Source organism: Triticum urartu, chromosome 1A, assembly GCF_056163025.1.
Source record: "Triticum urartu cultivar PI428250 chromosome 1A, HENAU_Tu73, whole genome shotgun sequence".
NCBI classification, from domain to species: Eukaryota; Viridiplantae; Streptophyta; class Magnoliopsida; order Poales; family Poaceae; genus Triticum; species Triticum urartu.
This window is the reverse complement of record NC_141873.1, coordinates 570,907,529-570,979,617: the sequence shown is the minus strand read 5'-3', so window position 1 is coordinate 570,979,617 and position 72,089 is coordinate 570,907,529. Positions and strand designations below refer to the sequence as shown.

The window sequence follows — 72,089 nt, the reverse complement described above, 5'->3', positions numbered from 1 at the left end:
AGACCCGTTGACTAAAACCTCTCTCACAAGCAACATGATCAAACCCAGAACTCATTGAGTGTTAATCACATAGTGATGTGAACTAGATTATTGACTCTAGTAAACTCTTTGGATGTTGGTCACATGGCGATGTGACCTGTGAGTGTTAATCACATGGCGATGTGAACTAGATTATTGACTCTAGTGCAAGTGGGAGACTGTTGGAAATATGCCCTAGAGGCAATAATAAATAAGTTATTATTATATTTCCTTGTTCATGATAATCGTTTATTATCCATGCTAGAATTGTATTGATAGGAAACTTAGATACATGTGTGGATACATAGACAACACCATGTCCCTAGTAAGCCTCTAGTTGACTAGCTCATTGATCAACAGATGGTTACAGTTTCCTGACCATGGACATTGGATGTCGTTGATAACGGGATCACATCATTAGGAGAATGATGTGATGGACAAGACCCAATCCTAAGCATAGCACTAGATCGTGTAGTTCGTATGCTAAAGCTTTTCTAATGTCAAGTATCATTTCCTTAGACCATGAGATTGTGCAACTCCCGGATACCGTAGGAGTGCTTTGGGTGTGCCAAACGTCACAACGTAACTGGGTGGCTATAAAGGTACACTACGGGTATCTCCGAAAGTGTCTGTTGGGTTGGCACGAATCAAGACTGGGATTTGTCACTCCGTGTGACGGAGAGGTATCTCTGGGCCCACTCGGTAGGACATCATCATAATGTGCACAATGTGATCAAGGAGTTGATCACGGGATGATGTGTTACGAAACGAGTAAAGAGACTTGCCGGTAACGAGATTGAACAAGGTATCGGGATACCGACGATCGAATCTCGGGCAAGTATCGTACCGCTAGACAAAGGGAATTGTATACGGGATTGATTAAGTCCTTGACATCGTGGTTCATCCGATGAGATCATCGTGGAACATGTGGGAGCCAACATGGGTATCCAGATCCCACTGTTGGTTATTTACCGGAGAGTCATCTCGGTCATGTCTGCATGTCTCCCGAACCCGTAGGGTCTACACACTTAAGGTTCGGTGACGCTAGGGTTATAGAGATATTAGTATGCGGTAACCCGAAAGTTGTTCGGAGTCTCGGATGAGATCCCAGATGTCACGAGGAGTTCCGGAATGGTCCGGAGGTAAATAATTATATATAGGAAGTGCTATTTCGGCCATCGGGACAAGTTTCAGGGTCACCGGTATTGTACCGGGACCATCGGAAGGGTCCCGGGGGTCCACCGGGTGGGGCCACCTACCCCGGGGGGCCACATGGGCTGTAGGGGGTGCGCCTTGGCCTATATGGGCCAAGGGTACCAGCCCCAAGAGGCCCATGCGCCAAGAGTAGAGGAAAAGGGAGAGTCCTAAAGGGGGAAGGCACCTCCGAGGTGCCTTGGGGAGGATGGACTCCTCCCCCCCCTTGGCCGCACCCTTCCTTGGAGGAAGGGGCAAGGCTGCGCCCTCCCCCTCTCCCTTGGCCCTATATATAGTGGGGGGAAGGGAGGACAACCATACCAAAGGCCTGGCGCCTCCCTCTCCCTCCCGTGACACATCTCCCTCCTCCCACAGCGCTTAGCGAAGCCCTGTTGGAATCCCGCTACTTCCACCACCACGCCGTTGTGCTGCTGGATCTCCATTAACCTCTCCTCCCCCCTTGCTGGATCAAGAAGGAGGAGACGTCGCTGCTCCGTACGTGTGTTGAACGCGGAGGTGCCGTCCGTTCGGCGCTAGGATCATCGGTGATTTGGATCACGACGAGTACGACTCCATCAACCCCGTTCTCTTGAACGCTTCCGCGCGCGATCTACAAGGGTATGTAGATACACTCCTCCCTCGTTGCTAGATGACTCCATAGATAGATCTTGGTGACACGTAGGAAAATTTTGAATTTATGCTACGTTCCCTCATAGTGATAGATTCTAACGTTCACATACAACGGGTGTAAGACAGATTTACACACGCGAAACACTTAGGTTGACTTGACGAGCCTAGCATGTGTACAGACATGGCCTCAGAACACAAGAGACCGAAAGGTCGAGCATGAGTCCTATGGTAGATACGATCAACATGAAGATGTTCACCGATGTTGACTAGTCCGTCTCACGTGATGATCGGACACGGCCTAGTTGACTCGGATCATGTAATCACTTAGATGACTAGAGGGATGTCTATCTGAGTGGGAGTTCATAAGATGAACTTAATTATCCTGAACATAGTCAAAAGGTTTTTGCAAATTATGTCGTAGCTCGCGCTTCAGTTCTACTGTTTAGTTATGTTCCTAGAGAAAATTTAGTTGAAAGTTGATAGTAGCAATTATATGGACTAGGTCCGTAAACTGAGGTTTGTCCTCATTGCTTCATAGAAGGCTTATGTCCTTAATGCACCGCTCAGTGTGCTGAACCTCGAACGTTGTCTATGGATGTTGCGAACATCTGACATACACATTTTGATAACTACGTGATAGTTCAGTTAAACGGCTTAGAGTTGAGGCACCGAAGACGTTTTGAAATGTCGCGAAACATATGAGATGTTTCGAGGGCTGAAATTGGGATTTCAGGCTTGTGCCCACGTCAAGAGGTATAAGACCTCCGACGATTTTCTTAGCCTGCAAACTAAGGGAGAAAAGCTCAATTGTTGAACTTGTCCTCAGATTGTCTGAGTACAACAATCATTTGAATCGAGTGGGAGTTGATCTTCCAGATGAGAAAGTGATGTTTCTCCGAAGTCATTACCACCAAGCTGCTAGAGCTTCGTGATGAACTATAATATATCAGGGACATATATGATGATCCTTGAGATATTCGCGATGTTTGACACCACAAAAGTAGAGATCAAGAAGGAGCATCAATTGTTGATGGTTTGTGAAACCACTAGTTTCAAGAAGGGCAAGGGCAAAAAGGGATGCTTCATGAAACGGCAAATCAGCTGCTGCTCTAGTGAAGAAACCCAAGGTTGAACCCAAACCCGAGACTAAGTGCTTCTGTAATAAGGGGAACAGCCACTGGAGCAGAATTACCCTAGATACTTGGTAGATAAGAAGGCTGTCGATAGAAGTATATTGGATATACATTATGTTAATGTGTACTTTACTAGTACTCCTAGTAGCACCAGGCTATTAGATACCGGTTCGGTTACTAAGTGTTAGTAACTCGAAATAAAAGCTACAGAATAAACGGAGACTAGCTAAAGGTGAGCTGACGATATGTGTTGGAAGTGTTTCCAAGGTTGATATGATCAAGCATCGCACGCTCCCTCTACCATCGAGATTGGTATTAAAACCTAAATAATTGTTATTTGGTGTTTGCGTTGAGCATAGACATGATTGGATTATGTCTATCGCAATACGGTTATTCATTTAAAGAGAATAATGGTTACTCTATTTATTTGAATAATACCCTCAAATGGTCTTACACCTGAAATGAATGGTTTATTGAATCTCGATCGTAGTGATACACATGTTCATGCCAAAAGATAGTAATGATAGTACCACCTACTTGTGGCACTGCCACTTAAGTCATATCGGTATAAAACGCATGAAGAGGCTCCATGTTGATGGATCTTTGGACTCACTCATTTTTGAAAAGTTTGAGACATGCGAGCCATGTCTATTGGTGTATATGCATGAAGAAACTCCATGCAAATGGACCGTTTGGACTCACTTGATTTTGAATCACTTGAGACATGCAAATCATACCACATGGGCAAGATGACTAAAAGCCTCGTTTTCAGTAAAATGGAACTAGAAAGCAACTTGTTGGAAGTAATACATTTTGATGTGTGCAATCCAATGAGTGCTGAGGCATGTAGTGGATATCATTATGTTCTTACTTCACAGATGATTTGAGTAGATGTTGAGTATATTTACTTGATGAATCACGAGTCTGAATTATTGAAAGGTTCAAGTAATTTCAGGGTGAAGTTGAAGATCATCGTGACAAGAGGATAAAATATCTATGATATGATCATAGAGATGAATATCTGAATTACGAGTTTGGCACAGAATTAAGACATTGTGGAAATTGTTTCACAACTAATATAGCCTGGAACACCATAGTGTGATGGTGTGTCCGAACATCATAACTGCGCCCTATTGGATATGGTGCATACCATGATGTCTCTTATCGAATTACCACAATAGTTTATGGGTTAGGCATTAGAGACAACCACATTCACTTTAAATAGGGCACCACATAGATCCGATGAGATGACACCGTATGAACTATGGTTTAGAGAAACCTAAGCTGTCATTTCTTAAAAGTTTGGGGCTGCGACGCTTATGTGAAAAGTTTCAGGCTGATAAGCTCGAACCCAAAGCGGATAAATGCATCTTCATGGGACACCCAAAACAGTTGGGTATACCTCCTGTCTCAGATCCGAAAGCAATAAGGGATTGTTTCTAGAATCGGGTCCTTTCTCGAGGAAAAGTTTCTCTCGAAAGAATTGAGTGGGAGGATGGTGGAGACTTGATGAGGTTATTGAACCGTCTCTTCAACTAGTGTGTGGCAGGGCACAGGAAGTTGTTCCTGTGGCACCTACACCAATTGAAGTGGAAGCTTATGATAGTGATCATGAAACTTCAGATCAAGTCACTACCAAACCTCGTGGGATGACAAGGATGCGTACTACTTCAGAGTGGTACGTAATCCTGTCTTGGAAGTCATGTTGCTAGACAATAATGAACCTACGAGCTATGGAGAAGCGATGGTGGGCCCGGATTCCGATAAATGGCTCGAGGCCATAAAATCCGAGAGAGGATCCATGTATGAAAACAAAGTGTAGACTTTGGAAGAACTACTTGATGGTCGTAAGGCTGTTAGGTACATATGGATTTTAAAAGGAAGACGGACAATGATGGTAAGTATCACCATTAAGAAAGCTCGACTTGTCGTTAAGATGTTTTGCGATAAGTTCAAGGAGTTGACTACGATGAGACTTTCTCACTCGTAGCGATGCTAAGAGTCTGTTGGAATTATATTAGCGATTACTGCATTATTTATGAAATCTTGCAGATAGGATGTCAAAACATTGTTTCCTCGACAATTTTTGAGGAAAGATTGTATGTGATACAACCGGAAGGTTTTGTCAATCCTGAAATATGCTAATAAGTATGCAAAGCTCCAGCAATCCTTCTAAGGACTGGAGTAAGCATCTCGGAGTTGGAATGTATGCTTTGATGAGATGATCAAAGATTTTGGTGTATACAAAGTTTATGAGAAACTTGTATTTCCAAAGAAGTGAGTGGGAGCACTATAGAATTTCTGATGAATATATGTTGTTGACATGTTGTTAATCAGAAATGACGTAGAATTTCTGGAAAGCATATAGGGTTATTTGGAAAGTGTTTTTCAATGGAAAGCCTGGATTAAGCTACTTGAGCATTGAGCATCAAGATCTATAAGGATAGATCAAAACGCTTAAATGGTACTTTCAAATGAGCACATTCCTTGACATGATCTTGAAGGTTTTCAAGATGAATCAGTCAAAGAAGGATTTCTTGCCTGAGTTGTAAGGTGTGAAGTTAAGACTTAAAGCTCGACCACGGCAGAATAGAGAGAAAGGACGAAGGTCGTCCCCTATGCTTAAGACGTAGGCTCTACAGTATGCTATGCTGTGTACCGCACCTGAAGTGTGCCTTGCCATGAGTCAGTCAAGGGGTACAAGAGTGATCCAAGAATGGATCACAGGACAGCGGTCAAAGTTATCCTTAGTAACTAGTGGACTAAGGAATTTTTCTCGATTATGGAGGTGATAAAGAGTTCGACGTAAAGAGTTACGTCGATGCAAGCTTAACACCTATCCGGATAGCTCTGAGTAGAGATGCCGGATACGTATAATGGAGCAACAATTTAGAATAGCTCCAAGTAGAACAGTTATTTGGAATAGCTCCAAATAGAACGTGGTAGCTACATCTAGGAGATGACATAGAGATTTGTAAAGCACACACGGATCTGAAAGGTTCAGACCCGTTGACTAAAACCTCTCTCACAAGCAACATGATCAAACCCAGAACTCATTGAGTGTTAATCACATAGTGATGTGAACTAGATTATTGACTCTAGTAAACTCTTTGGATGTTGGTCACATGGCGATGTGACCTGTGAGTGTTAATCACATGGCGATGTGAACTAGATTATTGACTCTAGTGCAAGTGGGAGACTGTTGGAAATATGCCCTAGAGGCAATAATAAATAAGTTATTATTATATTTCCTTGTTCATGATAATCGTTTATTATCCATGCTAGAATTGTATTGATAGGAAACTTAGATACATGTGTGGATACATAGACAACACCATGTCCCTAGTAAGCCTCTAGTTGACTAGCTCGTTGATCAACAGATGGTTACGGTTTCCTGACCATGGACATTGGATGTCGTTGATAACGGGATCACATCATTAGGAGAATGATGTGATGGACAAGACCCAATCCTAAGCATAGCACTAGATCGTGTAGTTCGTATGCTAAAGCTTTTCTAATGTCAAGTATCATTTCCTTAGACCATGAGATTGTGCAACTCCCGGATACCGTAGGAGTGCTTTGGGTGTGCCAAACGTCACAACGTAACTGGGTGGCTATAAAGGTACACTACGGGTATCTCCGAAAGTGTCTGTTGGGTTGGCACGAATCAAGACTGGGATTTGTCACTCCGTGTGACGGAGAGGTATCTCTGGGCCCACTCGGTAGGACATCATCATAATGTGCACAATGTGATCAAGGAGTTGATCACGGGATGATGTGTTACGAAACGAGTAAAGAGACTTGCCGGTAACGAGATTGAACAAGGTATCGGGATACCGACGATCGAATCTCGGGCAAGTATCGTACCGCTAGACAAAGGGAATTGTATACGGGATTGATTAAGTCCTTGACATCGTGGTTCATCCGATGAGATCATCGTGGAACATGTGGGAGCCAACATGGGTATCCAGATCCCACTGTTGGTTATTTACCGGAGAGTCATCTCGGTCATGTCTGCATGTCTCCCGAACCCGTAGGGTCTACACACTTAAGGTTCGGTGACGCTAGGGTTATAGAGATATTAGTATGCGGTAACCCGAAAGTTGTTCGGAGTCTCGGATGAGATCCCGGACGTCACGAGGAGCTCCGGAATGGTCCGGAGGTAAAGAATTATATATAGGAAGTGCTATTTCGGCCATCGGGACAAGTTTCAGGGTCACCGGTATTGTACCGGGACCATCGGAAGGGTCCCGGGGGTCCACCGGGTGGGGCCACCTACCCCGGGGGGCCACATGGGCTGTAGGGGGTGCGCCTTGGCCTATATGGGCCAAGGGCACCAGCCCCAAGAGGCCCATGCGCCAAGAGTAGAGGAAAAGGGAGTGTCCTAAAGGGGGAAGGCACCTCCGAGGTGCCTTGGGGAGGATGGACTCCTCCCCCCCCCTTGGCCGCACCCTTCCTTGGAGGAAGGGGCAAGGCTGCGCCCTCCCCCTCTCCCTTGGCCCTATATATAGTGGGGGGAAGGGAGGACAACCATACCAAAGGCCTGGCGCCTCCCTCTCCCTCCCGTGACACATCTCCCTCCTCCCGCAGCGCTTAGCGAAGCCCTGTTGGAATCCCGCTACTTCCACCACCACGCCGTTGTGCTGCTGGATCTCCATTAACCTCTCCTCCCCCCTTGATGGATCAAGAAGGAGGAGATGTCGCTGCTCCGTACGTGTGTTGAACGCGGAGGTGCCGTCCGTTCGGCGCTAGGATCATCGGTGATTTGGATCACGACGAGTACGACTCCATCAACCCCATTCTCTTGAACGCTTCCGCGCGCGATCTACAAGGGTATGTAGATCCACTCCTCCCTCGTTGCTAGATGACTCCATAGATAGATCTTGGTGACACGTAGGAAAATTTTGAATTTATGCTACGTTCCCTAACATCTACATCATGTCATCTTGCTTAAGGCGTTACTCTGTTTTCATGAACTTAATACTCTAGATGCATGCTGGATAGCGGTGGATGATTGGAGTAATAGTAGTAGGTGCAGGCAGGAGTCGGTCTACTTGTCTCGGACGTGATGCCTGTATACATGATCATACCTAGATATTCTCATAACTATGCTCAATTCAGTCAATTGCTCAATAGTAATTCGTTCACCCATCGTAAAATACTTATGCTCTTGAGAGAAGCCACTAGTGAAACCTATGGCCCCCGGGTCTATCTTCATCATATTAATCTTCCAATACTTAGTTATTTCCTTTGCTTTTTTTACTTTGCTTTTATTTTACTTTGCATCTTTATCAAAAAAATACCAAAAATATTATTCTATCATATCTATCAGATCTCACTCTCGTAAGTGACCGTGAAGGGATTGACAACCCCTTATCGCGTTGGTTGCGAGGAGTTATTTGTTTTGTGCAGGTACGAGGGACTCGTGCGTAGCCTCCTACTGGATTGATACCTTGGTTCTCAAAAATTTAGGGAAATACTTACGCTACTTTGCTGCATCATCCTTTCCTCTTCAAGGAAATCCAACGCAGTGCTCAAGAGGTAGCAAGAAGAATTTCTGGCGCCGTTGCTGGGGAGTCTACGCAAAAGTCAACATACCAAGTACCCATCACATACCCTTATCTCCCGCATTACATTATTTGCCATTTGCCTCTCATTTTTCTCTCCCCCACTTCACCCTTGCCGTTTTATTCGCCCTCTCTCTCTATCCTCCCTCTCTTTCTCTATTTGCATCTTTTTGCCTGCTTGCTTTTTGTTTGCTTGTGTGTTGGATTGCTTGCTTGTCACGATGGCTCAAGATAACACTAAATTGTGTGACTTTACCAATACCAACAACAATGATTTTATTAGCACTCCTATTGCTCCTCTTACCGATGCTGAATCTTGTGAAATTAATGCTGCTTTGTTGAATCTTGTCATGAAAGATCCGTTTTCCGGCCTTCCTAGTGAAGATGCCGCTACCCATCCAAATGGCTTCGTTGATTTGTGTGATACGTAAAAGAAGAAAGATGTGGATAATGATATTGTTAAATTGAAGCTATTTCCTTTTTCGCTTAGAGATCGTGCTAAAGCTTGGTTTTCGTCTTTGCCTAAAATAGTATTGATTCTTGGAACAAGTGCAAAGATGCTTTTATCTCTAAGTATTTTCCTCCTGCTAAGATCATCTTCCTTAGAAACGATATTATGAATTTTAAGCAACTTGACCATGGACATGTTGCACAAACTTGGGAGAGGATGAAAGTAATGATACATAATTGCCCTACTCATGGTTTGAATTGGTGGATGATTATACAAAAATATTATGCCGGATTGAATTTTGCTTCTAGAAATTTTTTAGATTCGTTCGCGGGAGGCACTTTTATGGAAATCACTTTAGGAGAAGCTACTAAACTCCTAGATAATATTATGGTTAATTATTCTCAATGGCATACTGAAAGATCTACTAATAAAAAGGTGCATGCGATAGAAGAAATTAATGTTTTGAGTGGAAAGATGGATGAACTTATGAAATTATTTGCTAGCTGATACGTCTCCGTCGTATCTACTTTTCCAAACACTTTTGCCCATGTTTTGGACTCTAACTTGCATGATTTGAATGGAACTAACCCGGACTGACGTTGTTTTTAGCAGAATTACCATGGTGTTATTTATGTGCAGAAACAAAAGTTCTCGGAATGACCTGAAACTTCACGGAACAACTTTTCGGAAATAATAAAAAATCCTTGCAAAAGATGAAGGCCAGGGGGCGACCACCTGTCCACGAGGGTGGGGGGCGCGCCCCCTACCTCGTGGTCCCCCTGGAGCTCCTCCGACCTCAACTCCAACTCTATTTGGTTTTGGGGAGAAAAAATCAGAGAGAAGGATTCGTCGCATTTTACGATACGAAGCCGCCGCCAAGCCCTAAAACCTCTTGGGAGGGCTGATCTGGAGTCCGTTCGGGGCTCCAGAGAGGGGAATTCGTCGCCATCGTCATCATCAACCATCCTCCATCACCAATTTCATGATGCTCACCGCCGTGCGTGAGTAATTCCATCGTAGGCTTGCTGGACGGTGATGGGTTGGACGAGATTTATCATGTAATTGAGTTAGTTTTGTTAGGGTTTGATCCCTAGTATCCACTATGTTCTGAGATTGATGTTGCTATGACTTTGCTATGCTTAATGCTTGTCACTAGGGCCCGAGTGCCATGATTTCAGATCTGAACCTATTATGTTTTCATCAATATATGAGAGTTCTTGATCCTATCTTGCAAGTCTATAGTCACCTATTATGTGTTATGATCCGTTAACCCCGAAGTGACAATAATCGGGATACTTACCGGTGATGACCATAGTTTGAGGAGTTCATGTATCCATTATGTGATAATGCTTTGTTCCGGTACTCTATTAAAAGGAGGCATTAATATCCCTTAGTTTTCATTAGGACCCCGCTGCCACGGGAGGGTAGGACAAAAGATGTCATGCAAGTTCTTTTCCATAAGCGCGTATGACTATATTCGGAATACATGCCTACATTACATTGATGAACTGGAGCTAGTTCTGTGTCACTCTAGGTTATGACTATTACATGATGAACCGCATCCGGCATAATTCTCCATCACCGATCCATTGCCTATGAGCTTTCCATATATTGTTCTTCGCTTATTTACTTTTCTGTTGCCATTTCTATCATCACTACAAAATACCAAAAACATTACTTTTGCTACCATCACCTTTTGCTACCGTTACCACTACTATCATATTACTTTGCTACTAAATACTTTGCTGCAGATATTAAGTTTCCAGGTGTGGTTGAATTGACAACTCAACTGCTAATACTTGAGAATATTCTTTGGCTCCCCTTGTGTCAAATCAATAAATTTGGGTTGAATACTCTACCCTCGAAAACTGTTGCGATCCCCTATACTTGTGGGTTATCAAGACTATTTTCTGGCGCCGTTGCCGGGGAGCATAGCTCTATTCTTTGAGTCACTTGGGATTTATATCTGCTTATCATTATGAAGAACTTGAGAGATCCAAAAACCAAGATTTATCCCTCAACTACAAGGGGAGGTAAGGAACTGCCATCTAGCTCTGCACTTGATTCACCTTCTGTTTTGAGTAAACTTGCGACAACTAAACTTGCTTCTGCTATTCGTTCTGATACGTCGCATGTTGAAGAAATACATGGTCTTAATTTACCTCCTATTGAAGAAATACATGGTCTTAATTTACCGCCTGTTGAAGAAACATATGATCTTAATCCATTACCTATTGAAGAAAATCATGGTCTTGATAACCCGGCACAGGTAGTAAAGGTAAATTCTCTCTATAGATATGATAAAGCTGAAATCCCGTTTACTAAGTTTGCTAGCCCATGCTTAGATGAGTTTGATAAATTTATGGCTAAGCAAGAAGACTTTAATGCTTATTTTGGTAGACAATTGAAATACAATTCAAATATGCTTGAACACTTGGGTGATTATATGGCTAATGTTAAAGGTGAACTTAAACTTATTAGTAAACATGCTTCTATGGTTACCACTCAAGTAGAACAAGTACTTAAAGCTCAAAATGATTTGCTCAATGAATTAAATAGTAAGGATAATGATAATGCTGTTAGAGTTATGACTAGAGGTGGTAGAATGACTCAGGAACCTTTGTATCCTGAAGGCCACCCTAAGAGAATTGAGCAAGATTCTCAGAGAAATAATATAGATGCACCTAGTCCTTCTAAAAGGAAGAAAAAGAAAAATGATAGGACTTTGCATGCTTCTAGTGAACCTATTACTGAAACACCTGAGAATCCAAATGATATTTCTATTTCTGATGCTGAAACACAATCTGGTAATGAACCTAAAACTAGTGATAATGTTCATGATGATGTTCAACCTAGTAATGATAATGATATAGAAATTGAACCTGCTGTTGATCTTGATAACGCACAATCAAAGAATCAACGTTATGATAAAAAGAATTTGTTGCTAGGAAACATGGTAAAGAAAGGGAACCATGGGTTCAGAAACCCATGCCTTTTCCTCCCAAACCATCCAAGAAAAAGGATGATGAGGATTTTGAGCGCTTTGCTGAAATGATTAGACCTATCTTTTTGCGTATGCGTTTAACTGATATGCTCAAGACCAATCCTTATGCTAAGTACATGAAAGATATTATTACAAATAAAGAAAGACACTAGAAGCTGAAATTTCCACCATGCTTGCTAATTATACTTTTAAAGGTGGAATACCTAAGAAACTAGGAGATCCAGGAGTACCTACTATAGCATGCTCCATTAAAAGAAGCTATGTTAAAACTGCTTTATGTGATCTTGGAGCCGGTGTTAGTGTTATGCCTCTCTCTTTATATCGTAGACTTGATTTGAATAAGTTGACACCTACTAAAATATCTTTGCAAATGGCTGATAAATCAACTGCTATACCTGTCGGTATTTGTGAGGATGTGCCTGTTGTAGTTGCAAACGTTACTATTTTAACGGACTTTGTTATTCTTGATATTCTCGAGGACGATAGTATGTCTATTATTCTTGGAAGACCCTTTTTGAATATTGCAGGGGCTGTTATTGATTGCACTAAAGGCAATGTCACTTTTCATGTTAATGGTAATGAGCATACGATACACTTTCCGAGGAAACAACCTCAAGTTCATAGTATCAACTCTATTGGAAAAATTCCATCGATTATATTTGAAGGTTTTGAATTTCCTCTTCCTACTGTCAAGAATAAATATGATATTCTTATTATTGGGGATGTGCATATCCCCGTTGAGTTAACATAGTGTTATTTGAAATTTCTCCGATTCCATGTTATTCGGAATGAGTTCGTTAACAAGACTTGATCAACGTTGTTAGTGGATTCCTTTTGATGATCATGAGATGGATGAAACTAGAAGGCACAACCTTCTGTACCCTCCTTTTACTTTCTATTATTTATATTAAATAAAATATTTTTCTGTCTGTTATCTGATTATCCGTGCAATATAAAAATACCCCGAAAATAGAAGTTCTCCAAATGCCCTGAAATTTAAATATAATTTTTTCTAGAATATTTGAGAATATTTGGCACCGAGAACACAGCAGGGAGGTCATCCACCTGGCCACGAGGGTGGAGGGCGCGCCCTACCCCCTGGGCGCGCCCCTTGCCTCATGGGCCCACGGTGGCCCTCCTCCACTTATCCTTTCACCCATACACTCCTTCTTCCTCCCACAAACACGAATATCCAGCTCAAGCACGAGTTCTATCTCATTTTGCTGCCATTCTCGATCTCCTTGCTCAAAGCACCTCTCACAAAACTGCTTGGGGAGATTGTTCCTTGGTATGTGACTCCTCCATTGGTCCAATTAGTTTTTGTTCTAGTGCTTTATCATTGCAAATTTATGCTGCTTAGGTGACCCTGTTCTTGAGCTTGCATGTCAAATTTATATGGTCAAAAGTAGTTTTTGATGCATGATATAGGCTCTAGGCACTTGTAGGAGTAGTTGCTATCAATATTATTGAGTTTGGCTTACTTTTATTTTGAAGTTACTAAAAATTTTAGAATTTTTCAGGAAATAATGAAGAGACTTTTGAGGGGCTCATCGAGCCGAAGCTCGAAGGAAAAGGCACCGAAGCCCAAATTTAATCTGCCTCGCACCGCGGAGGTTCAGTCGTGTGAATGGCCTTCCGATGATTTCTTGAGAGCAGCCGGAATTTATGAAGATTTTTATGAATTGGCTGAGAATGCAGGCCTCACCGCTTCCCTCCACGACCAACGCGATCAGTATCTCTTACTCACAAATATCTTTGTGCAAAACTTCCATTTCCATTCTAGGAGCTCACCACCTACGGTGGAGTTTTATTTATATGATGAGCATAAGGAGATGTCACTTTATGATTTTTGTCGAGTTTGTTTGATCCCTTTCGAGGGCAGCGTAGAGGAACCACATCGAGATGATGTGGATGGGTTTATTGATACCATCACTGTAGGGGAAACAAGGCAGGTTTCCGATGCACGAATCACTAGCATACATTATCCTGTTTTACGCTACTTTGCAATATTTGCTAGTCGTTGCTTAATTGGTCGTGGAAACTGTGGAAACCTTAGTGTTCCTGATATTATTATTTTGTTCCACGGTTTATTCAGTGATAACTCTGTTAGTATGGGAGGTATTATTGCTAAACGGTTAAGTCTGAACCGTACAAAGGGCCCCATCTTTGGAGGTATCTATGCTTCACGCCTAGCTGCACATTTTAACATACCTATTTGGCATTATGAGAAGGAAGAAAAATTGCTACCTCGTGTTTACTTAGATTATAAGAGTATAGTAGCACACCATTTTATTGTTAAGAATAGGGAAGGGGAGCTTAAATACAAATTGTTCTTTGACAAACATCATCCTGAGACTATTACCCTGCCTGCTCCTGCCTTGTTTGATTTATCTGCAGGCCAGTACCTTGTTCCGTTAGAGGCTATTCACGCCTATCGGAACCCTACATCAGCCACAGAGCCAGAGCCGGAACCACAAGTTAAGCCTCCACGACAGTCCAATTACCATTGGGACCCGGAGATGATTGCCAACCAGTGGCAATCAGAGTCTTCTTCTTCGCAGTACGACCCCAACTAATATTATGGATATCCGCCAGGCCAACCGTGGCCATAGACCAACTTAGGCCAAAATCCTAAGCTTGGGGGAGTGATGTCTACTACACAACCTTCTTCTTGTAGACGTTGTTGGGCCTCCAAGTGCAGGGTTTGTAGGATAGTAGCAAATTTCACTCAAGTGGATGACCTAAGGTTTATCAATCCGTAGGAGGCGTAGGATGAAGATGGTCTCTCTCAAGCAACCCTGCAGCCAAATAACAAAGAGTCTCTTGTGTCCCCAACACACCCAATACAATGGTAAATTGTATAGGTGCACTAGTTCGGCGAAGAGATGGTGATACAAGTGGTATATGGATGGTAGATAAAGGTTTTTGTAATCTGAAAATATAAAAACAGCAAGGCAACTAATGATAAAAGTGAGCATAAATGGTATTTCAATGCGTGGAAACAAGGCCTAGGGTTCATACTTTCACTAGTGCAAGTCCTCTCAACAACAATAACATAATTGGATCATATAACTATCCCTCAACATGCAACAAAGAGTCACTCCAAAGTCACTAATAGCGGAGAACGAACGAAGAGATTACGGTAGGGTATGAAACCACCTCAAAGTTATTCTTTCCAATCAATCCGTTGGGCTATTCCTATAAGTGTCACAAACAGCCCTAAGTTCGTACTAGAATAACACCTTAAGACACAAATCAACCAAAACACTAATGTCACCTAGATACTCCAATGTCACCTCAAGTATCCGTGGGTATGATTATACGATATGCATCACACAATCTCAGATTCATCTATTCAACCAACACATAGGCCCTCAAAGAGTGCCCCAAAGTTTCTACCGGAGAATCACGACGAAAACATGTGCCAACCCCTATGCATAGGTTCATGGGCGGAACCCGCAAGTTGATCACCAAAACATACATCAAGTGAATCACGTGGTATCCCATTGTCACCACAGATACGCACGGCAAGACATACATCAAGTGTTCTCAAATCTTTAAAGACTCAATCTGATAAGATAACTTCAAAGGGGAAACTCAATTCATTACAAGAGAGTATAGGGGGAGGAGAAACATAAGATCCAACTATAATAGCAAAGCTCGCGATACATTAAGATCGTGCCAAATCAAGAACACGAGAGAGAGAGAGAGAGAGAGAGAGCGAGAGAGAGATCGAACACATAGCTACTGGTACATACCCTCAGCCCCGAGGGAGAACTACTCCCTCCTCGTCATGGAGAGCACCGGGATGATGAAGATGGCCACCGGAGAGGGATTTCCCCCTCCGGCAGGGTGCCAGAACGGGTCTAGATTGGTTTTCGGTGGCTACAGAGGCTTCTGGCGGCGGAACTCCCGATCTATTGTGCTCTCGGATGTTTTTAGGGTATATGAAGATATATAGGCGGAAGAAGTACGTCAGGGGGGCCACGAGGGGCCCACGAGGGTGGAGGGCGCGCCCAGGGGGTGGGCGCGCCCCCTACCTCGTGGCCTCCTTGAAGTTTCCCTTACATGCACGTCAAGTCTTCTGGGCTTCTTTCCTTCCAAAAATGGGTTCCGTGAAGTTTCAAGTCAATTGGACTCCGTTTGGTTTTCCTTTTCTTCGAAACCCTAAAACAAGGTAAAAACAGAAACTGGCACTGGGCTCTGGGTTAATAGGTTAGTCCCAAAAATGATATAAAAGTGTATAATAAAGCCCATAAACATTCAAAACAATAGATAATATAGCATGGAGCAATCAAAAATTATAGATACGTTGGAGACGTATCAGCATCCGCAAGCTTAATTCCTGCTCGTCCTCGAGTAGGTAAATGATAAAAACAGAATTTTTGATGCGGAGTGCTACTTGGCATAATTTCAATGTAATTCTTCTTAATTGTGGCATGAATATTCAGATCCATAAGATTCAAGACAAAAGTTTAATATTGATATGAAAACAATAATACTTCAAGCATACTAACTAAGCAATCATGTCTTCTCAAAATAACATGGCCAAAGAAAGTTCATCCCTACAAAATCATATAGTTTAGTCATGCTCCATTTTCATCACACAAGAATGTTCTCATCATGCACAACCCCAATGACAAGCAAAGCAATTGTTTCATACTTTAGTAATCTCAAACCTATAGACTTTCACGCAATATATGAGCGCGAGCCATGGATATAGCACTATGGGTGGAATAGAATATGATGATGGGTGTTATGTGGAGAAGACAAAAAGGAGAAAGTCTCACATCAACGAGGCTAATCAATGAGCTATGGAGATGCCCATCGATTGATGTTAATGCAAGGAGTAGGGATTGCCATGCAACGGATGCACTAGAGCTATAAATGTATGAAAGCTCAACAAAAGAAACTAAGTGGGTTTGCATCCAACTTGCTTGCTCAAGAAGACCTAGGGCACTTGAGGAGGCCCATTGTTGGAATATACAAGCCAAGTTCTATAATGAAAATTTCCCACTAGTATATGAAAGTGACAAAACAAGAGACTCTCTATCATGAAGATTATGGTGCTACTTTGAAGCACAAGTGTGGCAAAGGATAGTAGCATTGTCCCTTCTCTCTTTTTCTCTCATTTTTTTGGGCCTTCTCTCTTTTTTATGGCCTTTCTCCCTTTTTTTTCTTTTTTTCCTCACTTAGGACAATGCTCTAGAAAATGATGATCATCACACTTCTATTTATTTACACCTCAATGATTACAACTCGATACTAGAACAAAGTATGACTCTATATGAATGCCTCCGGCGGTGTACCGGGATTGCGATGAATCAAGAGTGACATGTATGAAAAATTATGAACGGTGGCTTTGCCACAAATACGATGTCAACTACATGATCATGCAAAGCAATATGACAATGATGATGCGTGTCATAATAAACGGAACGGTGGAAAGTTGCATGGCAATATATCTCGGAATGGCTATGGAAATGCCATAATAGGTAGGTATGGTGGCTGTTTTGAGGAAGATATAAGGAGGTTTATGTGTGAAAGAGCGTATCATATCACGGGGTTTGGATGCACCGGCGAAGTTTGCGCCAACTCTCAATGTGAGAAAGGGCAATGCACGGTACCGAAGAGGCTAGCAAGGATGGAAGGGTGAGAGTGCGTATAATCCATGGACTCAACATTAGTCATAAAGAACTCACATAATTATTGCAAAAATCTACAAGTCATCAAAAACCTCGGCACTACGCGCATGCTCCTAGGGGGATAGATTGGTAGGAAAAGACCATCTCTCGTCCCCGACCGCCACTCATAAGGAGGACAATCAAATAACACCTCATGTTTCAAATTTGTTACATAACGTTTACCATACGTGCATGCTATGGGACTTGCAAACTTCAACTCAAGCATTTCTCAATTTCACAACTACTCAACTAGCATGACTTTGATATTATTACCTCCATATCTCAAAACAATCATCAAGCACCAAACTTCTCTTAGTATTCAAAACACTCATAAGAAAATTTTACTAATCTTGAATACCTAGCATATTAGGATTTTAAACAAATTACCATGCTATTTAAGACTCTCAAAATAATCTAAGTGAAGCATGAGAGTTCATCTATTTCTTCAAAATAAAACTACCACCATGCTCTAAAAGATATAAGTGAAGCACTAGAGCAAATGACAAACTACTCCGAAAGATATAAGTGAAGATCAATGAGTAGTCAAATAATTATGCAACTATATGAAGACTCTCTAACATTTAAAAATTTAAGATCTTGGTATTTTATTCAAACAGCAAGCAAAACAAAATAAAATAAAATGACGCTCCAAGCAAAACATATATCATGTGGCGAACAAAAATATAGCTCCAAGTAAAGTTACCGATGAACGAAGACGAAAGAGGGGATGCCTTCCGGGGCATCCCCAAGCTTAGGATTTTGGTTGTCCTTGAATATTACCTTGGGGTGCCTTGGGCATCCCCAAGCTTAGGCTCTTGCCACTCCTTATTCCATAGTCCATCGAATCTTTACCCAAAACTTGAAAACTTCACAACACAAAACTTAAAGTAGAAAACTCGTAAGCTCCGTTAGCGAAATAAAACAAAAGTCCACTTCAATTTACTGTAATGAACTCATTCTTTATTTATATTGGTGTTAAACCTACTGTATTACAACTTCTATATGGTTTATAAACTATTTTACTAGCCATAGATTCATCAAAATAAGCAAACAACACACGAAAAACAGAATCTGTCAAAACCAGAACAGTCTGTAGTAATATGTAACTACCGCAAACTTCTGGAACCCCAAAAATTCTTAAATAAATTGACGGACGTGAGGAATTTATCTATTAATCATCTGCAAAAAGAATTAACTAAATATCACTCTCCAATAAAAAATGGCAGAAATTCTCGTGAGCGCTAAAGTTTCTGTTTTTGACAGCATGATTAACAAGACTTTCCCCAAGTCTTCCCAAAGGTTCTATTTGGCACAAACACTAATTAAAAGCATAAAACAACATCTAAGAAGAGGCTATATGAATTATTTATTACTAAACAGGAACAAAAATTAAAGAACAAGAATAGGATTGGGTTGCCTCCCAACAAGCGCTATCGTTTAACGCCCCTAGCTAGGCATGATGATTTCAATGATGCTCACATAAAAGATAAGAATTGTAACATAAAGAGAGCATCATGAGGAATATTACTAGCACATTTAAGTCTAACCCACTTCCTACGCATAGGGATTTTGTGATCAAACAACTTGTGGGAACAATAATCAACTAGCATAGGAGGGTAAAACAAGCATAACTTCAAAACTTTAAGCACATAGAGAGGAAACTTGATATTATTGCAATTCCTACAAGCATATGTTCCTCCCTCATAATAATTTTCAGTAGAATCATGAATGAATTCAAAAATATAACCAGCACCTAAAGCATTCTTTTCATGATCTACAAGCATAGAAATTTTATTACTCTCGACATAAGCAAAATTCTTCTCATTCGGGATAGTGGGAGTATCATAAGAGACTTGGATACTATAAATTGTTTCCACATTAAAAGAGTAATGTTTAGAAAAGGGGTAACCATAATCATGGCAAGTTTTATAAATATAATCCTCACTACTTTTTATAGCATATGTATCATCACAATAGTTATCATAAGTAGGAGGCATGTTATTATCATTATAAATTTGCATATCAAAACTTGGGATACTAAAAATATCATCTTCATTAAGCGTAGCATCCCCAAGCTTGGGACAAACATTAATTGCAGCAAATATATTCTCAAAAACATCATCTTCATCAAACATAGCATCCCCAAGCTTGGGCCTTTTCATATTATAAGCATAATCACTCTCATCATTAATAGTATGGATAGCACCAATAGTATAGCAATTATCATATTCTTCCAAGCAAGTGCCAAAAAGATTTTCAAGATCATAAGAAGTATCATTATCTTCCACAATTATATTCTCATGAGGCACAATAGTAATAGGAGCAGCATTATTTGAGAAAGATATCTTTTTACCTCTCTTCCTTTTTCTTTTCTTCTTCTTCACCACATCATGTGTGGGTTCAATCCTCTTTTTGGAGCTCCTTATTAATGAGATTGGTTGAATAGGAGTCTCCTCCTCGTTACCTGGTTCATCATAAGAAATAATAGGAGGGTATTGGGAAGCCTCTTCCCTTTCATTAGTATTCTCTTCATCTTCTATTTGTTTTCTTTTCTTTATGTAGTTGGCAATATAAGGATTTTCAATACAATTCACCGCACAATACATATAAATTTTCTCTACATCAAAAATCAAGAAATCTATCAAGATTACACTTTGGAATACCCTCAGTTATACATTTCATTTCCTCATACCCCAAAAGAAGACTAAGCTCTTTATGATTCTCAAGGGTAACCAAATTATCACAATTTTTGGATACGATTCGATCATGAAACAATTTGCATTGGAGATTTAAATGACCATGTTCATTGCAAAGTTCACAAGGGGTGCAAAAAATATTGAATTTTTCAGCACAATCATCAAGACTTTCTTGCAACAATTCAGTTTCTAAGTACTTATGCCTCTTGCAATATCTATCTTCCCTATTTGGTGTGTACTTACAAACCCAATGCACTCCACAAAAATTGACATGTTTATAGGAGACATTTTCATCATAACTAGTGCAATCATCATTAGTATCATGGATATTCAAAGAATTCGTACTAACAACATTGCAATCATGCTCATCATTCAAATATTTAGTGCCAAACATTTTATAGATTTCTTCTTCTAGCACTTGAGCACAATTATCCTTTCCATCATACTCACGAAAGATATTAAAAAGGTGAAGCGTATGAGACAAACTCAATTCCATTTTTTATAGTTTTCTTTTATAAACTAAACTAGTGATAAAACAAGAAACTAAAAGACTCGATTGCAAGATCTAAAGATATACCTTCAAGCACTCACCTCCCTGGCAATGGCGTCAGAAAAAAGCTTGATGTCTACTACACAACCTTCTTCTTGTAGACGTTGTTGGGCCTCCAAGTGTAGAGGTTTGTAGGACAGTAGAAAATTTCCCTCAAGTGGATGACATAAGGTTTATCAATCCGTAGGAGGCATAGGATGAAGATGGTCTCTCTCAAGCGACCCTGCAACCAAATAACAAAGAGTCTCTTGTGTCCCCAACACACCCAATACGATGGTAAATTGTATAGGTGCACTAGTTCGGCGAAGAGATGGTGATACAAGTGGTATATGGATGGTAGATAAAGGTTTTTGTAATCTGAAAATATAAAAACAGCAAGGTCACTAATAATAAAAGCGAGTGTAAACGGTATTGCAATGCGTTGAAACAAGGCCTGGGGTTCATACTTTCACTAGTGCAAGTCCTCTCAACAATAATAACATAATTGGATCATATAACTATGCCTCAACATGCAACAAAGAGTCACTCCAAAGTCACTAATAGTGGAGAACGAACGAAGAGATTATGGTAGGGTACGAAACCACCTCAAAGTTATTCTTTCCAATCAATCCGTTGGGCTATTCCTATAAGTGTCACAAACAGCCCTAGAGTTCGTACTAGAATAACACCTTAAGACACAAATCAACCAAAACCCTAATGTCACCTAGATACTCCAATGTCACCTCAAGTATCCATGGGTATGATTATACGATATGCATCGCACAATCTCAGATTCATCTATTCAACCAACACATAGGACCTCAAAGAGTGCCCCAAAGTTTCTACCGGAGAATCACGATGAAAACGTGTGTCGGTGTCAAAACCGGCGGATCTCGGGTAGGGGGTCCCGAACTGTGCGTCTAGGTCAGATGGTAACAGGAGGCAGGGGACACGATGTTTTACCCAGGTTCGGGCCCTCTTGATGGAGGTAAAACCCTACGTCCTGCTTGATTAATATTAATGATATGGGTAGTACAAGAGTAGATCTACCACGAGATCAGAGAGGCTAAACCCTAGAAGCTAGCCTATGGTATGATTGTTGGTCGTCCTACGGACTAAAACTCTCCAGTTTATATAGACACCGGAGAGGGCTAGGGTTACACAGAGTCAGTTACAATGGTAGGAGATCTACATATCCGTATCGCCAAGCTTGCCTTCCACGCCAAGGAAAGTCCCTTCCGGACATGGGACGAACTCTTCAATCTTGTATCTTCATAGTCCAGGAGTCCGGCCGAAGGTATAGTCCGGCCATCCGGACACCGCCTAATCTAGGACTCCCTCAGTAGCCCCTGAAGTAGCCTTCAATGACGACGAGTCCGGTGCGCAGATTGTCTTCACAAAGGTAGTGTCCGGCTCTGCAAAATAAGTTTCCACATATTGCCATAGAGAGAATAATATTTACACAAATCTAATCTGCTGACGTATTCCGTAGCGTGACATCACACCACGACCAAGTCTTTATTCGAATCATTTTACTGTCCCACCTCAGCGCGTTTAGCGAGGCGGTTTCCTTGGCACGTCTTGTTAAAGCAGAGATCGTGTCCCCTTATTCCAGGATTCTCATCAATATGGGTGTGGGTAACCCAACCGCGCCATTGACTATGGCGCTTGGGAGATAAGCGAGTTTTACCAGGCTGGTGGGGGCGCATAGTCGCGTCTGCCCATATGAGGGGATAAGGATCCACCTTTTCATCCACGCCTTCTTCCTCCTTTGCCTATCCATTTCCGCGCACTCAAGCTTCAGCGCCCAAGTCCGCACACCCCACCTCAACCTTCTCCAGCCATGTCCGAAGCGGGAGGCAAGTGGATGGTCTCCTTCATCACGGAGGGACACATCAAAAAACTGAGGAAGGCCGGATACTTGTCTAACGACATTGCGCACCGGCTTCCCGAAGAGGGGCAGCTCATCCCCACCCCTAGGCCCCATGAGAGGGTGGTGTTCCTCCCCCATTTCCTCCGCGGACTGGGCTTCCCTCTCCACCCATTTGTCTGGGGGCTCATGTTCTATTATGGCCTGGATTTCCACGATCTGGCCCCGAACTTTGTCCTTAATATCTCGGCGTTTATCGTCGTGTGCGAGGCTTTCTTCTGCATTCGCCCCCATTTCAGCCTATGGCTCAAGACTTTCAATGTCAAGCCGAAGGTGGTGCGCGGCACTCAAGCGGAGTGCGGAGGCGCCATGGTGGGAAAGATGCCCAACGTCCCATGGCCCGAGGGCTCCTTCGTGGAGTCCCTAAAGGGGTGGCAATCGGGGTGGTTTTACATCACCGAGCCGCGCGACCCTGAATGGGTCGCAGCCCCCGAGTTCCGATCCGGACCCCCTATGCGGCTCACCTCCTAGAAAGAGACGGCCTGTCGTGGGGTAAAGAAGGAGAGCTGACCGGACTCCAAACATGCGTCCGAACCCTAGTGGACAAGAAGCTCAAACTTGTCAACGTACTCCAGGTTATGCTCATCCGCCGGATCCTCCCGTGTCAACAACGGGCTTTCAACCTATGGGAGTTCGACCCGGCGCAGCACCGAACTCTAAGCAGGCTCTTCGACACAACGTACGAAGATGCCTGGAAGGTGCTTTTCAAGGGCACCGAGGCCCCCGCATCTGCTACCGAGGATCACGGCTTCAGCACGCAGCGTCGCGCTCGTGCGGTAAGATGTTTTTACCTTTTACAGGCTATTAGTTTTTCATAGTTTGACTCCATGCGGGATCTTAAGCTCCCTTACCTTTGACAGGATTGGCAGGAGACGTCCGGACAGATCAACTGTCCGGCTCCTTTGCCCGAAGGCCCAGCGGACGCTCGCTTGGCGAAGCTGCTGGTTCCGGCACCCTATGTGGTGCCGGAGAAGAAGGCCAAGAAGAAGGCCATGGGGACTCGGAAGAGTGCTCGGCACCTAGGGGTGTCGGATTCATCATCCGATGACTCCAAGATGCACTCCTCCCGTGAAGACGAGGAGGAGAAAGAAGAGACCTCTCCCCCTCCAGCGGGCGGAGAGAAGAAAAGGAAGGTCGCCCCAACTGGGGAGGCCGAAGGGTCCAAGAAGGGGAAAACCCTTCCTCCGGACGGCTCCACCAACGCTGACGACGGCGAAGAGGAGTGGTCGCACAGGGCCAAGCCCCTGGCGAGATCGTAAGTGTCCCGATACCAGAGTGATTCATAGCATTCTTCCATTGCACAGCTTTTCCTTATGTCGAACATGTTTATGCAGTCCACGCAAAGACCGGCTCGACGTGTCGTCGAGCGGTTCCCTGGATTCGTCGGATGTGAATTCACTTCCGACGGCTACCTCCCCCCATCCTACGGACGACGCCGAGGTGCTGTCGCAACAGGTTCCAAGCCAGGAGGAGGTGGTCCTGGAGGCGCCGCAAGGCGACCTCCCGGACTCCAGGCGCAAAGGGGATAAAACCCCCAAGGGCTCCGAGTTCGGCCTTGAGCCGGACACCGCGCCAGAACCTTCAATGGTTCCGGACTCCAGTAGGCGGCCTCCTTCCAAGAGGAGCGAGCCTACCGAGCCGGTGACCTCCGTCCAACCGGAGGCACCGGAGAATTTGCTGGAGACGCTTAATGGCGCCTCCATCGACGAGGAGCACCGCACTATTATGAGTGCGGTGATCCAGAAGGTTCATTCTGCCAAGAGCAGACTGACTGAAGCCTGTGCCAGCCTTCTAACAGGCTTTGAGGTAGGTAAAGAATATGTAAAAATATTACCGCATAGACAGTAGCCCCTGATGCTCTGTTCGGCGTTCGGAAAGAAAAGCCGAATAGAGGATCTAATAACATTCTCAGGAGTCTAACATAATCAAGTCAATATGCGTATGCAGGCTTCGCTGCTGGCCTCCGCCGCATTGACTGCGGAGGTGGATACGCTGAAGCAAAACCTCACGCGGTCCGAGAAGGAGCTCGGCCAAGCCAAGAGGCAACTCGAGGAGAAGGAAGGTAAGTAATACCTTGTGCAATTATATAGAGAAGATGTGGTTGCAAAAAATGACAGGATCAACGTGTTATTATAGGGGCCACGACCGAGGTGGCAACCCTTAAGCAAGCGCAGTCCGAGGTCGAAAATAGGGCGGCCGCGGAGCGCACGGAGAGAGAGAGAAGCAGGAGGCGCGGGTGGAGGAGGTGCAGAAAGAGCTCCGGGCTCTCGTGAAAAAATACGAGATTTTGGAGCTTGACTCAAAGACGCAAGTGTCCGAGCTTGCGGCAGCCCTCAAGAGCGCGAAGTCTGCAAAGGCCGAAGCCCAGAAATCCCTCAAAGAAATTGAAGCGATGAAGAAGATAGCGGCAGGTAAGGCATTCATTATGCAAAGCAAGCACGTGAAAGTGAATTACTTATTACTTACCCGAGTCCGGAGCTCTCCAGGAGCGTTCGCAGATTTGCCCCGCAGTGCGTCGGATGCCGCCGCCTACTACCGAGCCGAAGAGGGGAGCTCGACAGAGAAGGTGTTCTGGTCTCAGTATGCTGAGGCCGGACACCTGGTGCCTTTAAGCGACCAGCTGAAGCAAATGGTCGAGCTCCACAAGGTTGCCGAACAGGCCATAAAGGGCCCCATAGTTCGGCTGTGGCCTGGAGAGGCTTTGCCTGGGAGCTACTTCGGGCTGGTGAGGCGGCTGGTGGATGCCTGTCCACGGCTTGAATTAATCAAGCTCTCCGTCTGCATCGAAGGTGCCCGTAGGGCGCTTGCCCGTGCTAAAGTGCACTAGGGCCAGATGGATGCGGAGAAGCTGGTGAAGGACGGGCCGCCGCCGGGCAAGGAGCATCGCATCCCGGAAGCGTATTATGAGGGCATCCTGAAGGGTGCCCGCCTTATAGCGGATGAATGCCCCAAAGATGTAATTTTTGAGTAAACTCGCATTTGTGATCCTGTACGCTGAAAACTTGTTCATATGCGCTAAGCAACGCTTTTGAATTTAAAATATTACCTTCTGTGCGGCCGTTTATCAAATTTGAGAGATGGCGAGTCGTCGGCTTCTGCCCCCATGGCATGAGTGCTGGGGTGTTCGGGATAAACATGAGCGCTCTTTTTCCCATTCTTGGGTCCTTCGAGGGAGGCGCTCAACACAACGAACAAGGCAATCGGACTATAATGCTTGAACACTCTCACTTAGCCATAGAATTCTATAATTTTAAATTTCGGCGAAGCCCCTAGTGTTCGGAAGACCGAGTTCGGGGCGCTATCCACGCCTAGGCCGGACAAAGCCGACTCCTCGCTCTAAGCGGCATAAGTCTTTAGGGACTCGAAAACCTCTCGAACAGCGACCAGCTCTCGCCTCATCATGATGGTCAGTTTTAGCTTTCTCTACTGAGGTGCTTACCCCAGCTCAACTGGGGAAAAATCGCAGTAGTTCTCCTAGTGCTACCTTAGACGATATAACAGAACGTAAGGTACCAAAACATAGGAGCCGGGCAAACCCAACATTTGACCCAACACATGATTCGGAGCCGATGCATATAATGCTATAAGTTCGGGGTGCCGCACTTGTAAAAGTGTTCGGACTTCTCACGCCGTGTTGTGGGGTACTTAAGCCCCTGGCGTATTGGCCGTACCAAAGTGTACGGGTGCAACATGTCATTAATGAACATATATTCGTAAAAAAGAGGTAATGCGATAATAGACGGAAGCTATGCATTGTTTATTTTAAAAAGCTGTGATCAAAGCAGAACGATACAAATAGTGCGATAAGCAAAAGATGGGACTATCAAATATGTCCTTTCCAGGGGCGAGCTGCGGAATGTTATGCGAAATAGGTATACTGCTCGTTATAGAGACCACCTTAGAGTTCCGTAGTGCGGCGTAGCTTTCTGCTTCCCTGGTTGTATCGTTTGTGCGGCAATTGTACTGCCGGACAAGCCTTCCGGAGAATGAAGTCCTGAAAATAAGAGAAAATTTAAGAAATCGGCAGCCCCTAGTGCGGTTTAAGCCGCGTTTCGGGCGTGCCGTGATGGTGCCCCTCCCCCTGTGCCCATGGTATTTCTAGAGCGTAGTTATGTATGCGTGGCACTGGTTTCGCAAATTCGCGAGGGTTGGGGTTGGGGCCGCATTGCTACGCTTGCTCGGAATGTGCCAGGCAGTCTTGTTGTAGGTTACTCCGGGCGCGCTTGACGGTGTCCGGACGTTTAATGGCCGGACTAGAGAATTGCCTTGAGAGGCTGCTTTGTACTTCCGCTGCGATAGCCGCCGTATGCTCCTCTGTTCCGAGAGAGCGTTCGATGTTTCCATTGACTGTGATGACGCCTCGAGGTCCTGGCATCTTGAGCTTGAGGTATGCGTAGTGTGGCACCGCATTGAACTTGGCAAATGCGGTTCGCCCGAGCAGTGCGTGATAGCCACTGCGGAACGGGACTATGTCGAAGATTAACTCCTCGCTTCGGAAATTATCAAGAGATCCGAAGACCACTTCAAGTGTAACTGAGCCTGTTCAGTTGGCTTCTACACCTGGTATGACGCCTTTAAAGGTCGTTCTAGTGGGTTTAATCCTCGAGGGACCGATGCTCATTTTCCGCACTGTATCCTGATAAAGCAGGTTCAGGCTGCTACCGCCGTCCATAGGGACTCTAGTGAGGTGAAATCCGTCAATAATTGGGTCTAGAACCAATGCGGCGAATCCGCCATGACGGATGCTAGTGGGGTGGTCCCTTCGATCAAAAGTGATCGGGCAGGAAGACCATGGGTTGAACTTTGGGGCGACTGGCTCCATCGCGTATACGTCCCTTAGCACACGCTTCCGCTCCCTCTTGGGGACGTGGGTTGCGTATATCATGTTCACCGTCCACACTTGTGGGGGAAAACCTTTCTGTCCACTGTTGTTCGGCGGCCGGGGCTCCTCCTCGTCATCGCTATGCAGCCCCTTGTCTCTGCTTTCGGCATTTAGCTTGCCTGCCTGCTTGAACACCCAACAATCCCTGTTGGTGTGATTGGATGGTTTTTCGGGGGTGCCATGTATCTGGCATGAGCGGTCGAGTATTCGGTCCAAACTGGACGGGCCCGGAGTATTTCTTTTGAATGGCTTTTTCCGCTGACCGGGTTTAGAGCCTCTGAATCCGGCATTAACTGTCGTGTCCTCAGCATTGTCGCCGTTAATGCGGTGCTTTTGCTTGTTGCGACGCGACTTGCCACTGCTGTCCTTGGTATCCGAATTACCAGGGCTCTTGGTCATGTTATTGCTGCGAGCTAGCCAGCTGTCTTCTCCCGCGCAAAAGCGGGTCATAAGTGTCATGAGGGCTGCCATAGATTTTGGCTTTTCCTGTCCTAGGTGCCGTGCAAGCCACTCGTCACGGATGTTATGCTTGAAGGCTGCTAGGGCCTCTTCGTCCAGACAGTCGACGATTTGATTTTTCTTGGTTAGGAACCGTGTCCAGAATTGTTTGGCCGATTCCTCTAGATGCTGAATTATGTGGCTTAGGTCATCGGCGTCTGGTGGTCGCACATAAGTGCCCTGGAAATTGTCGAGGAATGCGGCTTCCAGGTCCTCCCAACAACCAATTGATTCTGCTGGCAAGCTATTAAGCCAATGCCGAGCTGGTCCTTTAAGCTTGAGTGGGAGGTATTTGATGACGTGTAAGTCATCACCGCGGGCCATGTGGATATGAAGGAGATAGTCCTCGATCCATACCGCATGATCTGTTGTGCCATCATATGATTCGATGTTCACGGGTTTGAAACCCTCGGGGATTTGATGATCCATTACTTCATCTGTGAAGCATGGTGGGTGTGCGGCGCCTCTGTACTGGGCTATATCACGACGCAGCTCAAACGAGCTTTGTCTACTGTGTTCGGCCCGGCCAGATTTACTATATCCGGTGTGACGAGTACCGTCTCGTGCCGTGGGGCGCCCACATGATCCGTAGATCGATCTTGTTTGCCTTGCCTTGTCCTCCAATATGTCTCACAGGTCTGGCGCATTTTCCCATGCCTTGGTATTTTTTGAGCGGCACCGGGGTGCGGCTTGAGTGGAGGGCCGAGAGGCCTCTCTGTCGCGGCCACGGGGTGACCGGTCGGCCGCATCATGCGCTGGTGATTTAGGTGCTTCCTCCTCTAATTGGGGTAGCAACCTGCGCTTTGGGTAGCTCTTGGAGGGGCGTTCGAGTTCATACTCTTCGGCAGCAAGGGCTTCAGTCCATCTGTTGGCTAGCAAATCTTGATCAGCTCTAAGCTGTTGCTGTTTTTTCTTGAGGCTGCTCACCGTGGCCATAAGCCTGCGTTTGAAATGCTCTTGTTCGACGGGATCCTCCGGCATGACAAATTCGTCGTCGTCGAGGCTTGCCTCGTCTTTGGAGGGAGGCATATAATTATCGTCCTCGACCTCTCTGTCTGCCGCTCTCTCATGACGGCTGGCTTCTCTATCCTCCTGTGCTGAATCTTGCTGGAGGTGCTTGTCTTCGGCACTGTCCGGGGTGTTATTATCCCCCGTGCCGGAATCACCGTTTTTGTTTTGGCGGGATTTAGAGCGGCGCCGCTGACGCCGGCGCTTAGGCTGCTTCTTGGAGGGGTCATCCTCCGATGTTCCATCGCCATTGCCTTCTTTTGGGGTGTCCACCATGTATATATCATACGACGAGGTGGCTTTCCAGTGCCCTATAGGCGCTGGTTCTTGATCGTCTCCTGCATCGGCGTCCATACCGTCGATGTCTTCAGAGTCAAAGTCGAGCATGTCGGTTAAATCATCGACAGTGGCTACGAAGTGGGTGGTGGGTGGGCTTTGAATTTCTTCATCATCCGCATCCCAACCTTGCCGACCATAGTCTAGCCAGGGCTCTCCTGACAAAGAGAGAGACTTTAGTGAATTCAGAATATTGCCGAAGGGCGAGTGCTGAAAGATGTCTGTGGCGGTGAACTCCATGATCGGCACCCAATCGGGTTCGATCGGTCGGGGCGCAGAGGGCTCGGAGTCCGGCTCCTTGGAGACACGGGCTTCGTAGAGAATAGGGCTGGTGTTCGGCTCGATCGCCGTAGAGATTGCAGCCCCCGAGGCGGTGTCTAACCACCCATCCTCGGTTAGTGTGATCGGCTCCGAGCTAGGGGTCAGAGCGGACACAGGTGCGGCCTCCAGGGCACTGTTCGGCGACAGAGCTAAATCATGCCCATCGTGATAGTGCGACGCGCTCGGCTGTGGCTCTAATCCGTCGAAGATCAAGTCTCCGCGGATGTCGGCCGTGTAGTTCAAACTTCCAAATCTGACCTGATGGCCAGGGGCGTAGCTTTCGATCTGCTCCAGATGACCAAGCGAATTGGCCCGCAGTGCAAAGCCGCCGAATACGAAGATCTGTCCGGGGAGAAAAGTCTCACCCTGGATCGCATCGCTGTTGATGATCGGAGAAGCCATCGGGCCTAAAAGCGACGGCACGGAGGAACTCTCAATGAAAGCACCAATGTCGGTGTCAAAACCGGCGGATCTCGGGTAGGGGGTCCCGAACTGTGCGTCTAGGTCGGATGGTAACAGGAGGCAGGGGACACGATGTTTTACCCAGGTTCGGGCCCTCTTGATGGAGGTAAAACCCTACGTCCTGCTTGATTAATATTGATGATATGGGTAGTACAAGAGTAGATCTACCACGAGATCAGAGAGGCTAAACCCTAGAAGCTAGCCTATGGTATGATTGTTGGTCGTCCTACGGACTAAAACTCTCTGGTTTATATAGACACCGGAGAGGGATAGGGTTACACAGAGTCGGTTACAATGGTAGGAGATCTACATATCCGTATCGCCAAGCTTGCCTTCCACGCCAAGGAAAGTCCCTTCCGGACACGGGACGAAGTCTTCAATCTTGTATCTTCATAGTCCAGGAGTCCGGCCGAAGGTATAGTCCGGCCATCCGGACACCCCCTAAACCAGGACTCCCTCAACGTGTGCCAACCCCTATGCATAGATTCATGGGCGGAACCCGCAAGTTGATCACCAAAATATACATCAAGTGAATCACGTGGTATCCCATTGTCACCACAGATACGCACGGCAAGACATACATCAAATGTTCTCAAATCTTTAAGGACTCAATCCGATAAGATAACTTCAAAGGGGAAACTCAATTCATTACAAGAGAGTAGAGGGGGAGGAGAAATATAAGATCCAACTATAATTGCAAAGCTCGCGATACATCAAGATCGTGCCAAATCAAGAACACGAGAGAGAGAGAGAGAGAGAGAGATCAAACACATAGCTACTGGTACATACCCTCAGCCCCGAGGGAGAACTACTCCCTCCTCGTCATGGAGAGCACCGGGATGATGAAGATGGCCACCGGAGAGGGATTCCCCCCTCCGGCAGGGTGCCGGAACGGGTCTAGATTGGTTTTCGGTGGCTACGGAGGCTTCTGGTGGCGGAACTCCCGATCTATTGTGCTCTTGGATGTTTTTAGGGTATATGGAGATATATAGGCGGAAGAAGTATGTCAGGGGGACCACGAGGGGCCCACGAGGATGGAGGGCGCGCCCAGGGGGGTGGGCGCGCCCCCTACCTCGTGGCCTCCTCGAAGCTTCCCTTACGTGCACTTCAAGTCTTCTGGGCTTCTTTCCTTCCAAAAATGGGTTCCGTGAAGTTTCAGGTCAATTGGACTCCATTTGGTTTTTCTTTTCTTCGAAACCCTAAAACAAGGTAAAAACAGAAACTGGCACTGGGCTCTGGGTTAATAGGTTAGTCCAAGAGTGTATAATAAAGCCCATAAACATTCAAAACAGTAGATAATATAGCATGGAGCAATCAAAAATTATAGATACGTTGGAAACATATCATGGAGTACGTATTTCCCACCGACATTACATTCATGTTCACACACTCATTGCTAGATGTCGGTGCTCATACTTTTTCATTGTATCATCCATGCTAGTTTATTTTCCTTTTTATGCTTTCTTCTTGTGTGTTTAATAAACCTTAAGAAAAAACCAAAAAAATTAGTTGTAGCTTTTAATTAGTTTAATTTCCATGCTTGTAGTAGTAATTAAAAGGAAAACCCAAAAGATTTCCTGTTCTTCTTTTACTTGTTGGGAGCTTTCCCGTGTAAATAGTTTTATTTTTTTTGTTTTCTTTGGGGATCGATAGGAGAAGACCATAATTAAATTGTTGAAGTAGCTCTTATATGCATTATTGTTGATCTGACAAAAGAGCCCATATTGCCTTGTCTTCTCCTGTTTATTGAATGCTTGCAGATTCCAGCTTAGTCCAATGCACGTGCACTATTATTATTATTATTCACATCATTCGGTCGTGCAAGTGAAAGGCAATTATGATGATATATGATGGACTGACTAAGATGAGAAAAGCTGGTATGAACTCGACCTCTTTTGTTTTTGTAAATATGATTAGTTCATCGTTCCTGATTCAGCCTATTATGGATAAATATGTTTGCAATGACAACTAGAGATCATAGTTTCTTGTACCATGCTTGATTAGCTAGGAGCTTATAATGGTTTACCTTGCGTACCAACATGCTATTAAAATGGTTATGATGTGGTATGATAGGGTGGTATCCTCCTCTGAATGATTTAACTGACTTGACTTGGTGCATGTTCACACATATAGTTGAAACAAAATCAACATAGCCTTCACGATATTTATGTTCATGGTGGATTATATCCTACTCATGCTTGCATTCGGTGTTGATTAATTTTAATGCATGTTCATGACTGTTGTCGCTCTCTAGCTGGTCGCTTCCCAGTCTTTTGCTAGCCTTCACCTGTACTAAGCGGGAATACTACTTGTGCATCCAACTCCATAAACCCCAAAGTTATTCCATATGAGTCCACCATACCTACCTATATACGGTATCTCCACTACTAGGAAAAGGGCTATAGATGGAATTGACACTAATGGTGCACCAGACATGTGGTGCGCCATTACTATATACTAATGGCGCATCATGGGCTATAGATGGAATTGACACTAATGGCGCACCAGACATGTGGTGCGCCATTACTATATACTAATGGCGCATCATGTGTTGGTGCGCCATTAGTGTGCAAATACTAATGGCGCACCACGTCCATGGTGCGCCATTAGTAAAAAAAATTAATTTTTTCAAAACTACTAATGGCGCACTGTGGGAGTGGTGCGCCATTACTAGTTGAACTAGTAATGGCGCACCACATCCACGGTGCGCCATTAGTAAAAAAATTTAAATTTTTTTCAAAACTACTAATGGCGCACCGTGGGAGTGGTGAACTAGTAATGGCGCACCATGCCACGGTGCGCCATTAGTAACTTGGCCCAAACATTCGCCCGAATGCACCCCCCCGGACCGCCTTTTCAGTTTTAAAAATAAATAAAAGAAAATGATAGAAATGTCAAAAAAATAAAAGAAAATAAGATTCCCATGTGATATGTGGTCTAGTTGTTAGCAAAATTTACAAACATGAATTTTCGACTTTTTTGCAAAATCTCTCGAGAATTTGTAAAAATGGACATAACTTTTGCGTACGAACTCGGATGAAAAAGTTTTTTATATGAAAAATCATCTACTCGAAAAGTTACATCCGAATTTAACTGGGGAAACCCCGTTAAACATTTTTAAAATCCTCAAAAACCTAACAGAAAAAAAGATACAGGGCTTTTAAGATCTGGAGAGGCAAAAAAAATTCAAACTTACTAATGGCGCACCTGCCCATGGTGCGCCATTAGTATCTTCCCGCCTTCAAAATTCAAAATAAGTCAAAAAATAAGAAAAAGTTACTAATGGCGCACCTGCCCATGGTGCGCCATTAGTATCTTCCTGCCTTCAAAATTCAAAATAAGTCAAAAAAATAAAAAAAAAGTTATTAATGGCGCACCTGCCCATGGTGCGCCATTAGTATCTTCCCGCCTTCAAAATTCAAAATAAATCAAAAAAATAAAAAAAAAGTTAGTAATGGCGCACCTGTCCACGATGCGCCATTACTATGTCGTATATATGGCTGGGCGCACCTCCTCCACTCCACCTCTCCTCCACTCCATCTCCTCCTCTCCTCCACTCCATCTTCCCTTCTCTCCTCCACCATACTACCCTACTCCTCTCCGGCGACCTCCTCTTCCTCCTCTCCGGCGACCTCCTCCTCCTCTCCGGCGACCTCCTCCTCCCTCCTCTCCTCTCCTCCCCTCCCCTCCCCTCACGGTTTCTCCTCCCTCCTCTCCGGTGAGCTCCTCCTCCCTCCTCTCCTCCCATTCCCTCATGGTTTCATCTTCCTCCTCTCCGATGCTTCGGTGAACTCCTCTCCGGCGACCTCCTCCTCCTCTCCGGCGATGTAGGCGAGCGCCTCTCCGGTGATCTCCTCCTCCTCCTCCTCCTCTCCGGCGAAATCCTCTCCGGCAAAAGAACACGGCAAAAGAACGTACAAGATCCAAAAACAGGAACAAAATTTGAAATAATATCGTGCCAAAAACGAGCAAAAAAACTAGCAAAAAATGGGCAAAAAAATCACGATCCAGATCCAAATTCAAAATTCAAAAATAGCAATGGCGCACGGTGGGGGTTAGACGGTGCGCCACTACTATTTTCCCGCCTTCAAAATTCAAAAATACTAATGGCGCACCATGGCCTATACTAATGGTGCACCAGTGGCCTATACTAATGGCGCACCGTGGCCTATACTAATGGCGCACCAGTGGTGCGCCATTAGTAAAAAATACTAGTGGCGTGATACTAATGGTGCACCAGTGATGCGCCATTAGTAGGCAAAACTGGTGCGCCATTAGTAGCCCTTTTCCTAGTAGTGCTCATGCCGTTCCAAGTAAATTTGTATGTGCCAAACTCTAAACCTTCAAATAAATATCCTGTTTTGTATGCTCGAATAGCTCATGTATCAACTAGGTTGTCTATATCTTCCATGTTAGGCGGGTTATTCTCAAGAGGAGTGGACTCCGCTCCTCACTCACGAGAAAATGGCTGGTCACCGGGATGCCCAGTCACATGCTTTATGCAAATCAAATCAAAATAATTGCAAACAAAACTCCCCCTGGGACTCTTGTTAGCTGGAGGCACTCGTTGTTTCGAGCAAGCCATGGATTGATGCTTGTTGGTGGAGGCGGAGTATAAACTTTACCATTCTGTTTGGGAACCGCCTATAATGTGTGTAGCATGGAAGATATTGCCATCTCTTGGTTGTTATGTTGACAATGAAAGTATACCGCTCAAAACATTATTCACCTCTGTTTCAAAACCGAGCTCTGGCACCTCTACAAATCCATGCTTCCCTCTGCGAAGGGCCTATCTATTTACTTTCATGTTAAGTCATCATCCTCTTATTAAAAAGCACCAGCTGGAGAGCACCGTTGTCATTTGCATTCATTACTGTTAGTTTACATTGAGTATGACTTGACTGGATCTCTTTTACCATGAATTACAATGTCTAGTCAGTCCTTGATCTTTAAAGGTGCTCTGCATTTATATTTTGCGGTCTCAGAAAGGGCTAGCGAGATGCCATCTTGTTATATCATATTATGATTGTTTTGAGAAAGTGTTGTCATCCGAGATTTATTATTATTGCTCGCTAGTTGATTATGCTATTGATATGAGTAAACTGGAGACCTATGTGTTATTATGAATGTGGTTAGTTCATAATCTTTGCTGAAAACTTGAATGTTGGCTTTACATATTTACGACAACAAGAGCAAACAGAATTTGTAAAAGTTTTTCTTTATCACTTTCAGTTTATCAACTGAATTGCTTGAGGACAAGCAAAGGTTTAAGCTTGGGGGAGTTGATACGTCTCCATCGTATCCTCTTTTCCAAACACTTTTGCCCTTGTTTTGGACTCTAACTTGCATGATTTGAATGGAACTAACCCGGACTGACGTTGTTTCAGCAGAATTACCATGGTGTTATTTATGTGCAGAAAAAAAGTTTTCGGGATGACCTGAAACTTCACGGAACAACTTTTCAGAAATAATAAAAAATCCTTGCAAAAGATGAAGGGCAGGGGCCCACCACCTTTCCACGAGGGTGGGGGCGCACGCCCTACCTCGTGGGCCCCCTGGAGCTCCTCCGACCTCAACTCCAACTCTAAATATTTGGTTTCGGGGAGAAAAAAATCAGAGAGAAAGATTCATCACGTTTTACGATACGGAGCCGCCGCCAAGCCCTAAAACCTCTCGGGAGGGCTGATCTGGAGTCCGTTCGGGGCTCCGGAGAGGGGAATCTGTCGCCATAGTCATCATCAACCATCCTTCATCACCAATTTCATGATGCTCACCGCCGTGCGTGAGTAATTCCATCGTAGGCTTGCTAGACGGTGATGGGTTGGAGAGATTTATCATGTAATCGAGTTAGTTTTGTTAGGGTTTGATCCCTAGTATCCACTATGTTCTGAGATTGATGTTGCTATGACTTTGCTATGCTTAATGCTTGTCACTAGGGCCCGAGTGCCTTGATTTCAGATCTGAACCTATTATGTTTTCATCAATATATGAGAGTTCTTGATCCTATCTTGCAAGTCTATAGTCACCTATTATGTGTTATGATCCGTTAACCCCGAAGTGACAATAATCGGGATACTTACCCGTGATGACCATAGTTTGAGGAGTTCATGTATTCACTATGTGCTAATGCTTTGTTCCAGTACTATATTAAAAGGAGGCCTTAATATCCCTTAGTTTCCATTAGGACCCCGCTGCAACGGGAGGGTAAGACAAAAGATGTCATGCAAGTTCTTTTCCATAAGCACTTATGACTATATTCAGAATACATGCCTACATTACATTGATGAACTGGAGCTAGTTCTGTGTCACCCTAGGTTATGACTGTTACATGATGAACCACATCCGGCATAATTCTCCATCACCGACCCATTGCCTAAGAGCTTTCCATATATTGTTCTTTGCTTATTTACTTTTCCGTTGCCATTGCTATCATCACTACAAAATACCAAAAACATTACTTTTGCTACCGTTACCTTTTGCTACCGTTACCACTACTATCATATTACTTTGCTACTAAATACTTTGCTGCAGATATTAAGTTTCCAGGTGTGGTTGAATTGACAACTCAACTGCTAATACTTGAGAATATTCTTTGGCTCCCCTTGTGTCGAATCAATAAATTTGGGTTGAATACTCTACCCTCGAAAACTGTTGCGATCCCCTATACTTGTGGGTTCACCATTCATAATTCTTTCATACATGTCACTCTTGGTTCATTGCATATCCCGGTACACCGCCGGAGGCATTCATATAGAGTCATATCTTGTTCTAAGTATCGAGTTGTAATTCTTGAGTTGTAAGTAAATAGAAGTGTGATGATCATCATTCATAGAGCATTGTCCCCAAAAAAGAGAAAGACCAAATAAAAAAAGAAAGGCCAAAAAAGGGACAATGCTACTATCCTTTTTCCACACTTGTGCTTCAAAGTAGCACCATGATCTTCATGATAGAGAGTCTCTTGTTTTGTCACTTTCATATACTAGTGGGAACCTTTCATTATAGAACTTGGCTTGTATATTCCAACAATGGGCCTCCTCAAGTGCCCTAGGTCTTCGTGAGCAAGCAAGTTGGATGCACACCCACTTAGTTTCTTTTGTTGAGCTTTCATACATTTATAGCTCTAGTGCATCCGTTGCATGGCAATCCCTACTCATTACATTAACATCAATCGATGGGCATCTCCATAGCCCATTGATTAGCCTCGTTGATGTGAGACTTTCTTCTTTTTGTCTTCTCCGCATAATCCCCATCATATTCTATTCCACCCATAGTGCTATGTCCATGGCTCGCGCTCATATATTGCGTGAAAGTTTATAGGTTTGAGATTACTAAAGTATGAAACAATTGCTTGGCTTGTCATCGGGGTTGTGCATGATGAGAGCATTCTTGTGTGACGAAAATGGAGCATGACTAAACTGTATGATTTTGTAGGGATGAACTTTCTTTGGCCATGTTATTTTGAGAAGACATAATTACTTAGTTAGTATGCTTGAAGTATTATTATTTTTATGTCAATATGAGCTTTTATCTTGAATCTTTTGAATCTGAATATTCATACCACAATTAAGAAAAATTACATTGGAATTATGCCAAGTAGCATTCCGCATCAAAAATTATCTTTTTATCATTTACCTACTCGAAGACGAGCATGAATTAAGCTTGAGGATGCTTGATACGTCTCCAACGTATCTATAATTTTTGATTGCTCCATGCTATATTATCTATTGTTTTGGACATTATTTGGGCTTTATTATCCACTTTTATATTAGTTTTGGCACTAATTTATTATTTTTGTGATTTGTGAATGTCATGTGTCATCCATCAGGATGGGTCTCGTGTGAGACCTGGTCTCACAGAATTATTTTCCGGACGAAGATGCTTGCAGGGCCGCGCATCATGTAGATGGCAACCGCCCGGCCCGGCCGGGATGTTTGTTTGTCGACTCTGTGCGTTACTAATGGCGAGATCGAGGAGGAAATATGGTAAGGTTTACAGGGAAAACTCACCGGTGAAAGGAAGGACAGGGAAAGTAAATTGACTAGAATACCCAGTCATGAAACTGAACCTCCGCGGGCAGGAGACAAGGCGATTAGTGTACCCTAACTCCCATCGGCGCCACCTCCGGTCCGCCCCCTTGTAGTGTGCCGGCCAGCCATGAGAACACACTAGAATATATACCGGGTCATGAAGCTTTTCTCATCATCGATCGTCGACTTCCTAACTAGCGCGCCATGTTGGGCAGTAAAAGCCGTGATTTTGCTTCTGTAATTATCTTCACTCACGTAATCTGTTGTCACATGCATATTTTGCTTCTGTAAAAATTTCTACTAGTATATTGGATTTTTGGGATTGGTTGGATGTTAAATTCAGGGAGAGAGAGAGAGAGAGAGAGAGAGAGAGAGATCTGAGTGTAATTAAATATATGTGGGTAATTATCTTTTAGTAGTACTACTATAAGATTTTCCGGTTGGAATTATAGGAGGAACAGTAGATATAGCAAGTCGTTGCCAGCGCGTACGCAAATTTTAATTAATTTGTGAATGAACTTACACACAAATTATTGATTGAGTATAGTTGGCTAGTTGCCCACCCACATGCGCCCAGGCCGCTACTGCTAGTGCTAGCTAGTATAAAAGGGTGCACAGTCGACTTGGATGGCAACACCAAACCACTAGCTAAACTAAATTGCAGCTGGTTCAACTGCAGTGGCCATGAATCAAGACCAAGCAGCACCGGCTTTTGGTTTTGAGGGTGACTACAACCTGAGGATATCGAGGATCTACAAGTTCCCGGCAGGGCTAAGGGCTCTGGGCACCCGGTACATCGAACCGATGTTGGTAGCCATCGGTCCTTACCACCGCCACTTACCCCACCTCCAGGGGATGGAGCAGGTGAAGCGCCTGGCTACCGACCACTTCGTCAACCAAGTGGAGCCCACGCGAGAAGAGCTATACGCAGCAGTCCTCCACGTGGCGGGCACCGCCCGCCTCCTGTACGGCTACGGCATCATCCCGCCGGCACCAGCCGCAGCCGCAGGTGCCGCGCCGCCCCCGGCGCCTGCAGGAGACGCGCACCAGCAGGCGCCGGCGCAGGAGCAGCAGCAGCAGGCACCGCCTGCCGCAGCCCAACATGGCAATAATCCGCCACCGCCAATGGGAGACGTTGAATTTGCAGATATGCTTTTCCACGATGCTTGCTTCCTGCTGCAGTATATTAGAGTGCGTATGCTTAACACAGGGCCACCGTCGCTGGCACACCTCTTCTACTCCAAGCGCTCTGTCATCAATAATGACATCATGCTACTAGAGAACCAGCTCCCCTGGCTTGTGCTCAGCAGTCTCATCAATCTTACGGGCCACGTGCCCGTGACAAGATTCATTGTTCGGTTGGCAAGTGTTTTCCATGCTCGCAGGGGTCTCGGGGTGGAACAAGGCTTTGAGCTCGGTGACTACAGGCCGGGTCATCTCCTTGCTCTCCTCCGGTTCCACATGAAAGGAGACATGACACGGCAAGTGGACATGCTCGTCAATACTCCAAACCAGATCTCTGTATCTTTTAACGCCATCGGGCTCGAAGAAATCGGCATCAAGCTCAAGGTGAGCGACGGAAACATGTTCGCGGACATGCGCATCAACAAGAGAAGCCTCTTGCCCGGCCGCAAGCTCGTCCTGCCACCGATGTTACTGGGCAATGTATCCGTCACTTGCCTCGTCAACATGGCGGCTTTGGAGGTATGCACAGGCATATCTTTTGTGGACAACAATACTGTGGTTTGCTCCTACGTCGGTATCCTCGCCATGCTCATGCACCGGGAGGACGACGTGCACCAGCTGCGAGCTATGCATCTCGTACAAGGAGAACTCACCGACCGGGAGACGCTCGACTTGTTCACCAGCCTTGGCAAGCACCTGCCCTCGGGCGAACGCTATGTGAGTATCCTGGAAAGCATTGAGGAGTACAAGCTCGGCAATTGGCTTTGGATCGCGGTGCACAGGTTCTTTTACCTATACTTTACCAAGATCGCGACGTTTTTTGCTGCGATAGGTAGCATTGCTGGTGTGTTCAAGGCGTTCGAGCTCATTGTTGTGAAGAAGCACCAATAGAGGAAGGTAACCAAGAAGCTAGCCCTTCTTCCATCGCGCTTGATTATCATGGACGCATGGTGTGTCCGTCTTTCTGCATGTTTGGGTCTGCTGTCCTGTCCTACGACTACTGCACGGCAGGCGAATGTGTGTTTACCGAGCTTCCCTTAATTTTCTTGAGAGAGTGTGTACCTTCCTTGTAATAAGTGGTTCTCTACGTGTGTGTCAGTGTGTGTTTATCTTCCTCGGGTGTTGTTCTTTCTGCATGTGTGTTGTTTGTTTCTGTTGAAAATGAAATAAAATGTCGTTATGCTGTGGCAGCGACACAAATTCCCGCCTGTGTCTGTCTGTGTGTTCATCACACAGACAACCCTGTGTCCGTTTGTGTCCACCTGTCAGTCCTTGTGTTGTGAACAACGCATGCAGCGATCTCATCTCTTACAGTAATGTTTCGTTTAGATCAACCATGAAATCATATCTTTGCATTAATATATATTTATGTATTTGATTATATCTCCCCTGTCTTCGGGATAGACTTAATTAGGCGCATGAAACTATTGCAGTCAATACAAGTGTGGAGATTTACAACATTCTACTCTATACTCTTTAGGTTACTTATATATACTGATGGATTTCCACTGAGAATATCCAGCCAAACCAAACACGTTGGCTTTCCGACAGGAAGCTTTTGGCTAATTAGGTAAGTGCGAAGCAGTTCCATTAGGAGTTGAGAGACGATTAAAAAGAAAGTCTCGCTGCGTCCGGATTTATTAGGCCCCTTTTATTTTGGGCTAAAGTTTGAACTATAAATTTAACTAACGAAATGCAAATTATATGTCACAAAAATTATATTGTCGGAAAGCTCTTTCGAATACATGAGGGGGTAACCTGGTTCTCCATTGGTTCGAACATACGGATATGACTTTGTCCTCTATAAATTACTAAAGCATAAAGGAAGAACCAGGTCACCCCCTCGTGTTGCCAGAGCAGAGGGTCCATAATCCTACTTCCTACACGGCTAGCTACACCTACGAAACCGCTACGAAATTGGTAACATTCCTCAATTGCGAACAAACCTATGGTTGGGGTTGGATGGTTAGGACGACAGTACTATCCTTAGCTCACTAAAGTTCATTGTTCATTAATATTGTTGCTTGTATTTTTCTTGATTTATTCCAGACCTTCCCATGATGTGCGTTTGGTGGGAGGATATGCTCCCGTTGACTACGAAGGCGACTGCGGCGGCTTTGTCAATATCAAGATAATGTGTCGACTCGGTCTCTCAAAGGTGCTCATAGGGATATGGTGTGCGCGCTTTCATAAGGATGTGTATATATGTTTATGTATGAGCGCTTGTGTATCTATGTGGTAAAAAAACATTCCTAAAAATTCTCTCTCCCTCCCTGAATTTCACTAGGGTGGCACCCTTCCTCCTCCCTATTTTCAATCAAAATTTGCCAAGTGGTTCTCCTTCGTAAACATAGCCAACCTATAGGTGTACCGTTGCTCGCGGCGGGTGGAGGGGGAAGAGGTCGGCAGCGTCACAAACGCCTGACAACTGACATGTGGTCTTTGCCCTCCTCAGGTCGGGGCCTTTCGCTGGGGAGCGCTTAGATATCGCCCACAGCGAGATATGGTATCCCATCAAGGGCGCCCTCATGTCACTACTATTGGGTCGGCCCAAGTAAATTCCCTCGTTCGTTTTCCATTCCTGCTTTTCATTTGTTCGTTATTTGTGTCTCAAAAATAATTTGTTCATATCTTTTTCATATTTTAAATGGATATGTTCCAGAAACTTAATTTATGTAAAAATGTTCATCGCAAATTTGAAAAAAAATGTTAACGGAGTATAAAAAATGTGTTACCGTCATTTTAAAATGTTCATAATATACAAATCAATATATATGACACTAAAAATGTTTATATGTTTAAAATATGTATGTGATACTTTTAAATGTTATAAAGTGTATAAATATGTTATACAATGTAAACAATATGTTTGCATAATTAATAAAAATGTATGTGACAGTTTAAAAAACTATCCACGTGTTCCAAAAATATGCCATGACATTTAAAAAATGTTTATACAATGTACAAAAGTTCATGTAATTTAAAAAAAATATATCACTTAAAAAATGGTCAACATGTATTTGATAAATAAAATTACATGTATTCAGAAACACATTAAAAAAGAGTAATCATGTATCTAAAAATGTTTAGTATGTATAAAAAATCGACATGCATCTTCTCATAAAAAAAGGCGTGCGCTTTTTCTTCTAAAAAAAGAAAAGAAAAAAAGACGTGCACAGTCTATGACTAACCGTGGCTAATGTCCGCAGGCTTAGCCTTGTTTATCTATATCTACACCAATATTTTAAAATAAAAAGAACCAAAGAGCCAGATCCAACTGATCTCGGCCATCGAACTAAGTCAATTCAACGACCTAGACTGCTCCAATGGCGAGCGTTAACCGTATTTAACGTGCAATTAATATCATACCAAATATTGCACTAATCACATGATTAATACAATAACATATCTAATACCCACGTACAATTAATATATTGCCTAAATATTACGAATTTACTAGTAGCAAGAAAGAAGAAAGAGAAAGGAGTCTTCTTCCTCTTCTCAACAAAGAGCATAAGGGATAAACAAGTGTTGCTCAAAAAAAAAAAGTTGCTCAAAAAAAAAGAGCATAAGGGATAATTAACGACAAGATTGTGTCCTGAAATCTAAGAACCCGGCCAAGGTAGAAACAAACCCCAGCTTTTGGTTAACTGCTACTAGTCGCGATCTTGGCCGGTCGGTCGTTTGGTTTGGAGACAGATCGATCTCGAGATTGCCGCAGCAGCATCGATGGGTGCTCCCGAGAAGAAGCCGAACCCGCCGCCGGCGATCCTGGTGCCCAGAGTCTTCGACTTCCCACCCGCCGCCGCCCGCACCAAGTGAGCTCGATCGCTAGCCAGCTTTCCTCCCTCCGCCTTCCCATCTATAAAATATCTAAATCCTTCTTGATCAGTTACCTCGCTCGTACGTGCAACACCCTCTCGCGATAGATTGCTGGTAACTACGTATATGATTCAATTTGCTCTTGCTGATGAGGGGGAGGGATGATGCAGGATGTCGGTGCCGGCGTACGATCTCATGTTCGGGAAGCTCTCCCTGCGCGCCCTGTTCCACGACTACTTTCACCAGCCCGGGAAGGGGGTCGTCGACGCGGGCCTTCTCTTCAGGGCGCCCTTGGACGACACCCGCGTTGATCTCGCCGCCACCGTATCCATTCAATATTACATGTATCATGATGCATGAGTTTTTCCTTTTCTTAATAGTTTTTTTATCTATATTACCACCGGTATTTTTGCCGTTTCTTAGTTTTGTGCGTGGCTACTAGGGGCGGAGCCGGGGTGGGGGGGACGAGCAGGGGCCTGCCCCCCCCCCCCCCCCTCCCCCCCCTAACGATCGATAATTTTAGTAGGAGCGACGAGTAATTACCAACGAGATTAGATCAATATACGTACTCGGCCTTCCCTATACTCAAATCCTGGCTCCGCCACTGGTGGCTAGCGCTGCTCTATTTTGACAAATTTGGCCCCAAGGAAAATAGTTTTTGTCTCTTAACTGAATTTCACTAGATGTCTAAAAATGGCGGGGAGGCTCTCATGCGGTGGCAGAGGTGATCCTCTCCTCAACGAAGTCATCCACTCTCTTAATATGATATACTTTCTACTATACCCTAAATGCAAATTGGCTTGATGCATGAAATCTTTCAGGGATGTGGATGATCCGCATAATTTTGTGGATATTCTCGCGTCGACTTCGAAACGGTAGGCACTTTCTTGTCGGTCGTGGATGGCCTATTGAATCATCACTTCTATTTTACGTTCTGTATGAGAGATGGTGCATATATACACGTGATGCTGATTTGTCTTTAATAACTTGTAATCCAGCATGTTGCGACTGAGGTCAGCCGCTTACTATCCTAGTATTGGTATTGGCGCCTTTGGGACGTTCCCTCTGCTTATGGAAAACAGGTGGGCTTTATTTGTACCTCTTGTTTACACTTACAGATCATCCATGCATGCACTTTTTACATATATAGGTTCAATCTTTTGGTATTACTAAGAAAAATGTCCATGCTTTGGTATAATAGGCATTCTCTTTTTTTTACTTTTTCTTTGATTTCTCCATTATATGAATTACATTTTTTTATTGTTTTGCAGGGCGTCTTCAGAGGACTATGGTGTCATGGGTTTAAGATATGTTTCACGGAATCTATCAATTGGAGCGTCCTTTTTGCCGTTTCCCTGTATGCGAGTACATACATGCTTGTTATTATATATGAATGAAACTTGCTGAAGTTCGCACACTCAAAGAATGAAAATTTATTGAAGTTTGCACAATCAAATAATGGAAATTTATAATATCTACCCAAGTAGTTGTTAGTCTTGATTTTGAACCCTTTTAGTTACAATGCTTTGTAATTAATAGTATTTTTTAGTTTCGTTCATGTTATGTTATGTTATGCTTAATTATATCACTTTCTTTGCAGTTCCTGGTGAGGTACCATATGGTGCATGGTTAGTTGGGAGAAAAGGGAATTTCAGCGCAGGACTACAATACAAGCCACTTAGTGAGTGTTACTGAGCCTTCACTTATCATCAAAATTTATTTCTTTACCAGTCCTATAACTTTTTAGGCTTGTGTACTCCTTTTGTTCATGTGTATATTTACTATTTCAAGCCTTTCGATACATTGTCTTACTCAACATTGAAAACCATAATAAGTGTATTGTTAGAATATGCTTTCAGCTAAAGGTCTATAGTCTATATATGTAGTCTAGATGTGTATCCCAATTTAAATACTCAGAATATCCTTTTTCATAAATTAATTGTCTATCTACTTCTATTATTCACGTCAGGAAAAATATATTTAGGTTTCCAAAATTACTGCTACAAAGTTTCATAGATTTAATTCTACTCTTGGCAATTCTACAAAGTTTCCAAAAACAGGAATTTAAAGTACGGGTTGTAAAGTTGGTAGATTGGCAATTACTGCCACAAAGTTCTAATCTTGTTAAGTAATGTACATTAGATTTAATTCTACTCTTGGCAGTCATGTGTTGTTTCCCTCCACCTGCATAATTAAATTCAGATGGTGTGTTTATTTGGACTTTTACAAGCTAATTATTCTAAGGTTCTGTTTGTTTGGGCTTTTGCTTCTGCTTTTGTTTGGGCCTAAGCCATTGTTGATATTTGGGTGCTAAAATTTTGGTTCTATTTTTTCATCATATTATACGCAACAGGTGGAAGCAACCATGCTATGCCTTTTACAGACTTGAAGAACTGGAATTGTGCAATCAGCTATGGCATGCGCTCAACTAGCCCACTCGACCCTTCATTACTTTTTGCCCTCGAGCTTGTCAGAAATACACAGGTTTGTCATAGTTATTCTACAAGAAAGCTTCATGGTTTTTTCACCTTCCAATCACTTAGGTATGTCTTTTAACAATATTGTAAACAAGACTACATCGTCAGCGAAAAGAATAGTTTGTTTAATTGCTAGTTGCATAATATGTGACTCTGTAAAAATAAAATCAGATTTTCACGAGTTAAAACATTCGGCATGATCAATCATAGTGAAACGAGACTCGTGTGTTTGTTTGTTTATTATTATTATTATTATTATTATTATTATTATTATTATTATTATTATTATTATTATTATTATTATTATTGGGGTAGGAAGGCATTACCAATTATTTTCTGAAGGCTGTTGGCTGCTAAAGGAAAGACTTGATATACTAATATTACTGCACATTTATTTTAATTAATATGCAACAAAAATCCCGCCGACTGATGCTTCGACATTTTCTTTTCCTTGATGTGCAGCTGGTGGCATCGGTCTATCAACACCATATTCTTTTAAAACAAGTAAGTGCTTATTTCATTTGTGATCGACGCAGAGTTAATTACCACGACTTATTAAACTACTGCATTTCCAGTTGAGATTTTGTAGATCTTTCCTCTGTAGGCCAAATTCAGTTCGGAAATAATGCCTAGAGTTGATGAAATCAGTTTGGAATAATGATTTAGGCTGATGTGACTTGATGAGACAAAATACAAAGTTATTTTATATTTTTTATTTAAACATCTCATGCAACCAATTTTATTGAAATAAATAAATTTTGTTGAATTTACGCTACGCATGTATGCCTGCCTATCAGGAAAATGAGCGTCGTGGCAATGATCATATTACCGGACGATTAAGCTACCTTGATTTTGGGCTTGAGCTAGCGACAAGGTAAATCTTAACCAGAGATAATGATATTTCCAAGCTTTTGCATTCATTGATTCAGTTTATTGCAAATCCTTTTTGTGTCATCTCTAGGGTTAATGAAGACAAACCAGTGGACAATGCTGACAAATCCATGTTTCAGATAGCTGGAAGTTGGCAACTTAATGAAAACTTACTAGTAAAGGTTGGTTGCAACCACTTTATCAACTATTGCTATTATGAAAAGATATCTTTGAAACCCGCCAATGCAACTTTTGTATATTCCATCTTGCTGGTTAGTTCTCTAATGGAATGTGGGGATTTTACACTGAACTATTTGCCCTCTGAAATTGCTCCAAACCATGTGTAACTTAAGAAATTAAAAAATATATGCTTTTGTGTGTTGTCACCGTGGTGCCAAGATTGAAGATCATGTAATGGGTGGGAGGTCTATAGTTTATAAATTATATATTATGTCCTCCCTCAAATAAAAATTTATTTCCACTACAAACAATATATGTATTTTTTTAACAGGCAAAGGCAGGTCCTTCCAAATCTTCTGCTGCTTTAGCATTGAAGTTTAAACCCTTCTTTACAGCCAGTGTTACAGGTTTGCAATGCTTCCTATTCTCGGGGATAGTTTTATTTTGCAAGAATACCATTAATACCTTTTCAGAAAATATAGGGACAAAAGAATGCTCTAACCGTACGTGTGCATGTCGCCATAATTAGTTGTCCAGTTGTTCTAGTTTTTGGCTTTTGTTTTCACGGAAAATCTCAAGTTTCTCAAATTACTATTTGAACTAGGTGGGGAATATTATTTTTAGGCTTGCACTTTGAGTAGTGCAATCTCCCTATACATTTCATTTGTTTATATTAAGTGGCAGTTGTTTGTTTATATTAATTTTCATAGTTTCATAATCATCAGAGCAAGTACAATAAGGCGATCCAAACAGCCAATAAAGATTAAAATATTATTATTTTGCTCTTTTGAGAAACAATATTATATTTTTGCTAAGTTGGACGAGAGAGAAGAGAAGAGAGAAGGAAAGCGGACTTAGATTAATAGCCAACTGCAGCACGGGCCTAAAAAACTATTGTGAGAATGTATGATGAGCCATGCATTAATAAAATAGTAATTCTTAGTAACTAACTACTGTATATGTTGGCCAGTAGGTTGTCTTTAGATGACGTGGCAACTTCATATAGTTGGGTTTTTTTCCTTTTGCGGGGGGCATATAGTTGGTCGTTGGCTATACTATTAACCATGCTCTCAAGAATCCGATTCAACATTTGTTGATTTCGGCCAAATGAGATAATAAAATATAAATGATAAATAAATAGTAGCTAGGTCACCCAATATGAGAGTATATTATGTAATCCAAATGGTACCTCTTGAAGTTTTCACCATTTATCTCAACATGGCCACCTATTTGCAGTGGAAAATGATCATTTGAAGGGTACCAGATCATATGGATTTGGAATTCATGCGAGAGATGATGAGACTGCAGAATCCGGGTTTGTTATCCAAATCTTGTAACCTATAAATCATGTTCCTTTTTTTTGGGGGGGGGGGGGGGGGGGGGGCGGCGAAGTTATGTTCCTGTTTGAGTTGTAAGTGTAGGACTACGCACTAAAGTGATTCCTTTTGTTGAGGAATTGTGCATATCCAAAGCCTTGTGAATATTAATTGATGATGATGCACTGACATGGCTATTGAACCGTGATGCAGTTACCAATCAGTCTACCAAACAGTGGATCCAGATACGAGCATTTTGACCCAAACCAAAGTGAACTTTAACGGAGAGAGTAAGAAGCGCAAGTTTCAGTTTGACTCGCCTCCAGGCAACTTTGAGAACTTACCGACAGAGTTGAAGCCTGTCGACGGAGTATTGTAACCACGGGCTATTGTCCAATCTCATAGGCCTTTTACTAAGATAGGTTTTCTTCTTCTTTGAACTTGCAAAAACTGCATAATCTTTTCTGGTAGCTACACTGTTCTAGAACTTAGCCATGAAACTCTGTGAAATGATGTAAATCAACATCTGTAGTTATTCAGGGTGTTTGGTTGAGGAAAGTGATTATAATCGGGCAGGGCTCGCGACGGTCGCACGGCTCGCTCGCACAACTCTCCTTTACGCAGCCAGGTGAGCAGAGGCCCACCCATCGCCCGCGCCTTCTTCCTTTCTCATCTTATCCATTCTCACGCTCTCCTCGCTGTCTCCCCACCTCCAGCCAAGAATCTCGACGGCGATGGCCGTTGCAACTCCATGCCAAACTCCGCCACGCAATGCCTCATGGTGCGGGAGGCACGCATCACTGCTAGATCGAGCTCTCCGAGGCCGGCACTCGCGTGGCCCCTCCACTCTCACGAGTCACGAATGTGGTCGGCGTTTACGGTTGCGATTTTGTTGCTGTTTTATTCATGCCTTGGTGAGGTGGAGATGCATCTCGCGGCGGGCAGCTGCCGCAAGCCACGCAGGGCTGCTGTTGGCAATCGGCGAGGTAGCACCTCGCCACTGGGATGGACATATTGTGACTAGTGACGCTGAAAGCTACGAGCGGCGAAATCAAAAGCTGGAACCGGCGATGCAAAAAAAACACTACTACCGACGAAATTATAAGCTGATGCGATAGCTACAACCAACAGATGAAAATATTGCGACCAGGGAAATCAAATTCTGGGATGGGCGAAGTCAAAAGCTACAACCGGCAAAATCAAAAGGTGAAAACCAACAATGCGAAAGCTAATACCGACGGAGCAAAATGTTGCGACTAGCGAAATCAAAAGATGGAACCGGCGAACTGAAAAGATACAACCATAATTGCAGACCGGTTCACGGGCAACTGAGGGTGTCCCGGCTAAGGGGCCACTCACCATGTTGACTCTCGGCCTACTGGGCCATAGATTGCGAGACGCAGTTCTGTCTCGCCTCTGGTGTGACGCCACTAGGGCAGCCCAGTACAATAGTTACATTGAACTTTTTCTCTCTATGTGGTTTTCTTATATTTTTTTCACCATGTGTCGGTTTTTCTTTGTTCATTTTCCTTTTTAGGTCTTCTTTGTTCCTATCTTTGGTTTTCTTTCTTTTTTTCACCACATGTCTACATTTTTCATATAAATTATGCATTTTTCATATGCATTGGAAACATTTTGTATACACGTTTAACATTTTCTAAACACATGATTAACATTTTTTAAACATATGTTTTGATGTCTATTTTTCATACACATTGTATGTTTTTGGTATACATCTAAAACCATTTTTGTACATGCTTAACAAGTTTCAAGTACACGATGTTCTTTTCAAGGAAAAAGTTCAAAACAAACCTTCAATTTGTAGGCAAAAGCTAAATCAAAACCCGAACTCTCAATCCCTGAAATGAGCACACCAAACTCTCTAATCCTGGTCTATTTTTAAACCTTGACAGGACATAGTCGGGATTTACTGAATTGGGCCGGCCCAGTTGCGCAGTTACTTGTGCACGAGCACTAATATGGTTTTTCTTAGTTTCTTTCTTTTTCGTTTTCTTTTCATTTTTCTTGCTTGCACATGTCTAAATTTTCTCAGTACCCAGTGTACATTTTTTACGCACACATTAAATATTTTTGGATACACTTTTGATATTTTCAAATACATTATGTACGTTTTAAAATTAAATGTTTTCAAAACTTTTTTTGAATACATGGTAATATTTTTCCAAATACATGTTTTACATTTTCTTAACGGCAATAAACATTTTATAAAACTACACAAACACTCTTTTACATGGTTCAACATTTTTAAATTTGCATACACTTCTTTCAAGGACATGCCACATATATTCTGTTAAGGTTATGACACATTTTTTTACATCACGCAAACATATTTTTACATTGTACAAACATTTTTTATTTGAAAATGTCACGAACATGTTTTTTGAAACTCGTGAACATTCTTGAAATGTTAAATTTTTCTGAATGTACAAAACATTTTTTGAATCACACAAATATTATTATACATTGTATAAACATTTGGATTGGCCCATACATTTTTTAAAACTTGTGATATTTTTTAGATGTCACAAAATATTTTCAGGTTTCAGAAAATGTCTATGTATCAAAAAGTGTCTGCACTTTAAAATTTTGTTCAGGTTGCAGAAAAATTTTATGTTTCAAAAAGTGTTTGCACTTTAAAAATTTGTTCAGCTTGGAAAAAATGTTTATAAAGGTGTTCGCTTTTTCAAAGTTGTTGATTTTTTAAAAGTATTTGAAATTTTCAAAAATTGTTCGCACTTTATAAAATGTTCAAATATTTCATAAATTAATATGTGTTTCAATAATTGTTTGCCCCTAAAAAATGTTTTCAAAGTTCGACGCTTTGGTTTCTGATTAAATATTTGGGGCCTCTGACTATGTCAGTCATAGTCGTCTGCTGTAGTGGCTACCTGGTCCCAAGTTCGACTCCACGACATGTCTTTTTGTTTTGGAATTATTACGTCGCCCGTTAAGAAAAAGAAAGAAATATTTTTTACGTCGCATGTTAAGGAAAAAAATTCGCTTCATGTCTGGTGGGCTGGCCCCGTCGAGTCCACTACCAACAATCCGAAACATTTTTAAAATACATTATTGATGAAATAATTTCGAAAATTCCAAAAACATTATTTAAAAAATGTGACACAATTTTGAAAATAGGCAACATTTTTCAAAGCATGTTAAAATCTGTTGAAATTCTGAACATTTTTGGACAAATGTGATTTTTTTGAAATCACGAACAGTTTTTAAAAATGTCTCTAGAGTTTCAAAATTCCAAACAGTTTTTAAAAAACACAAAACGAATTGAATTTGTGCCAAAAATAGAAAACAGGAACATTTTTAACTTCTAGACAACTTTAGAAATGTGTGAACATTTTTTAAACCTCACGAATTCTTGTTTTGTTATAGTGGGCCGGCCCAAATTCTTGTCCCTGAGAGTAGCTGGTATCCCGGCCGGGATTGTAGTATTCCCAGTGTGCCAAACAGGTATAGGGTCCAAAATAGACCGGGATTGCAAGTTCAGTGTGCCAATTTTCAGGATTCAAAATTCAGGGTTTGATTTAGCTTTCGTCTACAATTTCAAGGTTTATTTTGGACTTCTTCCTTTTTTCAAAGACATGGTTTCAACATTTTTCTGAATATGTGTTAAATATCTTTTAGCCCAGGCCTCCGGAAGCTCTAGTGTATAGCGGGCGGCTAAAGCGTGCGGAGAATGTCAAGAGAGGTCGGGGTAGACCAAATTGATATGGGAGAAGTCCGTTAAGAGAGACCTGAAGGATTGGCGTATCACCAAAGACTAGCTATGAATAGGAATGCGTGAAAGTTTGCTATCCATGTGCCGGAGCCATGAGTTGATGGCGAGATCTTATGGGTTTCATCTCTAGCCTACCCCCAACTTGTTTGAGACTAAAGGCTTTGTTGTTGTTGTTGTTGTTGTTGTTAAACATCTTTCAAATAGATGCTAATTTGTTTGAATGATATAAACATTTTTTAAATTATGTGAACATTTTTTACATTGTATAAACACTTTTTTAAACGTCACGAACATATGTTTGGTACTCTTACCAGTTTTTTCAGATTTGTTTTGAGATTTACCAGTATTTTCAGATGTAATGTACATTTTTTGAAATTTGTTCCAATTAAGGATACATATAGTTTACATTGCATTTTTTTGAACGTGACAAACTTTCTCTTAAATGCTACTAGTATTCTTTAAAACTGGCACCGACAATTTTGTTTTTTACACTGCATGAACATTCTTTCAGGACGGCCCATTTAGGCGAGCGTGAAGTGCAGGTCGCATTAAGCGAGACATATTCCCCCTCTGGCCTCTCCCTGAAAGAAAAGAAAAAAGAGCAATGCGGTGTTGCGCTTCAAATGCCAACAGCTGCAGTCCCAGTCGCAGTCCAAGCGTAACGGGCTGTTCTGTTTCTTCTTCTTCTCCCCCAAGTTGACAAGTTGATCCCCCCCTCCCCGCAGCCACAAACCGCCGCGCGATTCTCCCCGATGGGCTCCCTGTTGAGCAGCCTCTTGGGCAAGCCGGAGCCCCCGCCGCCCATGGTGCTCGTGCCGCCGCTCTTCGACTACCCGCCCATCGCCGCCCGCACCAGGTCCGTCTCCCCTCCCGTCCCCTGCGCGTCGAATCCGCTCCGAACCCTCTCGATCCAGTCGGTCGGTAGCAGCGACAGCGGGTCTGGCTCCAGAAGGGTTGCGCAGTGCGGTTTCAGTCACCAAGGGTTCCTAATCTCCGTACTAATCCATCCACTAATGACCGTGATTAGTGACGCCTCGTCGTTTATAGTACAATATACATTCGCGAACGAAGCGATAGATATGCGATTTCTTTCTACGATGCCACTGACTGGCAGTCGTAGCGGGTATACAGTCGTGATTCTAAGATTCTGACAGCACGTCTCTGAGCACATGGTAGCGGCAATTGATCCTCCGTTGCGAAACTTGCGATTCACGCAGGATGGCCGTGCCGGCGTATGAGCTCATGTTCGGGAAGCTCCCGCTGCGCAGTCTGTTTGAGGACTACTTCGATAACGCGGGGACCATATCCTCGAGGATCATGCTCAAGCCGCTGGAAGATCCCCACGTTGATCTGGTCGCCAACGTATCCTCTGAAACATGACTTATCATTACCACATTGTTTTCTATTCTGCTGCATCTGTCCAAGTTAGGTAGGCATGAGGATCAGTGGATCTCCAAATGGTTCCTTCCTGTAACTTCTCGATTGCTTCATGATGATAACATTTTTTGCGTGTTCTGTCAATTGCAATAAAACTGCATTGCCATTTGGATGCTACCCTTCTGATGCAAACCAATCTCCACTGGGTAGCTCATCCATGCTATGCACAATCAACAAATTTAAGATTGCCAACAGTGCTTCATACCACCTTGCTGCTGGAAAGAGTATTTTCAGCTGATGTGCATGTTTATAAAGCTGTACCCATACCCTTGTATTCCTGACTTGTCGAATGATTATAGGTCTTGCAGTTGAAGTGTCAAGATGTTTTATTCCAATGCAGTACACTGTCGATTGACATCTAGTTATTGCTAGCGAAGTCTTTGCCTACCTTAATATCACTAGGTATCTGCAGCTGGAGATAAAGCTAGTGGAACAGAAGTAAAAGGAGACGCTCTATTTCGCTGGCAGAAGTACGTATTCCATAATTTACCAGCACTCTGTATTTATGCATTCTTTGTTCTATTCTGACATAAGAAATGCTTTACTGTCTTTCTAGATATTTGTATGATCCCCATACCTTTGTGGACGTTCAAGTGTCGACTTCAGAACCGTATGTGCTTTCTTGTTGGTTGGATAATACTGTTACTGCATTTGTTAATACTTATTTTGAAAATTGTATAGATGATGCTACTTTGGCTCATACTTGTTTATCCAGCATGCTGAAGCTGAGGTCATGTGCTTACTTCCCTGAGTATCGTCTTGGTGCATTTGGGACAATCCCTTTGCTAATGGGAAACAGGTAATCTACATATATAGTTGCTGTTGCAAATCAGGGAAGCCTTTGTTATTTTGAGAAATGTTCCCCAATATGATGTTAGAAGTTTTATTTTTGGGCAAACTATGTTAGACGTTTTCATTATCAGTTTCAGTTCATATAGTTGGAAACCATCACAGTGAGCGAATTATGTTTTTCAGGCTGTCTTCTGAGGACTATGCTGTCCTGGGTGTGAGATATGGTTCAGAGAATCTATCAATTGGGGCGTCCTTTGTGCCATTGCCTGGTATGTGTCATTTATGTCTTATGTAGTTTCTGAATTGTGTTTAAAGATTATACATAACGAAGTAGAAAACCCACTTAATTTGGATCCATCTAAAGGATTAGAATTATTGCCGAGTAATATGCTTATATTCAATCTTTTCTTGGTTATATTGAGTTTATTTTTACTATAATTTCAATATGTATTATATTGAAAGCACTAATACCTGCTGACATTACCTTTGTTTGCAGAATCTGCTGAGGTGCCTTATGGAGCATGGTTGGTTGGGAGAAAAGGGAGTTTATGTGCAGGAGCTCAATATAAGCCACTTAGTGAGTGTTATTCTCTGAATGATAACTTATTATTGTTAGCAAAATGCTCAACAAATAGCAGTGCCAGACTGGCAGTTCATCAACCTGTAAAATTCCAACACCTTAGTAGATAGGTAGAAGATGTAACTAAAAAATCACTGTATCTTGCTGAGTCGCATTAACATTTGATGATGGTTCTGGGTTTCTGCTTGAAGCGGAGCATAGGAGCACCGTAAAGAGTTGCAGCACTGGTTGTTCATCATCTGTTACAATTCTTTTGTGTATAGATGCATGTAAATTTCCCTTAAGTTATCACTCTGATGATTTGCATTTGCTTCGTTTTCTTCACCACCAAAGGATGCATGTTCTATTTATCAAGCCCTATTAGCATATACTCCCTCCATTCCCAAATACTTGTCTTTCTAGGCATTTCAAATGGACACAATATACGGATGCATGTAGATATATTTTAGACTGTAGATTCACTCATTTTGCTCCGTATGTAGTCACTTGTTGAAATATCTAGAAAGACAAATATTTAGGAACGGAGGGAGTAGTTTCTTTAGTCATGAAATCACAAAGAATGGAAGTACGTCGCAATTCTGAATATTTTCTATTCCTATTCTATTTTCCAACATTTTCCTCTTGTTCTAATATTTGACTGAAATGTAATATTTGTAATGTTATGACATGTACAATCGGTTTCTGCTTTAATGGCAGTTGTTTTTCCTTCATGCATGTAGTCAAGGAGATGAGGACATTCAGTTTCTTATTTGCACTTTATGAGATTTTCTGAGTTATTAGATTTATTGCTCTTGTGACCATTCTGTAATAGGTGGAAACAAACATCCTATGCCATACACGGACCCGAAGAACTGGAATTATGCAATCAGTTATGGTGTGGCCTCAACAAGCCCTCTCAGCCCTTCATTCAATTTTTCCCTAGAGCTTGCCAGAAATACACAGGTCTGTTCTAGTTTTTGCTGTTTCGTTGATTGGACAATTCGCTTGCATTTGCTAGTATACTTTAATAAGGCTATAAACAAGACATTATGACGGATAATTGGCCCTTTCAATGGATGTGAAATCTAGAACTAGCTATATATATGTTGAGGTGTCTTTTTCTCAAGAAAAAAATGCTGGTTGGAAAACATTATATGTTGATATATCTGAATATATGTAGGCAACTGTGAGTTTGCACAGAGTAATTCATAATGCATGAGTACCTCCCCATGACACATCACTATGGGGACAAGCTTCAACACCTATTAGATAGTTAGAGTTGGACTAGTATTTAGAATTTGGAAACAGAGGGAGTACATACTGTGACAATAAATGTTTCTTTGTGAAAAAATGTTTTTCACCTAGGCATCAAAGAATTCTATCTTTAGTCACATAGAAGCGTGCCATGAAACAGCTGGTCTGACACATACCGTTTCTCTTAATTTTCTTTCTCTTAGGGAGCAATGGTGTACTTCATTAAAAAAAACTGCTACATAAACTAAATTGTTATTTATTATGGTAGTCAAAGAAAACCTTGATATCTCTAACACTAACTGTGTTTATCTTCACCGAGTCTCATGGTCAATGGAATTTTGTTTTCCTTGATGTGCAGTTCATTGCATCATTCTATCAGCACCTGGTTGTTCAAAGAAGGGTAAGGACACTTCTTTTGATTTTGTATTTTGCTTATTCGGAAATAGTTATTGGTTTTCTGTCATCTCTATGCAACTATTGCTTGGTTACGGAGGTGCCTGTCTTCGATAAGATGAAACTAATTGGTATTATCTGTCTTTGATTAGATAAAAACAAATAAGAACATCAAGCCTTTTATGCTGTCTGTGGATCCTGACTTATAGTTCCTTTGTTCTGTTTCAGTGTTGCAATAGTCAATATGTTAGACAAATACTCACTCTGTAAACTAATATAAGAGTGTTTAGATCACTAAAGTAATAATCTAAATGCTCTTATATTAGTTTACGGAGGGAGTACATATTAGTAAAAAAACTGAGAAAGCACAAGAATGATTATCTTTTTAGTAAGAGGGTAAGATTACAAAGTTCATAAGATAAATAATGGTCCATGCTACTTTGCCTGCTGTTTCCAAGATAACAGGCACATAGTAAGAAGAGGTGCCAAGTCTAATTTTTGTTAGTGGATAGAAGGATCTCCAAGAGATGTGTACTTAGCCACAAATTTGGTTAAACTCCACCATGTTTTGACTGAAATTGAAGATGCCAGTATGTCACTATGCGTACAGATGATGTTCCATGCAATTGGCAATTGATGTTTACAGTTAAAATTTCTATGCTGCCTGTATCCATCAGATAAAAAACCCTTTTGAAGATGATCAGGTTGTTGGGATCACAAACTACATAGACTTGGGGCTTGAGTTGGCTACAGGGTAAGCCTTACATTGGAATAAACATAACTTTGTTTCTTTTCATGAAATCAGCTTACTAACTCCGTGTTCACTGTTGTCAGGATTGATAAAAGTAAACCAGCAGAGAGTGGCAACAGCTCCTTGTTTCAGTTAGGTGCAAGCTGGCAAGCGAACAAGAACTTCCTGCTGAAGGTTAAGTAGACCCACACATCAATGGGACCTGTAAGCAGTTCTTATATAGACTCATTTGCTTCTGATCACCGTTGCCCTGTTCTTGTCAACAGGGAAAGCTGGGTCCTTCCAAGTCGTCCGTAGCTCTGGCATTCAAGTCATGGTGGAGACCATCCTTCACATTTAGCGTCACAGGTGCGTGACCATGTCTTTGTACTTTTGCGTGCGAACAAGAGCGGACAGCAGCACATATTTCCTAAAGCAAAATGGCTCGTATTCAGGACAACCAAATGCCCACTACAATTTTCTGTGTCGATGTATACATTCTGATGAAGTAGAGAAACTGAATCCACAAAACGTAAAAATGATTCTGTGCGTCGATGTATCCATTCTGATGATGTAGAGAAACTGAATCAAAATGGAAAAGTGGTTTCAAATTATCAACGGAGGACTTGATACAACTTTGAGCTGACTCTTGCTGCGACGTTTGCAGCGGAGAACGACCACTCGAAGGGGACAACGTCGTACGGCTTTGGAATCCGCGTGGAGGATCTCAGGAAGCCCAGGTACCACCGTTTCCCCATCGGATGATTGCGACAGTCTCCATTCGAGGCTTTCGTTCTTGTGACTGCCTTTCATCTGCGGTGTATTGCCGGCAACTGACTGAGAATGAATTCTTTGTTGTGGAAAAAATGCAGCTACGAGAGGGCAGACCCGAACTACGTGATGATGTCGACGAACAAGGAGCACCTGGCGCCGGCCGCCCTGCGCGAGTTCGGGCAGCGGCCCATGTTCCAGGCGGATGTGGACTCGGGCAACTTCGATCACCTGCCCACGGAGCTCAGGCCCATGAGCAAGATCATCTAGGAACTCCAGCCAGCAGTTGCAGGACCTTGAGCGAGTAGAGTAGCTCTGAAAAGACTTGTACTGGATTTCAGTTTCAGGCCGGTTTCAGGTTCAGTTGGCGAGAACTTACTAGTAGTTCTTTTGCGCAGCTATTCCGCTTAGACTTGTAATAGGAGGATGTAGGCAGTTAACTTGGTAGTGATGGTTGAGCCGAGCGTGCTGAAGTACGTATTAGTTGGTCAGATGGTTTGCTCGTGCTGCTGCAGCCAGGATGGACCAAAGGCATTTCATTTACTTGGCCAGCTCTAGATTTCGTTTTGTTTCTTGGGTGGGCTGGAATCCTGGGATGGCATTAGGAAGGAAGATGGATGTGGTGCAGGAAGGACAGGGAAGCAAGATAAATAAGGTCGGCGATTAGGGTTTCTCTTTCCCGTCGATCTTGGTCGGCGGTGAGATGTCCGATATGGCCAGCCTTCTTTACAGATTATGATCTTTGGTTTTCCTCGTTCCCGGTTAAGATCGAGTTTCCCCTCCCTCGGGCAGGGTTTTCTTTCCTCTCGCCGCTGGAGGCGGCGTTGAGTTTCTCTCCACCCCTCGTTCCAATCTCTTCCCTTTGGCTACGTTTGGGCTGATCAAGTGGTGGGCTAGCCCTGCTTCCCAGCCATGTTGTACCATCTGAGGTGTTGGATACTGTTGGGTGTTCTACTCTCGTCGTCCCTGACAGCGTTGAGTTTCATCGTTTTTGTTCTTCTGTTGGTGTGTTCCTGAAAGAAGGGCAATGAAGATTGTAAGTTGGAATTGCCGGGGGATGCAGAAGCCCGCGGCGGTTCGAGCGCTCTTGGGGATCCAAGGGCGGATAAAACCTGATGTGTTGTTTTTTATGTGAGACGCATCTGTGTAGAGGCAAGGCAGAGAAGTTGAAGAGGAGGCTGTGGATTAGTGATGTTTTGGCAGTCCAACTTGGGGGTCACATCTTCCGAGGTACACACAAACTTCATTGACATTCGCATCAGAGAGTCCGAAGAAGCGGGATGGCGCTTTACAGGTATCTATGGTGAACCAAGTGCTGAGCGGAAGTATATGACTTGGGATTACTTGCGAGACCTGCATGCAAAGGCCAGTCTGCCTTGGGTAATTGCTGGTGATTTTAATGAAATATTATCTACGCATGAAAAGGAGGGTGGATGTGGCTCGTCCACAACGGTGCATGCAACAATTCAGTGATGTTTTGAAAGACTATAGTCTGGAGGATCTAGGCTACACTTGGCGTCGGGGCCGTATTCGGGAAAGGCTGGACCGTGCCGTCAGCAGCATTTATATTTGGGCAGAGAAGATTAAACCATGAAGGAATATGTATTTAATACTTGGATTTTAAAAGTATAAGCTTACTTTGGTGCGTCTAGTCTTCGGAGAGTCGTCCATCACAAATGCCGATCACCTTCAAGGATTGCGATCTAACCTCCACTTTGTGAATAAATTTTGAATATTTCACACAAAATTTTTTATGAATATTTCAATGATCTAATCATCACCATATGTTAAGAGCCCTTACCCTAATCCTCAAGGGTTCGAGGAACAAGATTTGCAATCTAGAAGAAACATGGCGCATTGGGGTCTGTACTTCTTATGATTTACCTTCTATTTCTTCCGCTGCTTCGGCCACTCGACATGATCTGGGGACGGCGGCGTCAAAGTGAGTATGTTGAGTGCCGAGTCAGCGATGGATTGATTTTATTTAGAGCGACACAGAGAGGTGCATGACATTTTTTGTTTGTCCTATTTTTTTAGAAATTGTATGTTTTAGATGAGAGCCTTTTTGTAAGAGCTCGACGAGAGCCTTTTTCTGAGAAATAATTAGGTTTTTTCTTGAGAAATGAGAAATAATTAGATGAGAACCTGGTCGATCGATTTAGTTTTTTTAGGGGTGGTCGATCGATTTAGCTACCGCGCGCCCTGGCTGCCTCGCTCGCTGCTAAGACTGGGCCTCGCACTGGCTAGCTGCATCGCGGCGCAGGTAATTGTTGAACGGGCCGGCTTGTTGTACCGGTGTCCAGGTAATGAAATTACGGGGTGTCCCAGCCCTATATGGGCTATATACGTATAGGTAAAACTAGCAAAAGGGCCCATGCGTTGCACCAGGAGAAAAAAAAATTATAATCGCATGACCATATTTTGCTGCATCACCGAGATAGACTATCACTCTCAATTTTTTCCTGAAATCATGAACATTTTTTTGAACTCATGCACATATGTGAAATCGTGAATATTTTTCAAATTCATGAACACTTCTACAAATTTTTGAACATTTTCTAAAATCAAGAATATTTTTTGAATTTGTGAACATTTTATACTATTTGCAAACATTTTTTAAAACATGAACATTTTGTTTGTTATTTTTTCTAGAGTATTACTACTCAAATTTCAACCATATATGCCACTCAAAATTCCCCTCTTCCAAAAATTTCACGGCTATTTAGTTGAACATTAGTTGTCTGTCAAGAGACAGTTGAAAAGATGATTTTATCCATGACCATCAGGTGCATTGCCATCTGGTGTTCATGGCCACCGTTAAACAATTTTCAGGAGGTGGCACACTATCTAAAATTTTCCTAGTCAAACGATGCATGTAAACAAAAAACAAAAAAGAACCCACCCGACACTGTCCTTCCCAAATCCTCCCGCCGTCACCGCCAACTGCTCATCGCGCCGCCGCCACCATCCCTCGCCGCCGAGACCCAGCACACTGCAACCGCAATCTGCACCAGCGCGCCGCCACCGCGGACTTCTCCAGCGTGCCACCGCCGCGAACTTCCCGGTCTCCAGCCCCAGGTCCTCGTCCTCCGCCCTCCCAACCCCTGCCTACCCATTGCCCTTCCTGGCACGCTGCCCCCACCCTCCCGCACCCTACATCCACTATCCCGCCGCTGGCCACGGATCCCTCCGGCGGGCCCCATCCCCGCCCCTCCGGCCTTCTTTCATAGACCCGGCGGCGTCCTTCTTTGACAGAGCCGGCCTTCTCCCCATCCCGCCGCCCGAGCAGCAGTACGTCGCCGTCTGAGCCCTCGTGCACGACCACTGCTTTCCCTGGCGTCGTGCCCCGCCCCAACCCGTCGTCCCCGACGACCGCCTCAAACTCACGGTCACCCTGCCCGAGCCCCATCGCCGCGTGCACCCTGCACCTCGCTGCCCCTTCTACTCGCGCCACCAATGTCCTTCCGCTGCTGTTGCCGCTAGATGAGGAACTCCAAACATCGCCGGATCCAGGATAGCACGAGCCCGTGGCGAGGAGCTGCTGCGTGTGTGTGATGCTCGGTTGCCTCCACCCTACATCATACCCAGCGGCCTTCGAGCTCGCCGTTCGGCCGTATCTTCGGTCTGGACACGGCCTGGACCTGGAGCATGGCCTGGAGCAATGGCGCCGCTGTCCGAGGCCCGCGGTTTCTATCCCTCCTCCCGCTGGCAATTGAACTGCAGTTCACGGGGCAGTAGAACCTCCTGTGGGGCTCGCGTCCATTATCTCGTGTGCTCTTGCTTGCTGCCTCCACCGCAAGATGACGAACAAATCCGCGCGCCATCGGGAGTCAGTCCACACTTATATATACATGTATTGGGCTTGTGTGTAAATCTTGTCATAATGATATCCGAAAATAAGGTTAAAATCTCTTTTCAAAATATGTAAACATTTTTAATATGCTTTATATATATTACAATCTTTTTTGGCTTCAAGCTCCAAATTTGTGTGACTTGGTTTGTCTTTCTCTTGCTTCAGTTTGTTGCTTACGAAAGACAGAGGCTTGCCGGAATTGCATTTTGCGAATGCTTTAGTGACCCTAGTTCCACACGTATATATTGATATATTCGTGATACGTATAGATTTGTTATTAGGCGATACTAAAGTACAATAAATTATTTCACAGTATTAAATTATTTTAATGTCAGTTTTGAATATATTTTTCTTATTTTTGTCTCATTGTAGCCTGAGGTCCAAATTTATGAACGACTTGGCTCCAATTAACATTGTGGCTCTGCAAATCGTTGCCGTGCAGCATCATTCAGCAGCTCCACACAGCCTCCGGCCACAGCCCACACACACACGCTCGACTCCTTGTGTGGTTGGGCCTTTTTTTGGATTGGGCTTAGGTTTTTTAGATGGCCTGGCCGGTGTTCAGTTTTGATATATTGGCCAGTGTTCTGTTTTTTTTAATAACCAGTGTTCAGTTCTGATATGTATATGTTTTTGGCTACAGCTTGGTCGTTTGACTTGCCATGTCCGATTGAAGTAATGCACGTTTAGGGATGGTAATTGGTACCCATTACCCGCATACCCTGTGGGTAAAAACCCGATTAAGGTAAGGGTATGGGACCAAAAATTACCCATGGGTACTTAAATGGAAAAATATCATACCCATCGGGTAGAGAGGGTATGGGTATGGGATCGTATAACCCATGCCTGCGTACCCATGTACCCATCTAAAATGTTGACAGGTGGGTTTTCGTTAATATCCCGATGTATTCATTTCCCCTCCTAATTACGCTAGGTAAAAACTCTAATGTGTATTCAAATTATCTCTATAATTTATCATGATTTTGTGAACTTAAAGTGTATGCGTATGTGTTGTTGTTTAATATTTTTATATGTCACTTTATAGGCAAGTATTTTTGTTTATGAAAATATGTTGTTGTACATCATTGTTTAAAATGTGTTGCTATTAATAATTTATGATTATATGTTGCTTTTTACAATCATTTTCTGTAAACGCAGGTATTTTTACCCATGGGTATCCATATACCCTGTCGGATGACGGGTATGGAAAAAAATTATACCCTTGACGAGTATGGGTATGGGTGATGGGCAAACTCAGGGCAGACGGGTAAGGGTATGGGGTAGCTCCACCCGTACCCATACCCTGCGGGTGCCATACGTTCCCGTTGTTTTTTAATTTATGTCTGCCTGCCGTTAGGTGCACATAGAAATGTGATAGGTTTTTTTTGTGAGGATGAAACGTGATGGACTATGGTTCTAAGTTTCCGATTTAGTACAGATAATTTGGCGTACGTTTCCGTTAGTCTGCTATAGTTTCTAATTTTCTATTTCAATTCTTTTTACTTTATATATATGCATATACATGACAACTCAATGTGTTGGCACATATACATGTTAAATATGTGTTACATAAAAACTATTAAATCTAAATTGTTACTGTTTTCATCAAACGGTGCAAATAATAATCGTAAAAGTGTATTATGACATAAGAAGAAAGCGTATTGTGACGATGAACCCGACAAAATCAATCCGTATTTTATTATTAGGGAGAGATTTTTCTACCCGGTGACTGTGACACCCCCTGGCCCAACGTGAGTACGCCGACCTGTTCCCATGCTATGGGGTGTTAAATGAAGCTTTTGACAAATCTGATCACCGACCGATCTTGATTGATACAGATTACCAGCTAGGACTACAATCAAAAGGCCCTCCTAGTCCTCGCCGGTTCGAGGCGAGATGGCTCGCCAAGGAAGAAGAGGTGGAGACGATAGTACAAGCTGCATGGGAGAGGAGAGCGGCAAGATGCATGACGCTGTGTCCTTGGTGCACTGCACGGGTGAGATCCATGCAGCCCTGCATAAGTGGGATAAAGACGTGTTGAAAGGTCCAAGGAACAAAATACAAGAGTTATAGAAAAAGCTTAATGAAGTAATGACGGGACCCCTCACAGATGAAGCGATGGCAACACAACAAGATTTGCATATGCAGATTGAAAACTTGCTTGAGCAGGAGGAGTTATACTGGCTTCACAGGGGACGGGCTGACTGGTTATGTGGTGGTGATCGAAACACGGACTTTTTCCATAGGGCGGCCAAGGGACGCCGCAAGCGAAATTTTATTAAAAGCCTCAAAACTGAGTCGGGAGTTTGGGTGCAAGATCAAGAACTTGAAACCCACGCGGCAAGTTACTTCTCGAATCTATTTACTGCAGAAGTGTTCGAACCCGACCAACAAGGTTGTCAGAATCACGATCTTGAATCGGATCGGAGCTCCGACGGTAGGATCGCAAATCATAGAATCTTCACTATCAGGATCGTAGAAACGTAGATTCTATGAACTAAAATCGTAGAATCATAGGGATTAGTTTGGATCGTAAAGTCGTAGAATCGTATAACAGAATCGCGATTCTGACAACCTTGCCGACCAAGATATGGTTAACAAGGTAAAGCCTCGCGTGACACAGGAAATGAATGAGCAGTTGAACAAGCCGTACACAAGAGAGGAAGTAAAGAATGCTATTTATAATATTGGTGACTTGAAAGCACCAGGCCCGGATGGCCTCCATGTAGTATTCTACAAGAGGTTTTGGCACATCATTGGGGAGGATCTCATTGATGAAGTTCTCCTGGAGGTAAACACAAGAAAAATTCCTCATGGGTGGAATAATACCACCATTGTGCTCATCCCCAAGGTTGAGAATCCGGAGGTCATTACTCAGTTCCGGCCGATCAGCCTTTGTAACATGGTATATAAAGTTATTTCTAAGTTGCTAGCGAACCACCTCAAGTTTATTCTGACGGAGATCATATCACCTAATCAGAGTGCTTTTGTTCCTGGGCGACTCATCACAGATTATTTTCTGGTGGCTTTTGAATGTTACCATGCTATAAAGAAGAAGAGTTCAGGAAAGTATGGTACTTGTGCAGTGAAGCTTGATATGCATAAGGCCTATGATAGGGTCGAATGGAATTTCTTGGAAACGATTCTTCTCAGACTGGGTTTCAATGCATCTTGGGTAGATTTGATAATGGAGTGTGTTCGATCAGTGAAATACCAGGTTCGAATTAACAATTCTTTTTTTGATTATTTTGTTCCAAGAAGGGGCCATCACCCTATCTATTCCTCCTTTGTGTTGAAGGATTCTCTAGCCTGATTACATATGAAGAAGAGGCCGGTAATTTGGTGGGGGTCAAGGTATGCCGCAACGCTCCATCGGTTTCCCACCTTCTTTTCGCGGATGATTCCCTTATTTTAATGAGGGCAGATGCTACAAATGCAATCAGTCTTAGGCGAGCTTGGATGATTATTGTGCTGCTTCTCGCCAGCTAGTAAGTGATGCAAAATCGAGTATATTTTTCAGTCCTTGTACTCCTATTGAGGTCAGGGCCGAGGTGTGCACATCACTTAACATCTTAGCCGAGGCGATCACAAACAAGTATTTGGGGCTGCCCCCCCATAGTGGGTGTCGAACTGTCGATAGGACATATTGTTTTCAGCATCTTATTGACAGGGTCCTAAGAAGGATTCGTGGGTGGAAGGAGAAATTGTTATCTTATGGGGGAAAGGAAGTGTTGTTAAAACCTGTTGTTCAAGCCATCCCATCATATGTAATGCCTGTTTTCAAATTACCCAAACAAGTATGCAACGGGATAACTTCTGCTATGTCCCAATACTGGTGGGGAGATGAAAATCAGAAGAAGCATATGCACTGGTTTGCATGGTGGACAATGTGTGTGCCCAAAAAACAAGGAGGGATGGGCTTCAGAGATTTACACTATTTTAATATGGCTATGTTAGCGAAGCAATATTGGAGACTCTTATCAGAACCAAATTCTCTCTGTGCTAAAGTTCTGGGAGCAAAATATTTTCCCGATGGAGATATTCTAAATTACAAACTAAAAAAAGGGAGCTCCTACACTTGGCAAAGTCTGTGGGGAGGAATCTAAACTTTAAAAAAAGGACACATTTGGTGGGTCGGTGATGGCTCTCAGATAAATATATGGGACGATCCCTGGGTTCCGAGTAGCCCTAACAGGAAAGTTATGACCCGAAGAGGTAATATCATTGTCACCAAAGTCTCTGAATTTATTGATGCTGAAAGTAGGAAGTGGGATGAACAACTTATTAGAGATACTTTTTGGCCCATTGATGCTCAACGAATATTAAAAATTACATTGGCCATTAGTATGATGGAAGACTTTGTGTCGTGGCACCTTAAAGGAACGGGATCTTCTCTGTCAGATCGGCGTACCATCAAGAATGGGATCACCAACATGGACGAAAGTTGAGGCAAACAAACTCTCACTCCTCAAGTAATAGTCCAGTTTGGGGGATTATTTGGAAGTTAAGTGTGCCATCGAAAGTAAATATTTTCTGCTGGAAAGCACTGTTGGGTGCAATTCCATGCATGGGGGTGCTTGCAAATAGACACATCAGCACATCCTCCCAGTGTCCTATATGCAGCTTGGACTGTGAGAGCGTGAAGCATGCACTCTTCACCTGCCCACGTGCACAGGAGGTGTGGCGCATCTTGAGTCTTAAGGATTTTATCAACAACCTGGGACAGCTTGACCGACATGACACCTCACTGATGGTTGACGTCCTCCTTGCGCCAAGCACCCAAGGCCCAGTCCTAACTGACGTCAACCGGAACGATCTGGTTGCTACTGCGACATGGTATCTTTGGTGGGAACGACGTCGCTTTACACACGGCGAGCCACTCTAGGAACCAGCGCGATCAGCACTGGCCATCTCCACGCTAGTGAAGAATTTTTCACGATCTAGAAAAGGTAGCCAACGCATCATGAGGCACGGATGGATGAAACCGAACGATGGTTATGTCAAGTTAAATGTCGATGCCGCGCTTGACAGCGATAGTGGTACTGGTTGGACTGGGGCAGTAATCCGAGATGTTAATAGCTTCTTCATCGCCGCATCGAGCAACAACCTGCAATGGGTAGAAGACGTGGCTACCGCGGAGGCTCGAGCTCTCAAGGATGGCCTGATTTTGGCGTGTACAATTGGCTTCCATAACGTGATTCTTGAGGTTGATTGTATGGAGGTGATCGACGTAATGCTCAATGGGGCTAACTCGCTAGGACAGACAACGGCCATCTATAAAGAATGTTCTTTCCTTAGTCGAAATTTAATCATTGTCCTAGAGAGGCCAATATGAGGGCAGACATTTTAGCTAGCAAGGCGGAGTGTGATCGATCCATTGTTTGCCAATCGGAGCCTCCAGATTTTCTTGTCAATGTTTTGGCAAATGATGTATCCATATTTGAGCATCTATATCTATATCTATACCAATATAAAAAGACCCAAATAGACAGATCCAAATCATCTCGACCGTCAAATCATGTTATCTAGCGGTTCAAATCGCTCCAATGTTGAGCACCAAACACGTTTAACGCTTTAATTACCCACCACTGTCATTGGTTATAAACATGTTTTGACTCAACACTATCCCTTGAAATCTACCATGTAATTAATATCCTACCATTCCTGTGAAAAAGTAATCGATATCTTACCAAATACCAACACACAACAAATATATTACCTAATATAACGTGCAACTAATATCCTATCTAATATAAACGTGCATTGCACGTACATTATTACTAGTGAAATATAAAACACCACGATGGCGTATTACAAAAAAAAAAATCACCAGAGTCGCAAATTGTTTACCATGTCATGGAAGATGGCAGTTCAGCTTCAGTAGTCGACAAGTGGCTCGTCGTAGATATGTGATTACACGGTATTGTGACGACGAAACCAAACGCCGGTATACATATATACGTCAAAAGAAGAAGATGCCGACCGACTCGCTCAGTCGCACCGGTGGCTAGCCTTGTAGTCGGCTGCCAAGAGGTTTGTTACAAATACTCACGCATTGTCTACGCACCGCTGTCAAAAGATGGTCAACATCCTAAATGAGCAATCGAAACTCGCTCAAATTCGACATGTTCAGCTGTGAAAATAGGCTTCTTTCCACTGAATTTGTTGTTTCTGTTCCATATAAGAAAATTGGTTTTCCCGATTTCCACCTCATTACTTACTTAAAGAAGAAAGAATATGTCTGGCTACGTTTGTTATGGTTAGGGTTGGCGACTAGCGGGCGACCGCGTCTAGCCACCCGGTATCTCACACCTTTTGTTTGTGGATGACACGTTACTTTTCTTCAAGGCAAGACAACAGCAAGCAGCCGCAGTAAAGGGGATTATTCAGGCATATGAAGGTTCTATGGGACAGCTCATAAACCCAGCTAAATGTTCGATCTTATTTGGACAATCTTGCCCTACTAATAAGCAACTGAATGTGAAGCGGGAACTTGATATTCAGCAAGGAAACTTCGAGGAGAAGTACCTCGGACTACCGACGCCGGAAGGGAGGATGCACAGGGGTAGATTCCAAAACCTTCAAGTGAAACTTCTGAAAAGGATTTGTATCTGGGGTGATGGTAACATGGCAGCAGGAGGGAAAGAGATCTTGATAAAAGCAATTGCCCAATCTATTCCCACATACATCATGGGAGTTTTCAAACTCCCTTTCTCTGTATGCGATGATCTAACTCAAATGGTTAGGAATTATTGGTGGGGTTCACGGAAGGGAAAGTGGAAGACCCATTGGATGACCTGGAAGAACATCATAAAACCGAAATCTATGGGAGGGCTTGGATTCCGGGACTACAGACTCTTCAACCAGGCCCTTCTTGCCCGACAAGCATGGCGGCTCCTAACTAATCCAGAAAGTCTTTGTGTGCAGGTCTTGAAGGCGAAATGTTACCCTCATGGTCGTTTGGAGGATACTGTGTTTACAGGAAATGCGTCATCAAGGTGGCAGGCCATCACGTATGGCCTTGAGCTCCTCAAGAAGGGGCTTCTCTGGCGGATTGGGAATGGCCAACAAGTACGCATATGGCGTGATCCTTGACTCCCGAGGCCAGTTTCATACAGGCCTGTTTCTCTACCAGGAAGGTGCAGGCTCCGCCGCGTCGCTGAACTGGTGAACGACCACGGAGGGTGGGACACACAACTACTCCAACAAAACATTGCCACTCCATACATCAACGAAATACTCAAGCCGCGACCGGCACCACGCATGGAGGACGTCCTGGCTTGGGGCCCGGACCCGAGAGGCTTGTTCTTCGTCAGGTCTGCCTACAAGCTCGGCCTGGAGGAGAAACTTCGCACGTCTATGTGCGCCACGAGCAGGGCACCGGACGGCAACCGTGTCATCTGAAAGGCATTGTGGGGTTGCCCTGCTCCCCCGAAGGTACGAATATTTGGCTGGCGATCGGCTACGAACACTCTTGGGATAATGGAAAATAAAAAGAGTAGAACTATTGGAAAAACTGACATATGTGTTATTTGTGGCATCGAACGGGAGGATACTTTCCACGCCGTCCGCAGATGTCCGATGGCGGGTGCTCTATGGGACACCATGAGGGAGTCTTGGCCTATACCTGCCCGGGAGGACATTCAGTACACCGGGACGGAGTGGCTCCTGCACCTTCTCGCCAGCTGCGATGAAACCCAGCGGATGGTCATCTTGATGATATTCTGGCGCGCATGGCATTGCCGGAATGAGATCAGGCATCACAAGCCTGCACCACCAGTACATGTGTCAACACGCTTCCTCAACGGCTACATCAAATCTCTTCTATGTATCAAACAACACCCCAAGGGAGATACAGTGAAGGGCAAGATGGTGATTCAGCAAGTAACTCATCGACCCAAGGCCATGAAGCAAGCAGAAACAATTGTGGCTCGATGGGAGAAGCCCCCGGCTGGCTGGGCAAAGCTAAACGTGGATGGTTCCTTCATCCATGGCAAGACCACGGGAGGGGCCGGAATGGTGCTGAGAGATGACACAGGAGCAATCATCTTCTCATCTTGCCGTTACCTCCTTACCGATAGAAGCGGAGCCGACAGCTTGCCTTGAGGGAACGAGCCTGACGATTGCACACACAAACAAGAATCTCATCATTGAGATGGACTGCAAGGAAGGGGTTGAGCAGCTAAATGATACTGGCACAAATAGATCACCCGTTGCTGGTCTAATACATGAGTTGAAAAGCCTTCTACCTGGTATCCGGCCACACAAATTCCTGCATGTTGTAGGAATTACCATAATTATTAGAGGAATTAGTAGGAAACGGCCTAGGATTGAAGTTACCTCTATACGCGTTATTACCAAAGTTGTTCCTAGCAACAAAATTCACATCCATAGATTCATTATTATTCTCAATCAAAGTAGAATATCATTAGGATCAGTAGGAGCACTCTTGCTAGCAAATAATTTCATAAGCTCATCCATCTTTCCACTCAAAACATTAATCTCTTCAATCGCATGCACTTTTTTACTAGTGGAAGATCTTTCGGTATGCCATTGAGAATAATTAACTATAATATTATCTAAGAATTTAGTAGCTTATCTTAAAGTAATTTCCATAAAGTACCTCTTGCGGCCGAATCTAAAATATTTCTAGAAGCAAAATTCAACCCGGCATAATTTTTTTGTATAATCATCCACCAATTCAAACCATGAGTAGGGAAATTTCGTATCATCAATTTCATCCTCTCCCAAGATTGTGCAACATGTTCATGATAAAGTTTCTAAAAATTCATAATATCGTTCCTAAGGGAGATGATCTTAGCGGCAGGAAAATACTTGGAAATAAAAGCATCTTTACACTTATTCCATGAATCAATACTATTTTTAGGCAAAGATGAAAACCAAGTTTTAGCACGATCCCGAAGTGAGAACGGAAATAGCTTCAATTTAACAACATCATTATCCACATTTTGTTTCTTTTGCATATCACACAAATCAATGAAATTATTAAGATGGGATGCGGCATCTTCATTGGGAAGGTGGGAAAATTGATCTTTCATAACAAGATTCAGTAAAGCAGTATTAATTTCGCAAGATTCTGCATTAGTAGCGGGAGAAATTGGAGTACTAATTAATAAAATCATTGTTGTTGGTATTGGAAAAGTCACACAATTTGGTATTATCTTGAGCCATCGTGACAAAGAAAGCAATCCAACACATGAGCACACAAGAAACAAACGAGCAAGCGAAGAAGATGAACAGAAGAGGGGCGAAGAAAAGGCAAATCTTTTCGAAAATTGTTTTAGAAGTGGGGGAGAGGAAAACAAGAGGCGAATGACAAATAATGTAATGCGAGGGATGAGAGTTTATGATGGGTACTTGGTATGTGTCGTCTTGGCGTAGATCTCCCCGACAACGGCGCCAGAAATTCTTCCTGCTACCTCTTGAGCTTGTGTTGGTTTTTCCCTTGAAGAGGAAAGGGTGATGCAGCAAAGTAGAGTAACTATTCCCCTTAGCTTTTGAGAACCAAGGTATCAATCTAGTAGGAGACAACGCAACAAGCCACCAAATACCTGCACAAACAAACACCAACTTGCACCCAACGCGACAAAGGGGTTGTCAATCCCTTCACGGTTATTTGAAAAGTGAGATTTGATATTGATGGATAAGCAGTAAAGTAATATTTTTGGTATTTTTGGTTTATGGAACGGAAAGTAAAAGATTGTAAAGAAAGTAAATAGGAAACTAAAATTGTAGATCGGAAACTTATATGATGGAAAATAGACCCGTGGCCATAGGTTTCACTAGAGGCTTCTCTCAAGATAGAACATATTACGGTGGGTGAACAAATTACTGCCGAGCAATTGATAGAAAAGCAGAAGGTTATGACAATATCTAAGGCAATGATCATTGCTACCTCTTGAGCATGCCTTGGTTTTCCCTTGAAGAGGAAAGGGTGATGCAGCAAAGTAGAGTAAGTATTTCCCTCAGTTTTTGAGAACCAAGGTATCAATCCAGTAGGAGACAACGCACAAGTCACCTAGTACCTGCACAAACAATCAAGAACCTTGCAACCAACGCGATAAAGGGGTTGTCAATCCCTTCACGGTCACTCGCAAAAGTGAGATCTAATAAAGATAATGAAGAAAATATTTTTGGTATTTTTGTTGTATAGATTGGAATGTAAAGATTGCAAAATAAAAGAACGTCAACAGACATTGGCAAGTTGATGGGAAACTAATATGATGTAAAATAGACCCAGGGGCCATAGGTTTCACTAGTGGCTTCTCTCAAGATAGCATGTATTATGGTGGGTGAACAAATTACTAC

At 43.2% G+C, this 72,089-nt stretch overlaps 3 protein-coding genes across 3 annotated transcripts; all 3 read left to right on the top strand.

Annotated features, from left to right (window-relative positions):
- Positions 1 to 39,054: 39,054 nt before the first annotated feature.
- LOC125533159 (uncharacterized) lies at positions 39,055 to 40,446 on the top strand. The gene has a single exon (XM_048696913.1). The coding sequence runs from the start codon at positions 39,055 to 39,057 to the stop codon at positions 40,444 to 40,446; it is 1,392 nt and encodes a 463-aa protein (XP_048552870.1).
- Positions 40,447 to 43,332: 2,886 nt separating this feature from the next.
- LOC125533158 (uncharacterized) lies at positions 43,333 to 48,599 on the top strand. The gene is made up of 14 exons (XM_048696912.2): positions 43,333 to 43,373; positions 43,548 to 43,701; positions 44,061 to 44,101; positions 44,199 to 44,252; positions 44,376 to 44,459; positions 44,649 to 44,734; positions 44,978 to 45,058; positions 45,731 to 45,861; positions 46,317 to 46,358; positions 46,652 to 46,728; positions 46,816 to 46,906; positions 47,236 to 47,311; positions 48,141 to 48,219; positions 48,434 to 48,599. Exons 2-14 carry the CDS (start codon positions 43,549 to 43,551, stop codon positions 48,597 to 48,599), a joined length of 1,161 nt encoding a protein of 386 aa, XP_048552869.2. The 5' UTR covers positions 43,333 to 43,373; position 43,548.
- Positions 48,600 to 52,612: 4,013 nt separating this feature from the next.
- On the top strand, positions 52,613 to 58,469 carry LOC125530567 (uncharacterized). Its single transcript, XM_048694949.2, has 14 exons — positions 52,613 to 52,827; positions 53,189 to 53,333; positions 53,811 to 53,878; positions 53,965 to 54,018; positions 54,124 to 54,207; positions 54,384 to 54,469; positions 54,697 to 54,777; positions 55,592 to 55,722; positions 56,372 to 56,413; positions 57,084 to 57,160; positions 57,241 to 57,331; positions 57,424 to 57,505; positions 57,804 to 57,876; positions 58,009 to 58,469. The coding sequence occupies exons 1-14, from the start codon at positions 52,724 to 52,726 to the stop codon at positions 58,175 to 58,177; spliced, it is 1,287 nt and encodes a 428-aa protein (XP_048550906.1). The 5' UTR covers positions 52,613 to 52,723; the 3' UTR covers positions 58,178 to 58,469.
- The last annotated feature ends 13,620 nt before the right edge of the window (positions 58,470 to 72,089 follow it).

Bases quoted from the DNA above. Each gene is read 5' to 3' on its own strand.
- LOC125533159 (XM_048696913.1), top strand. From the start codon at position 39,055: ATGAATCAAGACCAAGCAGCACCGGCTTTTGGTTTTGAGGGTGACTAC.
- LOC125530567 (XM_048694949.2), top strand. From the start codon at position 52,724: ATGGGCTCCCTGTTGAGCAGCCTCTTGGGCAAGCCGGAGCCCCCGCCG. The intron at 52,828-53,188 runs GTCCGTCTCCCC...CGATTCACGCAG, and splicing joins CCCATCGCCGCCCGCACCAG to GATGGCCGTGCCGGCGTATG. The intron at 54,208-54,383 runs GTAATCTACATA...TATGTTTTTCAG, and splicing joins CCTTTGCTAATGGGAAACAG to GCTGTCTTCTGAGGACTATG.
- LOC125533158 (XM_048696912.2), top strand. From the start codon at position 43,549: ATGTCGGTGCCGGCGTACGATCTCATGTTCGGGAAGCTCTCCCTGCGC. The intron at 43,702-44,060 runs GTATCCATTCAA...GAATTTCACTAG, and splicing joins GCGTTGATCTCGCCGCCACC to ATGTCTAAAAATGGCGGGGA. The intron at 48,220-48,433 runs GTTTGTTATCCA...ACCGTGATGCAG, and splicing joins GATGAGACTGCAGAATCCGG to TTACCAATCAGTCTACCAAA.